Here is a 72,089-nt window from a genome sequence, read left to right as displayed (position 1 = left end):
CACTGTACTTACAGGAAAATGACACGGCAAGAAGGTACTGTAATGAAAAGTGTTACCGATACGGTTACGCAAATCTGCAATGCAAATCTGCACAGGAGTTTGCTCCTCTCTGGTGCAATGTGATGTGTCACAACACATGCTAATGAAATTAGCCTCTTGCTTCATACTGTCTTCTTGTCGGAAGTTGCCAGGCTTCGTCTGGTTACGTTATCGCTGAGTCTACCTTTAATTTACAATGCAATAGAAGTGCTATTCTTACTATATATTCAGTTTTTGTTTTGAGGACATTTAGCAATGAAAAGCTCAATGTCCATGTTTGCATTAACTGTATACAGTGTGCACTGTGATGGCTGTACCCTGCAATCACACAGGCACCTTTGCCATCAAACACTGTGGAGTCAACTGTGGTCCATAAATCAGTTCTGTTTTCCTGACATTATGAAATCACCTTTGATGGTAAGTTATAAATTGAACACATATACATATATACATATATATATATATATATATATATATATATATAGATCCTTCCAGAAGTAGATAGCTAATTTAGTGCAACGAGAAACTCCTCACATTCAAAACCAATTCAGCCAGATAACACCAACAAAAGGTATTCGAATTTGACCATGACATGCCTCTGAATTTGCCAAGCAAATAGCATTACGTGTCAGAAATTAATATTTCTGGGAGGGAAGCCTTCAAATGCTGATTTCAGTAGCTAATACAGGACTGCCGAAGGGCACTGTCACGATCGTCTTGTAGCGAAGTAGACCAAGGCGCAGCGTGTGAAACGAACATGACTTTAATTAGTTAAAGCACAAGTACAAAACAAAACACGATACGTGAAGTCCACAGTAACACTGACTGAACACGGAACAAAAACCCACAAACACAAGGTGAAAACAGACAGTTTAAATATGGCTCCCAATCAGAGACAACGAGCCAACAGCTGACACTCGTTACCTCTGATTGGGAGTCACTCAAACAAAGAAACACAACAACCTAGAACAACCCAACCAAGAAACAGAACACAAAGAAACGAACACACCCTGGCTCAAAATACAGAGTCCCGGAGCCAGAGCGTGACAGTACCCCCCCCTAAAGGCGCGGACTGCGACCGCGCCTCAATAAGGGCTAAACAAGGGAGGGCTGGGCGGGCATACCTCCTCGGCGGCGGTTCTGGCCCGGCCTTGCCCACCACCCTCCAAACAACCCCCCATAGCGCCCCTGGTCCGGTCTGACCCCCGCTGGCTGGATCTGGACTGGACAATGACGGAGCGGATTGCTTACGCTCCGTTGTGGAGCAGCTGACCGGGTCTTACCAGGCTGACCGACTCGCACCCGGGCTTGGTGCGAGTAGCAGGAACGGGCTGAACCAGGCTGACGACTCGCACCCCTGGCTTGGTGCGAGTGGCAGGAACGGGCTGGACCAGGCTGACGACTCGCACCCCTGGCTTGGTGCGTGTGGCAGGAACGGGCTGGACCAGGCTGACGACGCACCCCGTAGGCTTGGTGGGTGGAGCAGGGACAGGCCGGGCTGGGCTGACAACGCACACCGTAGACCTGGTGCGTGGAGCAGGGACAGGCCGGACAGGGCTGGCGACGCACCCCGTAGGCTTGGTGCGTGGAGCAGGGACAGGCCGGGCTGGGCTGACGACGCATACCGTAGGCTTGGTGCGTGGAGCAGGAACAGGCCGGACAGGGCTGGCGACGCACACCATAGACTTGGTGCGTGGAGCAGGAACAGGCCGGGCTGGGCTGGCGACGCACACCGTAGGTTTGGCGCGTGGAGCAGGAACAGGCCGGGCAGGGCTGGCGACGCACACCGTAGACTTGGTGCGTGGAGCAGGAACAGGCCGGGCAGTCGACGCACACCGTAGACTTGGTGCGTGGAGCAGGAACAGGCCGGGCAGGGCTGTCGACGCACACCGTAGGCTTGGTGCGTGGAGCAGGAACAGGCCGGGCAGGGCTGTCGACGCACACCGTAGGTTTGGTGCGTGGAGCAGGAACAGGCCGGGCAGGGCTGTCGACGCACACCGTAGACTCGGTGCGTGGAGCAGGAACAGGCCGGGCAGGGCTGTCGACGCACACCGTAGGCTTGGTGCGTGGAGCAGGAACAGGCCGGGCAGGGCTGTCGACGCACACCGTAGGTTTGGTGCGTGGAGCAGGAACAGGCCGGGCAGGGCTGTCGACGCACACCGTAGACTCGGTGCGTGGAGCAGGAACAGGCCGGGCAGGGCTGTCGACGCACACCGTAGGTTTGGTGCGTGGAGCAGGAACAGGCCGGGCAGGACTGGCGACGCACACCGTAGGCTTGGTGCGAGAGGCAGGAACAGGCCGGACCGGGGCTGGAGACGCGCACCGTCCATTTGGTGCGAGGGGCCGTAACAGGCCGGACCGTACTGGGGACACACACCACTGGCTCTACTCCGGGAACTGGAACGGGCCGGACCGGACTGGTAACACACCCCAGTACCTCTCGCCGTGCCTCTAAACCTCCTTTCCCTACTTTGACCAGTGGCCCCCGTAACCTGGTGGCCTTTTGAATACGCCCCTTCTCTGCCTCCGTCAGCCCCGTCGTCCATGCCCTGTGCCCCCCTAAAAATTATTGGGGGTGCCTCTCAGTCCGTCCGACGATGGCACTGCTGACGCCGCTGCTCCTCTCTCGCCAGGGCCTTGATCCTACCCCAAGGTCCCTTGCCCCCGAGCATGTCCTCCCAGGACCACACTTTGCCCACCTGGGCCATCGCCAGCCTCTCCATCTCCTTTCCCGGCGCTTCCTCCCATGTCCAGTCTGCCTCCGTCTGGACACGCTGCTTGGTCGTTGTATGGTGGGTTTTTCTGTCACGATCGTCTTGTAGCGAAGTAGACCAAGGCGCAGCGTGTGAAACGAACATGACTTTAATTAGTTAAAGCACAAGTACAAAACAAAACACGATACGTGAAGTCCACAGTAACACTGACTGAACACGGAACAAAAACCCACAAACACAAGGTGAAAACAGACAGTTTAAATATGGCTCCCAATCAGAGACAACGAGCCAACAGCTGACACTCGTTACCTCTGATTGGGAGTCACTCAAACAAAGAAACACAACAACCTAGAACAACCCAACCAAGAAACAGAACACAAAGAAACGAACACACCCTGGCTCAACATACAGAGTCCCGGAGCCAGAGCGTGACAGGCACTTTCAGCGCTGTCTCTTATCATTAAACCAAGCAGGTAGGTTCATTCACACTCGCACATATTTGCACATTTTCAACCCAAACAACTCATATTTCCCTCCTCTACACATTGTTGTTTGTTTTTGGGAATGTTAAGTCTCATTTGTCTGTTATCACATTAGGTTTAACTATAACTCTCTCTCTCTCTTGCTCACATGAGCACTGCACAACAAGCTACTGCTAATAAATCAGATTTTAATAAAGTATCTGACATAAATGTGGCATAGCCCCTTACTTGAAATATTTGCCTTTTCTACTAAAATGAATATTCAAAGCATATAGACACTGTATGATGGTACTAGTAAGGAACAGGCAGGGGATTCAATGTCCACAAAAGCATTTGTTATCGAATAAGCAGATCTTAGATTAAATCCACTCCTAGAAACATTATCTGTACAGTGGTATTATAATGCAATGCTTTTCAATTTTATTATATTCTGTGAATCTTTGAGCATTTTCCAGCTACTTTTAGATTTACACTTTATTCCTTTATAAAGCAATAGTATTTGCCCTTTTTATCAATTGCCACTTTTATCCGTGCATTTTCATAATTTGACCATGATATAGGTTATCATAATAAAGTTTCCGTTAGTGAATTATCACTGATCATTGATTTGGAGGAAACTAAACCATGGCTGTTGGTCGTTCTCCCAGCATGTAATTTTTATCTCCCTTTGGTACTTTTTAAGCCTATACTAAAGGTTATTTACAAAACAAGATTACAATAATATAAAGACAATGTATGTAAACATCCATGCGTAAAGATCGGACCTGTATGGATAAATGCGTTTCACCTTTCGGAGATGCACTTTGTAGCCTATTCTGTAACTGAAACTGTTTCTGTTTCTACTGTGTGCATTAGGGCCTAAGTGTCATTTTTATTTATACTGTACATCATTTTTTTGGTACACACATCCAGATACTCAGCTCGTTTGTGTGGTGACTTTTTTAGGGATGGGAGAGATTCTCAGAATTTGTATTTGTACGGCTGTGGACAGGTCGAGGTTATCGGGACGCCCACTCTTAAATTGTTGGATAACAAAAGTAGGCTGTAATGATGAGAGTACAAAACATTTACATTACATTTTAGTCATTTAGCAGACACTCTTATCCAGAGTGACTTACAGTTAGTGAGTGCATACATATTTTTTTATTTTTCATACTGGCCCCCTTGGGAATCAAACCCACAACCCTGGCGTTGCAAACGCCATGCTCTACCAACTGAGCTACATCCCTGCCGGCCATTCCCCTCCCCTACCCTGGGCCAATTGTGCGCCGCCCCATGGATCTCCCGGTCGCGGCCGGCTACGACAGAGCCTGGATTCGAACCAGGATCTCTAGTGGCACAGCTAGCCTTAGACCACTGCGCCACTCGGGAGGTTAAAACTATTGACTATAAAAGTGTGCTGTTTTCTGTCGATTTATACAGCTTGTGTCATAAGGGGAGGTCCAAGGCAGGTTGGATTAATTTGCATACAGGGAAGGACCAGGGAATCTGGTCACAATATGGACGAAGTGGGCAGATAAGAGACACATTTTATTACCAACTGTAGACGCAACAAATCTCGATCAGATAGGGATTGGATCATCTTGATCGGATGACTACAACCATATGTTAATGAAAGGTGTAACCACGGCTTCAGACACCAAGGGATATTCACTGGAATGCAGCACTGTATTGTTATGGTACAATGCCAATGAGCAGTGGCTAAAACACTCTTTGGGCTTATCGGTTCTGGCTTCAGGCCTGTAACATGCTACTATTTCATTTAGAGCTAATGGCTTAGCCAAAGTTAGTCCTTTCATGAATGGGACAGACGGCACTAGTCCAAATGAATGCAGAAGGGAGCTATCTGTTCAATCTCCGTTTTCATCAGGAATCGATTAACAGCTCCAATAAAATTAATTACCTCCAGACTTCAGTGTAATTACTGATATGATGGCTGTCGTCCAAAATCGGGATTTCATTGCGCTGCAGGATAAAGAGACGTCAAATTGGAGAAAGTACTGTAATGGAATGAAATGGAAAGGAAATGAATTTCCAAGAAAGGTGACAAATTCCACCCAACGCTTTTGTTTGAAATAGGGCCTTCAAGTGACTGCCACTCAACTTGAGTAAAACCCATATATTGTAAATTAAACTAGGCTCCATGCTGAAGATTCCATTGACATGTAACTCCCGGTCACATGCACACAGATTAAGCCTACTCTTGGACTAAAAAGCTATTTCAATTGAGATTCACCATTGAGCATACTTTTTAGTCAAGGACTAGCCTTAATCTATGTCCTGGAAACAGGCCCTATGTGTCCTGGATTTAAAAGCATGCTCAATGTACATTTTCTATTGAAATAACTTTAGACTTATTTGATACAGTCTTTAAGCTGCATCCTAGAGGTGTCTACCATAGCTACCTGATCTTATATATTTGCCTACTTACATGTATATGGCCTCTATTTTGGCTCCACAAAGAGAGATGTCGACTGACGGTTTCTCGTCCGTGCATCACTCATTCACAATGCCCCGAGTTACTGCCCATAAAGGTGAGTGAATGATACATATAATCACATCTCCCATTCCACCTCATTAGCTTCCTCACCTCATCCCCTGATCCATTGGCTGGAGATTCGCAGTGGCGGAGTGCTAATTCAAAACCGAGAGTCGTCATGTTTGGGAGGCCGTCCTGTCATGGTGCGAGTTTAACTGAGGGAAATATGGTTGTGGACATCAGCTCAGAGACCTGTTAATTAGATTTATCACTGCAGGAGCCTAGGAGCATTGCCACAAAATGAAATTAACGTGTTCTGGAGGACTCAGAAGACGTCTCCTTCGATTTGCGAAACAATTATTGCTGAACCTGAAATATGTAGGCTGCCCCTTGGTATGACTAAATAATTTATGGTGTCGAAAGTGTGAGGAGTTGACTGAGTAGCCAGGGTTTCCCATTGTTTCTCAGTGGATATTTGTGACACTGACAAGTATTCCTAACAGCATCCTCCTTTGTTTCTGTCACTGTAGGCCTATATGTACAATGCCAAGTTATACACTGAGTAATAAAAACATTAAGGACACCTTCCTAATATTGAGTTGCACCATCCTTTATGCCCTCAGAACAGCCTCAATTCGTCAGGGCATGGAATCTACACAAAGCATTCGAAAGCATTCCACAGGGATGCTGGCCAATGTTGACTCCAATGCTTCCCACAGTTGTGTCAAGTTGGCTTGGTGTCGTTTTGGGTGATGGACCATTCTTAATACACTTGGGAAACTGTTAAGCGTGAAAAACCCAGCAGCATTGCAGTTCTTGACACAAAACGGAGTGCCTGGCACCTACTACCATACCCCGTTCAAAGGCACTTAAATATTTTGTCTTGCCCATTCACCCTCTGAATGGCACACATACACAATCCATGTCTCAATTGTGTCAAGGCTTAAACATCCTTCTTTAACCTGTCTCCTCCCCTTCATCTACACTGATTGAAGTAGATTTAACAGGTGACATCAATAAGGGATCATAGATTTCACCTGGATTCACCTGGTCAGTCTGTCATTGAAAGAGCAGGTGTCCTTAATGTTTTGTACACTCAGTGTATATATTTGCTTACCTTCCAAAAAATCTATGTATACTTCTAAACAGTACTAAAATGACATTTTCTAATGGGGACCTTCACGTTACTGCTAAATCTGAGAGCCAAAATCTTTTTAAACAACTCATAAACCATTTGAAATGCACTGGAACAGTTTTACTAATATTACATCTTTGAGAGATTTCTTAGAATCCAGTGGTGTAAAGTACTGAAGTAAAAATACTTTAAAGTACTACTTAAGTAATATTTTTGGGTATCTGTACTTAACTTTACTATTTATATTTTTGACTACTTTTACTTCACTACATTCCTAAATAAAATATTGTACTTTTTACTCCATACATTTTCCCTGACAACCCAAAGTACTCTTTACATTTTGAATGATTAGCAGGACAGGAAAATTGTGAAATTCACGCACTTATCAAGAGAACACGTGGTCATCCCTACTGCCACTGATCTAGCAGACTCACTAAACACAAATGCATCATTTGTAAATAATGTCTGTGTTGGAGTGTGCCCCTGGCTATCCGTACATTTTTAAAACAAGAAAATGGTGCCATCTGCTTTGCTTAATATAAGGAATTTGAAATGATTTATACTTTTACTTCTACTTTTGATACTTAAGTATATTTTTGCAATTACATTTACTTTTGATACTTAAGTATATTTAAAACAAAATACTTTTAGACTTTTATTCAAGTAGTATTTTACTGGGTGACTTTCACTTTTACTTGAGTAACTTTCTATTAAGGTATCTATACTTTTACTCAAGTATCACAATTGGGTACTTTTTCCACCACTGTTAGAATCTACATGTGTTGTTCAGTTATAAGAAGGTAACTAAGCTTCTCCTCTTTGATTTTCCATGTTAGAACAATATAAACACTTTGGTCTCTCCTTTGTCATACTTGCCGTCTCTGCGGTAGGTTTTGCTCCGATTTTAATAACAGATGGACTCCACACAGCTTCACAAGACACACCATAGTGTAGTATGTATACGGCTGAAATGAAATTTGCTATGTGCCATCTCTTAAGGTTCATCCAAAATGGCACCCTATTCCCTATATAGGTCACAACTTTTGACCAGAGCTTTATGAGCCCTGATCAAAAGTAGTGCACTACATAGGCAATAGGGTGCTATTTGGGACGCAGCCTGACATACAAGATAAGAGCCTGTAAGTAGATGTCTTGTACAAGGGACTCTCGAGATTAGTTGTGCTTGCCCTCAGCTCTCAAGAGATCTCTCTCACAAGTCGTCGTTTTGATGTTGAGGCTGAGAACCCTATTTAGCATTCCAGCAGTGAGGGCACATCACACAACAATATCATGCATTGGAATTGATGGTTATCATTGTGCTGTTATGTCTGAGCTCTCCTACTTTCTGTCTTGGCATACTGCATTGAAAGCAGATAAGAAAGTCATTGAAAACTATTTTAAGGCAGAGGCCAGAGTCATATCATCATATACAATCATCTGGACAAAACAACTTAAACCTGCAATAATGTAACTTTTTTCATGTTCAAAGGCTTCAATAAGTTGCTAGTCGTCATCCAATGTGATGTAACAGTAACAATATTGCGCATCTAGCCTGCCTGGAAACCGCTGAATTAATTGGTTTTCCATTTCCCTGTCGGGTCGGATTTTCCCTTCAGAATTTGAGTGACGTGTTTTCCGTCAGTGATGAGGTGGTGTGTTAGCAAGCTAGCTGAGCCCAAAGCCAACACTTGACTAGCGGAGATAACTAGCTTACATACATGTCAGACATAAGGGGCAAACGACCTGACCCAGCAGCAACTATTCCTCCATCTAAGCAACTCCTCCAAATTTGCAGAGCAGACAGACAAAAAGGGAAAGAGTTAGAGCCAAGATGAGAGTAAACCTCCAATTTGCATTCACACAGTGGAGAGAACTAAGGGAGTTGAAGGGATTCAAAACCGACCTAGAATTTCATTTTTTTCTGCTGAAAAGGTAAGACATAGCTAGCTAGATAATATATACACTATACATCAAATTAGTGGATTCGGCTATTTCAGCCACACCCATTGCTGAAACATGTATAAAATCGAGCACATAGCCATGCAATCTCCTTAGAAAAACATTGGCAGTAGAATGGCCTTACTGAAGAGCTCAGTGACTTTCAACGTGGAACCGTCATAGGATGCCACCTTTCCAACAAGTCAGTTCGTCAAATGTCTGCCCTGCCAGAGCTGCCCTGGTCAACTGTGAGTGCTGTTATTGTGAGGTGGAAAGGTCTAGGAGCAACAACGGCTCAGCTGTGAAGTGGTAAGCCACACAAGCTCACAGAATGGGACCACCGAGTGCTGTCCTCGGTTGCAACACTCATTACCGAGTTCCAAACTGCCTCTGGAAGCAATGTTGGTACAAGAACTGTTCGTCAGGAGCTTCATGAAATTGGTTTCCATTTCCAAGGCCGAGCAGCCGCACACAAGCTTAAGATCACCATGCGCAATGCCAAGCGTTGGCTAGAGTGGTGTAAGGTAGCTTAGTGGTTAAGAGTGTTGTGCCAGTAACCGAAAGGTCACTGGTTCTAATCCCCGAGCCGTCTAGGTGAAAAATCTGTCGATGTGCCCTTGAGCAAGGCACTTAACCCTAATTGCTCCTGTAAGTTGCTCTGGATAAGTGTGTCTGCTAAATGACTGAAGAAAAAAAACATTGTAAAGCTCGCCGCCATTGGACTCTGGAGCAGTGGAAACGTGTTCTCTGGAGTGATAAATCATGCTTCACCGTCTGACGGACAACTCTGGGTTTGGAGGATTGCATGAGAATGCTACCTGCTCGAATGCATTCCTCTTCCACCAAACTTTACAGTTGGCACTATGCATTCAGGCAGATCTGGGCCTATTTTTCATGGTTCAGGCTAGGCCCCTTAGTTCCAGTGAAGGGAAATCTTAACGCTACAGCATACAATGACATTCTAGACGATTCTGTGCTTCCACCTTTGTGTCAACAGTTTGGGGAAGGTCCTTTCCTGTTTCAGCATGACAATGCCCCGTGCACAAAGCGAGGTCCATACAGAAATGGTTTGTTGAGATCGGTGTGGAAGAACTTGACTGGCCTGCACAGAGCCCTGACATCAACCCCATCGAACACCTTTGGGATGAATTGAAACGCCGACTACGAGCCAGGCCTAATCGCCCAACATCAGTGCCCGACCTCACTAATGCTCTTGTGGCTGAATGGAAGCAAGTCCCCACAGCAATGGTTCAACATCTATTGGAAAGCCTTCCCAGAAGAGTGGAGAATGTTATAGCAGCATAGGGGGGACCAAATCCATATTAATGCCCATGATTTTGGAATGACATGTTCGACGAGCAGGTGTCCACATTCTTTTGGTCATGTAGTGTATATTATTAAAATGTTGCTATTTAGTTGTAAATACTGTATGTATGCAAGTAATATTTTGGATTACTTGTTTTGATTGTTTTCAAGTCATGCATCCGACAGTTTGTATTAGCTAACTAGCTAACGTTAGCTAGTAGCTTGTTAGCAAACTGCGACATTGGTTCGTTTCATTTTAATATAAAATGTGGCTTCACCAGTTAGTCGTAATTAGCTAACTTATGCGTATAACGTTACTTGAACTTGTGTTACATTTCTGATGTCTGTGGTCTGACAACCACGCTGATATTGGCTAGTTATCTAGCTAGCTACTTCAGTTCACAAGTGTACTGTCACGGAATATCCAAAAAGCCCAGTTCAGATACATAACATGAGACACAATGCGACGCTTTGTTTGATCTGAACAGCAGAGAGCTAGCTAGCTATTTTGTGTACCCTGTATTTCATGACACTCGTTTGTTAAAACAAGTGGCAACTTTGTTTCAAAGCTTCATCACGGAATTGTAAAGCGGCACGTTACCGTGTCGACGTTCTCAACTGATCTGGATGCCCCGTCTTTAGTCAGCTGTTGTACAACACCATTTAAAAATATATATTAGCTAGTTTTAGTAGCTCTGTGATCTAGGTCATGGATGGTCATCTCCTTGGGGGCTTGATTGGTGACACACTTTTGCCCCAGCCCCAGCTGACACACCTGACTCCAATAATCAACTAATTATGGTCTTCAGTTTAGAATGCAATTAGTTTAATCAGGTGTGATAGTTATAGGGCTGAGGGAAAATGTGACACCAATCAGGCCCCCGAGGACGTGATTTGCCCAACCCTGATCAAGGTGTACATCTGAACTGGAGTCCTTCCAGAATCACATACTCATGTAGGCGGTTTGCTTTCCCTCCTCCAGTCTATGAGGCTGCAACCCTACTGGCAGCACTTGACTACAACCTTTGTAACCATCCTCCAGCCTTGGAGAACGCGTAGGGCAGGGTTTTCTGAGCAAAACATGTATACAAATAAATGTATTTGTTTTATTTTCATTGTTGGGCATAAAAGACTGTAAAAACACAAGTTATTTTAATTTGGGAAATCTGTTCAAGTATTCCCACGCATAATAGAGAGACATGAGACCATATACAAATGTAAGCAAGGTTTGAAATGATCATGTTTTTGTCAAATATTATATCTGTTTGGGATTCTTATGGTCAAATTGCAGCCTACAAATTATTTGTAATTATGTTCCCCCCCGACCATCCGCTCACAAAGTAATCGGCCCGCGGCTGAATATAGTTGATGATCCCTGGCGTAGGGCAATAAGATGGAAGTGTTAGTTGTCCTCTTGGTTGTGAAAAATATTAGTATGATATAAAACTAAAACATTTCAATTTATTAGAACTCATTACAATATAATACATGTTTTCTCTGTTATATTTTTTAACAAATGTCAACATTACAGTTCTGCACTGATAGTAATGAAATTTGATATACAAAATACTCACCAAATATTATATATTTCAGCTAAAGGAGACTCTACAATAATAAGTCTTGAATGTGAAATGTCTACGCATTGAAAACTGCAAAGGACTACACCTACATCCCAGTAATTCAGATAGCAGTGTTGCGAAGACTGGGCTCTCAATTGGGGCTACCAAGTCTGACAGTGTTGTGGTCTTATATGTCTTCCATTTCCTAATAATTGCTCCCACAGTTGATTTCTTCAAACCAAGCTGCTTACCTATTGCAGATCTTCCCAGCCTGGTGCAGGTCTACAATTTTGTTTCTGGTGTCCTTTGACAGCTCTTTGGTCTTGGCCATAGTGGAGTTTGGAGTGTGACTGTTTGAGGTTGTGGACAGGTGTCTTTTATACTGATAACAAGTTCAAACAGGTGCCATTAATACAGGTAACGAGTGGAGGAAAGAGGAGCCTCTTAAAGAAGAAGTTACAGGTTTGTGAGAGCCAGAAATCTTGCTTGTTTGTAGGTGACCAAATACTTATTTTCCACCATAATTTGCAAATAAATTCATAAAAAATCCTACAATGTGATTTTCTTGATTTTTTTTTCTCAATTTGTCTGTCATAGTTGACGTGTACCTATGATGAAAATTACAGGCCTTTCTCATCTTTTTAAGTGGGAGAACTTGCACAATTGGTGGCTGACTAAATACTTTTTTCCCCCACTGTAGCTATGAGTCAGAAGGACAAAGGATTGAATGCATACCAAAGCCAATGTTATTTTCCAAGAATACAGAGCTATGATAGTCAAAATTACACTTCTACAATCAATGCACAACATCTTCATAGCCATAGCTCTCGAGAATCACGGGGCCATCCCAGTAATGTTATTAGATAGCTAGCTAGTATAGGAGTCAGAGAAGGGCAAAGGATTTGCGAAAGCCATGGTTATTTTCCATGAATGCAGAGCTAGGATAGTCAAACTTCATTATTTTACACTGCTTTTTTACTAAAGTACTAAAGCTATCGATATTGCTATCTTGTACTGTCGTGGAAATTCTAATCAATAATGAGGAGAGACAAGGTCAATGACCAATAAGGATATTACTTTATTCAAAATGTATTAATAGGGTAGCATGTGAGGCTGGTCGACCCAACACTCTTGAGTGTTGGGCCGAGAGCACTGACATACAAACAATACATTTTACATTTACATTTTAGTAATTTAGCAGATGCTCTTATCCAGAGCGACTTACAGTTAGTGAGTGCATACATTATGTTTTTTATTTTTCATACTGGCCCCCCGTGGGAATCGAACCCACAACCCTGACATTGCAAACGCCATGCTCTACCAACTGAACTACAGCCCAATACAAATATATTTTATAGCAAAGATACATCCTCTCAGTCTACATGACAAACAGCAGATGTGTGGAATGAGTCAAAAGGTTAGGATTTGTATGAAATAAATGAATAATTCACAGCAGACAGTATCTGAGGTGAAGACCGTTCTCATTGTATGGAACCCAGGGTTTGGCCCCCAAGACAAGGTTCTTATCAACTATTCATAACAGATCTCATCCCTGGTTCCTTACAGACAGCAATTCAGTCTATGAAAATGCAGGCTCAGTCAGACAGGAGACATCTACCTTTCACACACTATTAATCATGAAATGGAATGTGGCTTTGGTTTTATCACCTAGCCGTTCATAAATCAACTGTCAGCTCCAGATACCCCTATCTCGAGTAAAACCCATGTCCTTGACCATACGCCTAGACTAGCTGAAGGGAGCTGGAGTAGAAATCATCCCTTTAGAAAAACACAGCATTAGTAGAACAGTATGTAATTGTTAACTATTAATATTAAACAAAGCAGGTAAACATGTTACATTCAAAGTAGCTATTATCAACCATGTAGCTATCTAAGTTAGCTAGCTAGCTACCTTGACATTGCTAACATTAGCTACCTTTCTGGCTTAAAACGTGAATATTATAACATGTTTATGATTTTTTGTGCCTGTACTGAAGATATTGTTGCTAAAAATAGAATCGAGTTATCTTCAATCTTGTCTGTAACTGTTATCGCATCAGAATCCACAGTCTCAAATTTCCCAACTCTGTTAGGTTGTCACTAGTTACCACAGCCACAAAGTATCAGAGAGGATGTTGATGTTACGTCATCCCACCGGCGACTACCAAATGAAAGCTGGGGTTTCTGGGATATCGTGTTCAAATCTAGAAAGAATACTGCATTCTTGCCAGAGGAGTCTCAAAAAACACCTGTACACACATAGTTACTCAGTGCAGGTTTAAACAGCTTAAAAGTGGTTACCTATTCAACTAAAGTGGAAAGTCTGGAGAAGACAGTGATGCGACGCCATGACCTGGAAACAGCGCAAGCTACAGTGGCTTGCAAAAGTATTCACCCCCCTTGGCATTTTTCCTATTTTGTTGCCTTACAAACTGAATTTAAAATTGATTTTTAGGGGGTTTGTATCATTTGATTTATACAACATGCCTACCACTTTGAAGATGCAAAATATTTTTTATTGTGAAACAAACAAGAAATAAGACAAGAAAACTGAAAACTTGAGCGTGCATAACTATTCACCCCCCCCCCAAAGTCAATATTTGTAGCGCCACCTTTTGCAGCAATTACAGTTGCAAGTCTCTTGGGGTATGTCTCTATAGGCTTGGAACTGAAACAGGTTTCCCTCAAGAATTTCACTGTATTTAGCGCAATCCATCATTCCTTCAATTTTGACCAGTGGTGATGAGAGATGTTGGGTTTGCGCCAGACGTAGCGTTTTCCTTGATGGCCAAAAAACTCAATTTTAGTCTCATCTGACCAGAATACCTTCTTCCATATGTTTGGGGAGTCTCCCTCATGCCTTTTGGCGAACACCATTGCTTTTCTTTAAGCAATGGCTTTTTTTTATTCGCTCTTCCATAAAGCCCAGCTCTGTGGAATGTACAGCTTAAAGTGGTCCTATGGACAGATACTCCAATCTCTGCTGTGGAGCTTTGCAGCTCCTTCAGGGTTATCTTTGGTCTCTTTCTTGCCTCTCTGATTAATGCCCTCCTTGCCTGGTCTGTGAGTTTTGGTGGGCGGCCCTCTCTTGGCAGGTTTGTTGTGGTGCCATATTCTTTCAATTTTTTAATAATGGATTTAATGGTGCTCCGTGGGATGTTCAAAGTTTTGGTAATTTTTTTTATAACCCCACCCTGATCTGTACTTCTCCACAACTTTGTCCCTGACCTGTTTGGAGCGCTCCTTGGTCTTCATGGTGCCGCTTGCTTGGTGGTGCCCCTTGCCTAGTGGTGTTGCAGACTCTGGGGCCTTTCAGAACAGGTGTATATATACTGAGATCATGTGACAGATCATGTGACACTTAGATTGCACACAGGTGGACTTTATTTAACTAATTATGTGACTTCTGAAGGTAATTGGTTGCACCAGATCTTATTTAGGGGCTTCATAGCAAAGGGGGTGAATACACATGCACACAATGCTTTTCCGTTATTTATTTTTTTGAATGATTTGAAACAAATACTTTTTTTCATTTCACTTCACCAATGTGGACTATTTTGTGTATGACCATTACATGAAATCCAAATAAAAATCCATTTAAATTTCAGGTTGTAATGCAACAAAATAGGAAAAATGACAACGGGGATGAATACTTTTGCAAGGCACTGTAAGTTGGAAGGCATAATCAAACTCCTAAAATAGGAAACGGAATCACTCAAATCATTCCCGTAAATTCATTTTGAGGGTCGCAGGACTTGAAACGGGCAACCCAACTTCCTTCACGAGCAATCGTTTCTATGAACTGTTCGGGCAGGAGAAGCTGGGTCCCATGCCGCTGATTAACATTACGCACCGCACGGGTCAACTCTGCGATGACTCTCGCTGTATGATAGTATGGATCCACAGCTTCAAGTCAAGCAGTGAATTGTTCACCTTGCAGCGGAATCTGGGGGTCTGACCTATGCATGGGAGAGGATCAGCATTTACGCAGACCTGAGGGACCAACTGCTAAAACAGAGGAAGACCTACAACGAGGTGAGAATCCAGCTATGCAAGCTAAACCTGAGATGCAGCTTTATCCACCTGGCAAAACTCATCTTGACCTTCCAGATCACAACATACTCATTTTCCACTGCCAAGGAAGTTCAAGACTTCTTTGAGAAGCACACAAACCCAACACACAAGGGGACATGCCAACTGATGGAACCCTATGACTGGCTAATTATTCAGGTATGCTATCCATGCACAATCACGCAGCCTAGCCTATGGCTATAATGCTGCCCTCAGCATAAGACAATGATGAGGACACCCCTCATATTTGGGTACAAGGAACAATATTACTATTATTGCTGAGCATTGAACTTGTTATAATTATATTGCCTATGTATATATTTACACAGTGATGTAGACGATATTTGGAGGTATAATACATACTGGGACTGTTCTCTTGTGTGGCTACAGCGCATTGAGTCCATTGGGGCTAAATAAGGCAATATAAACTGAACAAAAATATAAATGCAACATGTAAAGTGTTGGTCCCATGTTTCATGAGCTGAAATAAAAGATCCCAGACATTTTCCATTGCACAAAAAGTTTATTTCTCTCAAATGTTTTTTTTTTTTACATCCCTGTTAGTGAGTATTTCTCCTTTGCCAAGATAATCCATCCACCTGACAGTTGTTGCATTACAAGAAAAAAGGCCACTCACTGTGCAAATTTGTCACACATGTCTCATGTTTTGAGGGAGTGTGCAATTGGCATGCTGACTGCAGGAATGTCCACCAGAGCTGTTGCCAGAGAATTTTATGTTCATTTCTCTACCATATGCCAATGTCATTTTAGAGAATTTGGCAGTACGTCCAACCGGTCTCACAACCGCAGACCACGTGTAATCACGCCAGCCCAGGATATCCACATCTGGCTTCTTCACCTGCGGAATCGTCTGAGACCAGCCAACCGGACAGCTGATGAAACAGTGGGTTTTCATAACTAAAGAATTTCTGCACAAACTGTCAGAAAGCGTCTCAGGGAAGCTCACCTGTGTGCTTGTTGTCCTCACCAGGGTTTTGACCTGACTGCAGTTAGGCGTCATAACCAACTTCAGTGGGCAAATGCTCACCTTCAATGGCCACTGGCACGCTGGAGAAGTGTGCTCTTTATGGATGAATCCCGGTTTCAACTGTACCGGGCAGATGGCAGACAGCGTGTGTGGTGTCGTCCGGTTGAGCATTTTTCTGATGTCAACGTTGTTAACAGAGTGCCCCATTGTGGCAGTGGGATTATGGTATGGGCAGGCATAAGCTACAGACAACGAACACAATTGCATTTTATTTATGGCAATTTGAATGCACAGAGATACCGTGACGAGATCCTGAGGCCCATTGTCGTGCCATTAATCCGCCGCCATCGCCTCATGTTTCAGCATGATAATGCACACCCCCATGTGGCAAGGATCTGTACACAATTCCTGGAAGTTGAAAATGTCCACGTTCTTCCATGGCCTGCATACTCACCAGACATGTCACCCATTGAGCATGTTTGGGATGCTCTGGATTGAAGTGTAAAACAGCATGATCAACTCTATGCGAAGGAGATGTGTCACACTGCATGAGGCAAATGATGGTCACACCAGATACTGATTAGTTTTCTGATCCACGCCCCTACCTTTTGTTAAGGTACTGTATCTGTGACCAACAGATGCATATCTGTATTCACAGTCATGTGAAATCCATAGATTAGGGCCTAATGAATTCATTTCAATTGACTGATTTCCTTATATGAACTGTAACTCAGTAAAATCTTTGAAATTGTTGCATGTTGTGTTTATATTGTTGTTCAGTGTAAGTTGGTTGCTATCCCCCTACAATTTTTTGTTAAATTGTGTATTTATTTATTGCTACTGGCAAGGATAGATGGACAGTCCCATATGGGCTACTACTACACAATTGCTTTTTTTGCTTTTGCTTGTTTTTCTTCCTGTTGATTCCTACCCCCATCTGGTTAGGCTACTGAATGTATCTCCCAGGGAGGATTTGCCCTACATACCCTGTTCTTTTTTTGTGTGCATATTGTAGAGCACTTAAAGGAGGGCAAATTTAGTTCTAAGGTAACTTAAAGCATATTGCTAAAAATAAATGAAGATCATGGATTAAGTGCTATTGATCCTACAGCGATCCTATTTTCAGCTGTTTAGGCATTAGACTTGCATATGTCATTTCTTCTTTTTGTTTTCATATTCCTTATTTTTCTTCATTACCCATTACTCATCATGTCTGCTAACTTTATTGAAAAGTTACCCCCAAGCCACAAGACTACTAAATAGCCAGACTGCTAAATAGTAAATGAATGGTACCCGAACTATCTGCACTGACTCTATCTTGCACTGACCCTACGCACACTCACTATACTACAGTTCAAGTCGGAAGTTTACATACACCTTAGCCAAATACATTTCAACTCAGTTTTTCACAATTCCTGACATTTAAAAATTCCCTGTCTTAGGTCTGTTAGGATCACCACTTTATTTTAAGAATGTGAAATGTCATAATAATAGTAGAGATAATGATTTATTTCAGCTTTTATTTCTTTCATCACATTCCCAGTGGGTCAGAAGTTTACATACACTCAATTAGTATTTTGTAGCATTACCTTTAAATTGTTTAACTTGGGTCAAACGTTTCGGGTAGCTTTCCACAAGCTTCCCACAATAAGTTGGGTGAATTTTGGCCCATTCCTCCTGACAGAGCTGGTGTAATTGAGTCAGGTTTGTAGGCCTCCTTGCTCGCACACGCTTTTTCAGTTCTGCCCACACATTTTCTATAGGATTGAGGTCAGGGCTTTGTGATGGCCACTCCAATACCTTGACTTTGTTGTCCTTAAGCCATTTTGTCACTACTTTGGAAATATGCTTTGGGTCATTGTCCATTTGGAAGACCCGTTTGCGACCAAGCTTTAACTTCATGACTGATGTCTTGAGATGTTGCTTCAATATATCCACATAATTTTCCTTCCTCATGATGCCATCTATTTTGTGAAGTGCACCAGTCTCTCCTGCAGCAAAGCACCCCCACAGCATGATGCTGCCACCCCCGTGCTTCACGGTTGGGATGGTGTTCTTCGGCTTGCAAGCAACCCCCTTTTTCCTCCTAACATAACGATGGTCATTATGGCCATAAAGTTCTATTTTTGTTTCATCAGACCAGAGGACATTTCTCCAAAAAGTACGATCTCTGTCCCCATGTGCAGTTGCAAACCATAGTCTGTTTTTTTAATGGCAGTTTTGGAGCAGTGGCTTCTTCCTTGCTGAGCGGCCTTTCAGGCTATGTCGATATAGGACTCGTTTTACTGTGGATATAGATATTCTTGTACCTGTTTCCTCCAGCATCTTCACAAGGTCCTTTGCTGTTGTTCTGGGATTGATTTGCACTTTTCGCACAAAAATAAGTTAATCTCTAGGAGACAGAACGCGTCTCCTTCCGGAGCGGTATGACGGCTGCGTGGTTCCATGGTGTTTATACTTACGTACTATTGTTTGTACAGATGAACGTGGTACCTTCAGGCATTTGGAAATTGCTCCCAAGGATGAACCAGACCTGTGGAGGTCTACAATTTTTTTTCTGAGGTCTTGGCTGATTTCTTTTGATTTTCCGATGATGTCAAGCAAAGAGACACTGAGTTTGAAGGTAGGCCTTGAAATACATCCACAGGTACACCTCCAATTGACTCAAATTATGTCAATTAGCCTATCAGAAGATTCTAAAGCCATGACATAATTTTCTGGAATTTTCCAAGCTGTTTAAAGGCACAGTCAACTTAGCGTATGTAAACTTCTGACCCACTGGAATTGTGATACAGTGAATTATAAGTGAAATTATGTCTGTAAACAATTGTTGGAAAAATTACTTGTCTCATGCACAAAGTATATGTCCTAACCGACTTGCCAAAACTATAGTTTGTTAACAAGAAATTTGTGGAGTGGTTGAAAAACTAGTTTTAATGACTCCAACCTACAGTGGGGAAAAAAAAGTATTTAGTCAGCCACCAATTGTGCAAGTTCTCCCACTTAAAAAGATGAGAGAGGCCTGTAATTTTCATCATAGGTACACGTCAACTATGACAGACAAAATGAGAAAAAAATTTCCAGAAAATCACATTGTAGGATTTTGAATGAATTTATTTGCAAATTATGGTGGAAAATATGTATTTGGTCAATAACATAAGTTTCTCAATACTTCGTTATATACCCTTTGTTGGCAATGACACAGGTCAAACGTTTTCTGTAAGTCTTCACAAGGTTTTCACACACTGTTGCTGGTATTTTGGCCCATTCCTCCATGCAGATCTCCTCTAGAGGAGTGATGTTTTGGGGCTGTCGCTGGGCAACACAGACTTTCAACTCCCTCCAAAGATTTTCTATGGGGTTGAGATCTGGAGACTGGCTAGGCCACTCCAGGACCTTGAAATGCTTCTTACGAAGCCACTCCTTCGTTGCCCGGGCGGAGTGTTTGGGATCATTGTCATGCTGAAAGACCCAGCCACGTTTCATCTTCAATGCCCCTTGCTGATGGAAGGAGGTTTTCACTCAAAATCTCACGATACATGGCCCCATTCATTCTTTCCTTTACACGGATCAGTCGTCCTGGTCCCTTTGCAGAAAAACAGCCCCAAAGCATGATGTTTCCACCCCCCATGCTTCACAGTAGGTATGGTGTTCTTTGGATGCAACTCAGCATTATTTGTCCTCCAAACACGACGAGTTGAGTTTTTACCAAAAAGTTATATTTTGGTTTCATCTGACCATATGACATTCTCCCAATCCTCTTCTGGATCATCCAAATGCACTCTAGCAAACTTCAGACGGGCCTGGACATGTACTGGCTTAAGCAGGGGGACACGTCTGGCACTGCAGGATTTGAGTCCCTGGCGCGTAGTGTGTTACTGATGGTAGGCTTTGTTACTTTGGTCCCAGCTCTCTGCAGGTTATTCACTAGGTCCCCCCGTGTGGTTCTGGGATTTTTGCTCACCGTTCTTGTGATCATTTTGACTCCCACGGGGTGAGATCTTGCGTGGAGCCCCAGATCGAGGGAGATTATCAGTGGTCTTGTATGTCTTCCATTTCCTAATAATTGCTCCCACAGTTGATTTCTTCAAACCAAGCTGCTTACCTATTGCAGATTCAGTCTTTCCAGCCTGGTGCAGGTCTACAATTTTGTTTCTGGTGTCCTTTGACAGCTCTTTGGTCTTGGCCATAGTGGAGTTTGGAGTGTGACTGTTTGAGGTTGTGGACAGGTGTCTTTTATACTGATAACAAGTTCAAACAGGTGCCATCAATACAGGTAACGAGTGGAGGACAGAGAAGCCTCTTAAAGAAGAAGTTACAGGTCTGTGAGAGCCAGAAATCTTGCTTGTTTGTAGGTGACCAAATACTTATTTTCCACCATAATTTACAAATAAATTCATAAAAAATCCTACAATGTGATTTTCTGGATTTTCTTTTCTCAATTTGTCTGTCATAGTTGACGTGTACCTATGATGAAAATTACAGGCCTCTCTCATCTTTTTAAGTGGGAGAACTTGCACAATTGGTGGCTGACTAAATACTTTTTTTCCCCACTGTACGTGTTTTGATTCCCTGAACATCGTATTGTTAGAATTAACTGAATTTTAACTGTTTATTGGGACAGACATGAATGCCAATCTGGATATGTTGGACAAATCTAATCAGACCAACTACAATCCACAGACAACCAAGGCTCTCCAATATACAGTGAGCTCCATAATTCATTGGACAGTGACCATTGTTTTGTTATTTTGGTTCTGTACTCTAGCATTTTGAGTTTGAAAGGATACAATGACAATGAGCGTGAAGTGCAGACTGTCAGCTTTAATTTGAGGGTATTTTCATACATATCGGATGAACCGTTTAGAAATGACAGCACCTTTTGTACATGGTCCCCCCATTTTAAGGTACTACAAGTATTTGTTAAATTGGCTTCACAGATGTGTGTCGTTAGGCAGGTGTATTCATTTGTGTCGTTAGTGAATGCAGGAGAGCTGTTGATGAATAGTAATGATTCTAGACGTTGCTATTGCCTTTGGTGGTTGTTATTGGGGTGTGACAACATGAGGAAGACAGCAGTGTCAATGCAAATGAAGTTGGCCGTCAAAAGGCTCAGAAATGAAAATCAATCATTCAGGAACATTGCAAAAACCCTGGCCATGCCCAAGTCAACAGTTTTGTTCATCATTAACAAGAAAAAAACAACCGGTGAACTCAATTATGTCAAAAGACCCGGTAGACAGAGGAAGACCACTGTAGTGGATGACCGGAGAATACTCTCTATGGTGAAGAAAAAACCCCTGATAACAGCCCAACAGATCAAAACACTCTCCTGGATGCAGGTGTAGATGTGTCAAAGTCTACCATACGCAGAAGACTACACCAGCAGGACTACAGAGGGTACACTACAAGATGCAAACCACTGATAAGCCTGAAGAACAGAAAGGCAAGATTACAGTTTGCTAAAAAGCACCTAAAAGAACCCCAAGAGTTCTGGAAAAAAATATTGTGGACAGATGAGACAAAGATTAACATGTACCAGAGTGATGGAAAGACAAAAGTGTGGAGAAAAAAAAGAAATGCCCATGATCCAAAGCATACCACCTCATCCATGAAACATGGTGGAGGGGGTGTTATGGCTTGGGCCTGTATGGCTGCCAGTGGAACAGGCTCACTTGTCTTCATCGATGATGTGACTGCAGACAGAAGTAGAACAATGAATTCTGAAGTCTACAGAAATATTTTATCTGCTCAGATAAAACCAAATGCCTCCAAACTCATTGGACGGCACTTAATCACGCAACAAGACAATGACCCTAAACATACTGCTAGAGCAACAAAGGGGTTTTTGTTTTTGATTGAAAAACCTTGACTGGCCGAGTCAATCACCAGATCTGAATCCAATTGAACATGCATTTTACATGCTGAAGAGGAGACTTAAGGCAATAAGTCCCCGAAACAAGCAGGAACTGAAGATGGCTGCAGTACAGGCCTGGCAGAGCATCACCAGGGAAGATACCCAGCGTCTGGTGATGGCGATGCATCGCAGACTTCAAGCAGTCATTGCATGCAAAGGATATGCGACCAAATATTAACAATGATTACTTTATTCTACATTATGTTAAACTGTCCAATGATTTTTGATGCCCGAAAATGGGGGGGACCATGTACAAAAGCTTCTATAATTCGTAAACGGTTCATCCGATATGTATGAAAATACCCTCAAATTAAAGCTGACAGTCTGCACTTCACCCTCATTGTCATTGTATCCTTTCAAACTCAAAGTGCTAGAGTACAGAACCAAAATAACAAAAGAATGGTCACTGTCCAGTGAATTATGGAGCTCACTGTATACTCTCTGATAACAGTCTCATAACCCTAAAGGAAAATAGTGCACTTTCATTCAAACAGGCACAAAACATTATCCCAAATCGATTTTGGACTGTTATCTACTCCTCTATTTCTTTAATCAATAAAATAGAAATTCAACACCTGAGCCCATCTGATCATCATGCTTCTTCTGCCAGACACACATTTCAGAATCTCCTAAAAGAGCCACAAGAGGGCACATTCACATTACCAGGCAACTCCTTTTTTCTATATTTACAACTAATACAAGCTATGCTATCAGTCCCTTGGGAAACCCAACTATCGAACCATCCAATTATTTATGCATAGTCACTTTAACTCTACCCACCAGTACCCCCCTGTATATATAGCCTCCCTACTGTTAATTTTATTTGACTTCTGCTCTTTTTTTCTCAACACTTTTTTGTTGTTGTTTTGTTTTACTTTTTTTTATAAAAAAATAAAATGCATTGTTGGTTAAGGGCTGTAAGTAAGCATTTCACTGTAATGTCTACACCTGTTGTATTCGGCGCATGTGGCCAATACAATTTGATTTGATTTGATTTGAATTATGGGATTTATAAATAAATTATCTGGGCTCCCAAATGGACTGATCTCTATAATATGTGACTCGTTTCAGGAAACTAGGCGTATGTCGCAGGTGACTACTTCACAGGAGAGCCATTTGAACATAAACCTTTTTAAAAAAAATCTAAATGTGGTTTTTGGCAGAATTGCCTTCTGGAACATGTGAACTTTCATGTGCCTTAATAACAAACATGTATGCCATCTGTAAATACAAATGAAATTGTTAAATTACGAGCCTAGTTGGTTAAGCCACAGAAAAAGACAGCAACCTTCCCACTAGCCATGATTGGCTGAGATAATGAATGGGCTGGACATGCCAAGAGAGGAGTTCGGATTGGTCTGCCATATAGCACACTTCTGTCTCTTTGAGCTGGTCAGTATGTGTAGGTAATCCTGCCTAACGCGACTTTTTAAAAAATGTATCGTGTAGTGGAGCTGCATAAGTGTTGCTCTCCACTTTCTGGAGGATCGGGTTTTGAAATCAGTGGAATTAGAGTATGATAGCTAAAGAGATGGAGAAAACACCTGTCTCCGGATTACATCTTCAAACTAAGGGCAACCATGGCATCCGTGACATGCAAGATGTATATAGGTAAGATAGTCTAGCTAGCTACATTTTCAGATATTAAACGTTTCAAATTTTGACAGAAAGTGGTTTCATTTCAAGTTAAAATGTACTGTTAGCTAGCTAATATTAGCTGGCTGGCTCGCTAGTGGATGTTACGTGTATGATCTTATTATTCGTGTCTCAGAGCCATTTGCTTGCTAACATTGAACCTGGTTGGTTAGCTACCTGCATGTTCATGCAGGGTAGTAACGTCATGAGTTGGGATTATGGTTAATTGTTTACCTAGCTAGCTAGCTACATGTCTTAACAAAAGACTCCACTATGCAAGTAACCATTTCGGGTGTGTTTGTAAATTCAGTCTGAGTATGCCAGAGCTCAGAATAACTGAAGAATTTACGAACGCACAACACTCGTTGAATATGGCCGGTGTCAGTAAATGTCGGCAAAAAAGGGTAATTAAATTGTTGCCAGCAGCACAGTTACAGTCACCAACGGTCTGGATAACACCCTCTGACCATTGTACTCGCCCTAGCAGAGCTAGTTAGGCTGTTTTCATGTTATCCAGAGGTAAACAATGAACCATAATCACAATTTTGTGTCTGGAACTAGCTAGCAAGCTAGCCAATATTAGCCAGTTAGCTTGGGTGCTTGACTGCCGTTGTGAGGTCAGAACGCTCGGATCAACCCTACTCATCGGCCAGAGCGCCAAGTGTGCGCTCTGAATGCTCCGAGAGCGAAACGAGATGAGTGGGGCTAAAGCTTAAGAGGGTGTGAACGATGCTGAATGGGTGTAGACAAAGAAGAGCTCTTCAGTAGGTACCAAAGCATTCAAAGGCCATTTTCTCAAAAGTGAGATTACAAGTTAATAAACTTTCAAAGCAGAATTACTTTCCCATTGTTTCCTTCAATGCAGTGTATGATATACCATTTGTTAGCCCTGTGTCTCTGCTTTTATCCAATGTAAAACACACAATTTCAAATGTTGCTACATCAGACTGAATCAAGGTGGTCGGTCACATATATAAACAACTTTTGGAAAGCTCATATTCTGAGCTAGCCATTTAAAAAGTATGGTCCACAGATCTAAGTGATTTGGAATAACCTTTTAACTGGAACAGAATATGGAAAAATATGACCTTGTCATCACATAATCCGAACCATCAATTTATATATATTAAGTTTGTTCACATACTGTACTTAACACCAAGGAAATGTTTTATGATGAAATTGGCCCCAACTCCCAACTGTTCACCGTGTCCTCTAAATCAGGTAGGCACATTCCTTCATATGATGTGGGAGTGCCCTGCAGTTAAATGCTTCTGGGACAAAGTTACACAATTATTTTTAAAGTGCATGAATGTAAATATTCAATGATTTGTATCTACTATGTTGTTTAATGATGATCACTTCTTGCATCTCTAAATCAATCAGAGACGATTACTGTTGGCAGGCAGCACGGCCGCGTGGGGGTTAGGGGGGGGTTGGAGACATGTTGGGCTTGGGGGAATGGGATGGGGAGTTGGGGGTTTAGGCCCACCTCTTTTTGTTTATTTTTTATTTACATACCAATTTTACTATTACAAAATCTTTTTTGATCAATATGAAAATTTCTATAGATTTTCTATAGATAGAATTTCTTACTTTAGTTTTTCTTTTGAGTGGCAGCCAAAATATATGAATTGAAATTGATTTTGTACGTGTAAACCCCACAACATATTTTTTTAAATGAACAAGAACTTGGTAAAAAAATAAAAATAATAACACTTCCTCCTTTCAATAATAGAAGTAAATGAATACTTTGTCAATAATAAAAAAAATATACATTAGAACCCATGTCTTTCTTGGTTTTGCAGTACAAATGGGTCATAGGAAAGTCTTCGAACCCCTTGACTTTTTCCACATTGTTAGGTTACAGCCTTATTCTAAAATTGATTACATTGTTTTTAATTTATCTACACACAATACCCCATAATGACGAAGCAAAAACAGGTTTTTAGACATTTTAGCACATTTATTAAAAATAAAAAAATATAAAATGATATTTGCATAAGTATTCAGACCCTTTAATCAGTACTTTGTTGAAGCACCTTTGGCAGCGATTACAGCCTCGAGTCTTCTTGGTTATGACGCTACAAGCTTGGCACACCTGTATTTGGGGGGTTTCTCCCATTCTTCTCTGCAGATCCTCTCAAGCTCTGTCAGGTTTGATGGGGAGTGTTGCTGCACAGCTATTTTCAGGTCTCTCCAGAGATGTTCGATCGGGTTCAAGTCCGGGCTCTGGCTGGGCCACTCAAGGACATTCAGAGACTTGTCTCGAAGCCTCTCCTGCGTTGTCTTAGCAGTGTGCTTAACCTTCGCCCCAGTCTGAGGTCCTGAATGCTCTAGAGCAGGTTTTCATCAAGGATCTCTCTGTTCATCTTTGCCTCAATCCTGACTAGTCTCGCAGTCCCTGCCGCTGAAAAACATCCCCACAGCATGATGCTGCTACCACCATGCTTCACAGTAGGGGTGGTGCCAGGTTTCCTCCAGATGTGACGCTTGGCATTCAGGCCAAAGAGTTCAATCTTGGTTTCATCAGACCAGAGAATCTTGTTTCTCATGGTCTGAGAGTCTTTAGGTGCCTTTTGGCAAACTCCTAGCGGGCTGTCATATGCCTTTTACTGAGGAGTGGCTTCCGTGTGGCCAATCTACCATAAAAGCCTGATTGGTGGAGTGCTGCAGAGATGGTTGTCCTTCTGGAATGTTCTCCCATCTCCACAGAGGAACTCTAGAGCTCTGTCAGAGTGACCATCGGGTTCTTGGTCACCTCCCTGACCAAGGCCCTTCTTCCCAGATTGCTCAGTTTGGCTGCGCGGCCAGCTCTAGGAAGAGTCTGGTGGTTCCAAACTTCTTCCATTTAAGAATGATGAAGGCCACTGTGTTCTAGGGGACCTTCAATGCTACAGAATTTTTTTGGTAGCCTTCCCCAGATCTGTGCCTCGACACAATCCTGTCTCGGAGCTCTACGGACAAACACTTTGACCTCATGGCTTGGTTTTTGCTCTGACATGCACTGTCAACTGTGGGACCTTATATAGAAGGCTGTGTGCCTTTCCAAATCATGTCCAATCAATTGAATGTACCACAGGTGGACTTCAATCAAGTTGTAGAAACATCTCAAGAATGAACAATGGAAACAGGATGCACCTGACCTCAATTTTGTGTCTCATAGCAAAGGTTCTGAATACTTATGTACATTTCTGTTTTTTATTTGTAATACATTTGCAAACATTTCGAAAAACCTGTTTTTGCTTTGTCATTATGAGGTATTGTGTGTAGATTGCTGAGGATTTGTATTTATTCAACCCATTTTAGAATAAGGCTGTAACGTAGCAAAATGTGGAAAAAGTCAAGTGCTCTGAATACTTCTCAATGAGAGAATATGACATGGCAGTACGTTTTTTTATATAAAGTGTGATGTCACGAGAGGCTGTGTCCTGGAGGGACGTTACATCCCCCTGAGGTGGCTGCAAACCCAGACAGCTATGGCTCCATCTGCTGGTATGGTCGGGAACTCCAACCCTCTATGGCCAATCTTCCCACGCAGCTGAAACCAATCAGGGGCTGATGAGCTGAAGGTTTGTTGAAGGGAAGAGACACGGTCTGGAGGGTGGGCTCTGGGAAGAAGAGAATTGTGTTATAATTTCGTTAGTTGCCGCAGACCTTTAATAAAATCCTTGTTTTGGTTGAACCTGGACTCCTTGCACTACTTGGGCAATCCCGCTGGAAGCGGTAGCCTCTCGTGGCATCACAGATGGTGGAGAATACAGGCACGCTCAAGCGTTAATAGTGCATGTCAGAGGAGGATACCGAAGGTTTGATCACCCAGTTTTCCAAGTTGGCCGTAGGCTCCCCGCCGACTGAAATGGAGGACATATTGAAAGCCCTTGTTGCTGGCCAGCAAGCCCAGATGCAAGTAAACGTGGCTCTCTTGGAGGAGCAAAAGAAAGCCAACCTTCTGAAGGCAGAGGAATTGCAGTTGCAGAGACAGAGGGTGGTCCAAAATACCCGCCCAATAAAGGCAAGTGACTTTATATCTAAGATGGGAGCTACCGATGACATTGAGGCATACCTGCATGCATTTGAGGCCACGGCCACTAGGGAAGCCTGGCCCAAGCAACAGTGGGTTGGTCTGTTAGCCCCCTTTCTAACCGGGGAAGCGCTGAATGCTGTCCGGGACCTGGGCCCTGACCAGGTTACTGACTATGATGCCCTGAAGTCTGAGATCCTCAGCAGATATGGACTCACAAAATTTGGTATGGCCCAGCGCTTTCACAGTTGGACCTTCCAACCAGACCAACCTCCTCGGGCGCAGATGCATGAACTTGTCCGAATCGCAAGGAAATGGCTGGATCCGCAGAGGAATACAGCAGCGGCGGTGGTGGAGGCCGTTGTGGTGGATCGTTACCTACGCCGCCCTGCCTTATGAGGCAAAACGGTTCATCAGTCAACAGGCCTTGACCACGGCTGATCTGACCGTGGAAGCTGTGGAAAAGTACCAGGCCACAGCGGAGATGCTGAATGCTTCCCGAAAAGACCCCAGAGTGCGGCCCCACCACAAATGGGAAGGACCCGTCCAAAGGACCCCAAGGTCTCGAACCCAGCCACGTCAGGACTTATCCCGGCTCCAGGGGGAGCCAGAAACCAGGCGGGTCCAAGAAGAGTACACCAGGAGGGGAAACTTCGACAGTGTTACCGGTGTGGGGAGATGGGACATATCTCCTGGCAGTGGGGAAACCAGCCGATGAACCTATGCCCACTGCGGAGTCCTCCAGCTCAGCACCCACACACCGTGTTGCCTCGCTCTTGGGAGTCGTAGATGGCGGCCCAGATCGACCCCCCACCTGCCCGGTAACTGTGAATCACCATGATGTGGAGGCCTTACTGGATTCTGGTAGCCGGGCCACCCTGGTGCGTAAGGATTTGGTGGGCCCAACGTGTCTGACCCCGGGAAAGTCCTCCCAGTTTCCTGTGTCCATGGGGACACCAGAGAATACCCCATTACTGAACTTACAATGACCAGCACACGGGGAACCATACACACGACGGCGGGCGTGGTTGATTCCCTCCCCGTCCCTGTCCTAATTGGACGAGACTGCCCAGCCTTTTACCCACTCTGGAGAGGGTCTCAGGAGAGGATAACCCGAGTACCTCGGAACGGAGAGGCAAGACTCATCCTGGGAAGGCTCCGGTGCAATCCTCCGAGTTACTCACTCCCGCCCGGGCTCTGATAGGGATGGCAGGTGCCCAGACCGACACAGAGACGGAGCTACAGAATCTGGACAAAGAACTGTCTGGTCTGAAGGGGACCGCTGAGAGGTATCGTTTGTTAAAGCAACAGTTAGACATGAAGACAGAAGAGTTAGATATCCTCCAGGCTAAACTCCAACAGAGCTCCTTCCTAAGCAACAGGAGGAGCTGGAGAGGCTGCGCAGGACCATCGAGGAGTGTGAGGAGACCCTGCGCAGTAGTAAGGAGGTCCAGAAGAAGGCAGAGGAGAAGTACAAGGTGTTGGAGAACAAGATGAAGAATGCGGAGGCAGAGAGAGAGAAGGAACTGAAAGCTGCTCAACAGAAGCTAAACTCTGCTAAAACCAAGGCTGATGCGTTCAGTAAGAAACTCAAGGAGAGACAACAGGAGGCTGAGTCCCTGGTCCTAGAGGTGGAGGAGTTGAAGAGAGCAGGCTGGCAAGCACCACGGCAATGCGGACGCCCTCTCCCGGCGTGATGCCTTCTTCGCTGCCTTTACCCCGACGAGGACGTCGGTCCCGAGGAGGGGGATGTGTGATGTCACGAGAGGCTGTGTCCTGGAGGGACGTTACATCCCCCTGAGGTGGCTGCAAACCCAGACAGCTATGGCTCCATCTGCTGGTATGGTCGGGAACTCCAACCCTCTATGGCCAATCTTCCCACGCAGCTGAAACCAATCAGGGGCTGATGAGCTGAAGGTTTGTTGAAGGGAAGAGACACGGTCTGGAGGGTGGGCTCTGGGAAGAAGAGAATTGTGTTATAATTTCGTTAGTTGCCGCAGACCTTTAATAAAATCCTTGTTTTGGTTGAACCTGGACTCCTTGCACTACTTGGGCAATCCCGCTGGAAGCGGTAGCCTCTCGTGGCATCACAAAAGTAAAGTTTGCTAGCAGCTTAATTTAGTTATTTACTGCGCCCACATTTAGGAGCAAAATGAAAACCGTGGTCAAACTCTGTTGACCTGACCACACAGACAACGTGCTCATTTGACCATTGTGACTTCATATGTGATTTACAACAGGTTGTTCCTGTGGCAAAAAGAGGTTACATGTTAACAGTACAAGCTTTAAGTACTTTATTAGGCATTGGGTCAGATTAAACTGTTTTTACTGTGAGTAACAGAAAACAAAACGTCATATTATATTTCCCAGAGCAGGGCCCCGTAGTGTCATGAATTGGAGTGACTCACCTGCAATGGCATATTGTTATTATCGACCAAATGTAATGCATGAATGTGCTTTGAAACAAATCAACAAAATGACAATATTAAATATATTTCAAAATCATCATAAATACCATCATCCGCATCACTAACAGGCATATAACAGCCAAACAGTCATCACGTACTATCCTCCCCTCATCCAAGGACAGCTGACTCACTCATTTTCCAATACCTATTTAGAGTATTATATCAATGAATACAAACCAGGTGAAATAAGTAAATTGTTCAACGGGGCCCACCGAATAAAAGCGAGAAAATAGTACACTCGATTTTAAAAAAATCTAACATGGATCAGTATTTAGTAAGTGCAGAATAATACACTGTTATGGTACTCTAGATGTATTGAATGTCAGCTACATACAGGTTTTTACCATATCCACTTTAGTGTTACATTTCCCCAGTAAAAGGGTATTTTACCTGCATACTACCTTAATTCTGAAAAGTTTCAAAGGGCTAAAATGCATTCATGTGAAGTCAATAGCCGTTGCCACACCTAGGGCTCGATTCAATCCATATTGCTGAGGTTAAGCGCTACAGCGCAATTTAAATTGAAAGGCAATGTTCCCGTGTCCGTGGAGACTGAATTCACGGTAAACGCTGCATATGTCGGCTCAATCGGAAATTAGCTTTACATTTCAACCGCGATATAGTGTTGATATAGTGTTGAACTTCAGCGATACGGATTGAATCGAGCCCCTAGTTTATATTGCCACAGCAGAAGACAGCAGCTTAATTTAAGGGTGAATGCGTTTGATGGATGAGTGAGTGAGTGTATGTACTCTCCGAAGACCCCCCTTTGTCTGACACTGAATAACTCTGTTCAGGTTGACCTACTTAAATCCCACCTTTTCCAATAAAATTGTATTATTAGTATTATTACATGCATCACTATCATCCTTATAAATCATTTGACACGGGCCCCATGGTCATCATTGACACGCTCCCCACAGAGTGATGAAGTGCTCTCAAAACAAAAATTCACGATGACCCAGTTACGAATTCAAGACTGTTGCTCCGACTGAATTTTTTAAGTGAAGCTACGTAAGGCTAAATTCTATGGGGATTGTTGCACTTCGAGGACATAGTTGAACATGTGCAGTAGATTCGTTTATAAACTCTCTCTTTACTTTACAGATTTTCTCCTGTGGATGTGGTCAATTTACATTTACATTTTAGTCATTTAGCAGACTCTCTTATCCAGAGTGACTTACAGTTAGTGAGTACTACACAGATACTCATACTCTTCCAATATTTGTAATAATTACTACCCCTTCTACTTAGTTCTCCCTACTACAAGTACTACTACTACTACCACTAGTATTACCACGCTACTAGCACCGCAATAGTGATCACAATACCAGTTCAACCACTACTTCAGTATTGTCTTTCATGAATAAAAGTTGTACATGTTTCAACAAGAGTTGATCAGAGGTTGGAGTGGAATAATTGTGAATGTCTGATACCAGCAAGTCTTTGAGGGCACAGTGGGGAATATGGCTTCTAATGATTTAATTTTACACCCCACCCAAAATACAGGTTATCATACTGCAGGAATACTTGCTTGGGTTCCTGTGAAGACTGAGACATAATTTTCCTTTGCCTCTTATCAGCAGCGATACATTAAAAACATCCATCTTAAAACTGTGCAAAACTCTATCCCTAGAACTTTGCGGGTAAATTTTTTAGATAGCTACTTGTACTTTACACATCCTTAGTGTGAGTACAGTACATGCTCAGGTTAGGGGAGCCTGAGCTTAAGTAAGGATTTACTGTACCACTGATATGTTAGTCATAATTATTTCCTAGTATCTTCCTTGCAGTATTAGGATTATGGCATTTTATACAACAGGGACTGGGGATATTTTGGTGTTATGACAAAAAACGTAAACCATTCAACTGATGATTCATAATACAAAATAAGTATGTTTAGAAAAAAAGGGGAACTTGCACAGAACAAAACATTTTGTATTTAGTCTTGTAATAGTATTGTTACAGTATAACTGTAATAGTATTTACTGCTCAAAGTGAACATAATCCCATTCTATTTTCAACTGTATGACTGGCGTTGCTATGAAGGAGTTGGGACTGGGGGGGAGATGAATGATTGCTGACAGGCCAAACCTCAATCCTTAGCCCGACATGCTGACATTTGAGTGGCTCAATTTGCAGGGTTTGATGAGTTAGCCCAGGTGCAGTGTTTGTGCCCAGGTGCAGCCACTTTGTCTCTGCATGAGCTCAGGAAGCATGAGGCAAGACTCCCCTAGATACATGAAAAACATAAGGAGATCAGGTGGTGGAAGATGGTTGCAATTCTGAGGGAGCAGCAATGTTTCTTAGTCTCCCAGGTACATATCCACCTGCCACAGGGCGGGAAGACGCTGGGTGCGTTCTAGGGGTCTGTTGTGAAGGCACTGAGATTGTCATATTAAGTTCACATGTTCAAACCCGAAAAAGTATTATTTCTAACAAAGATATCTATATATATTTCAGGATGTTGTGTATCCCTGAAAAAGATTTCTGAATTCATGTAAATATAACAGCTTTGAAAACAGCTTGTCCAAAAAAAGTGGTCTCTTGGCACAACTTACCCCAGGGTAAGTTGAACCCCTTTGGGGTAAGTGGGTGATGTTGCTTGTAGGTCAAAGTTTTTAATTAATGGAATGTGGATGTGGTATGCCTACATTCAGATATTATAGATGTGACAATAGTTTTGATTGGTTAATGCATGTTAAATTGACTTTTGGTGTTGGAGTCCTGTGCAGCCATACAGTCGTGGGTGAATAGGGAGTACAGGAGTGGACACAACCCCATTTCATGGCTACATATGTAAGTGCTACGGGGCAATAGTCATTTAGACAGGTTACCTTGGCGTTCTTGGGCACAAGGACTATGGTGGTCTGCTGGAAACATGTAGATATTGCAAACTGGGTCAGGGAGAGGTTAAAAATGTCAGTGAAGACACTTGCCAGCTGGTCAGCGCATGCCCTGAGTACGCATCTTGGTAATCCGTCTGGCCCTGCGTTCTTATGAATGCTAAGCTGTTTAAAGGTCTTACTCAGATCGGCTACAGAGAGTGTGATCACAGTCGTCCGGAACAGCTGGTGCTCTCATGCATGGTTCAGTGTTGCTTGCCTCGAAGCGAGCATAGAATGCATTTAGCTCGCGGCTGGGTTTCCCTTTGTAATCCATGATAGTTTCCAAGCCCTGCCACATCCGACGGGTGTCAGAGCCAGTGTAGTAGGATTCAATCTCACTCCTGTGTTGATGCTTTGCCTGTTTGATTGTTCGTCGGACGGCGTAGCAGGATTTTTTACAAGTGTCCGGATTAGTGTCCCGCTCCTTGAAAGCAGCAGCTCTAGCCTTTAGCTTAGTGCAGATGTTGCCTGTAATCCATGGCTTCTGGTTGGGCTATGTACGTACGGTCACTGTGAGGATGAAGCCATCGATGCACTTAGCTTAGCATCCGCTTCATCGGACCACTTCCGTACTGAGCATGTCACTTGTACTTTCTGTTTGAGTTTTTGCTTGTAAGCAGGAATCAGGAGGATATAGTTATTGCCAAATGGAGGGCGAGGGAGAGCTTTGTATGCATTTCTGTGTGTGAAGTAAAGATGATCTTGAGTTTTTTTATCCTCTAGTTGCACACGTGACATGCAAAAACGGATTTCAGTTTTCCTAAATTAAAATCACCGGCCACTAGGAGCGCCACCTCTGGATGAGCATTTTCTTACTTTCTTATACAGCTCGTTGAGTGCGGTCTTAGTGGCAGCATCTGTTTGTTGTGGTAAATAAACAGCTACGAAAAAAATAGATGAAAACTCTCTTGGTAAATATTATGGTCTACAGCAGGGTTCTTCAATTCCGGTCCTGGAGGGCCGAAACACCTCTGTTTTTCATCCTCTCCTTCTAATCAGGGGCTAATTCAGACCTAGGAAACACGAGGTGAGTGCAATTAACTACCAGGTAAAAATAAAAAACAGAAGTGTTTCGGCCCTCCAGGACCGGAATTGAAGAACCCTGGTCTACAGCTTATCATGAGGTATTCTAACTCAGGCGATCAGAACCTCGACACTTCCTTAACATTAGAGATCGCGCACCAGCTGTTGTTAACAAAGAAACACACACCTCCTCCCTTGAACTTACCCGATACTGCTGTTTTGTCCTGCCGATTCATAGAAAAAAAACAGCTAGATGTATATTATCCATGTCCTTGTTCAGCCACTACTCCGTTAAACATAGGATATTACAGTTCTTCAGGTCCCGTTAATAGTATAGTCTTGAACGGAACTCGTTCAGTTTGTTCTCCAGTGATTGTACGTTCGCCAATAGAACAGAGGGTAGAGGCGGTTTATGCACTCGCTGACTTAGTTTTGTCAGGGTGCCTGCACATCGGCCTCTCTAATGCTGCCTTGTTCAAGTAAGTTGTGACAAACTCACTTATAAAACTGGGATGAGACTGACCCCATGACCAAAATGATCCCATTTACACTTTGTAGTCAATTTTTACACTAGGCCGTTTTCAAAAGAATTTGGCTATTTTTCTTATTCGGTGGGGTTTAACGGCGGTTGGCATCCAATGTTAATGGTGCATTACCGTCACCAACTGGAAAGGGGTGAAAAAGGAAACTCCATACGGTGAAATGCCGCCACCTACTGTACGAGAAAATAAAAACTCCATTACGAGAAAAGCGGGAAAAATGATATCTTACAAAACACAAAAATAGACACATCAACAAACAAAACCCATCCCACTCCTTCAGTCAAAGTCCTATCCAAAATATATCAACACACAGGCTCGGGGGCGGAACAGTTGTCGACAGGATTCCTTGCAAGGCCTTGGCTGTGAAATCACGAAGACCCCAAAAACCTTCAGCTGCACTCACAATGATGCCAATTTTCTCCGACTTCTTCTCCGTTTGTGCTGTACAGTATGACCATTGCAACAAATTATCCAATAAAAGTCCACCTTTTTAACATGTATGATGATCCTTCAGATGGTGAGAAACCTTCACTGATGGTGGCTCTACTACCATTGTTTCTTCGTCGCCACTCAATCCTTCCACCCTTCTCACCGCCTCCAGATAGGAGACACGCTGAACACCCCTTACTCTTGTCACCTCTGTCTCCTTCACCCTAACAGGGCACTCCAAGAATTCGGGCGCATGTTCGCCACCACAATTGCAGCATTTCACCTCAGCTGGCATACGATACTCTTCCCGTCTGCATACACATATTTTGCAGTTATGACACTGAAGGGGCTTGTGCACAAAAGCTCTTACAGGGTATCTCATGAATCCTAACTTTACATGAGAAGGGAGAGACTCTTTATAAAAGAACAATAGTATGGATGAAGTTAATTTCTTTACTCCATTCACCAAAAAAATGTATGCACTCACTAACTGTAAGTCGCTCTGGATAAGAGCGTCTGCTAAATGACTAAAATGTAAATGTATATTGATAGTGGGGATGCAGCTGCTCTGTTTGCTCCATTGCTTAGGCGCCTATGTGTATATATATACAGTGAGGGAAAAAAGTATTTGATCCCCTGCTGATTTTGTACGTTTGCCCACTGACAAAGAAATTATCAGTCAAACATTTTAATGGTAGGTTTATTTGAACAGTGAGAGATAGAATAACAACAGAATAACAACAAAAAAATCCAGAAAAACGCATGTCAAAAATGTTATAAATTGATTTGCATTTTAATGAGGGAAATAAGTATTTGACCCCTCTGCAAAACATGACTTAGTACTTGGTGGCAAAACCCTTGTTGGCAATCACAGAGGTCAGACGTTTCTTGTAGTTGGCCACCAGGTTTGCACACATCTCAGGAGGGATTTTGTCCCACTCCTCTTTGCAGATCTTCTCCAAGTCATTAAGGTTTCGAGCCTGATGTTTGGCAACTCGAACCTTCAGCTCCCTCCACAGATTTTCTTTGGCATTAAGGTCTGGAGACTGGCTAGGTCACTACAGGACCTTAATGTGCTTCTTCCTGAGCCACTCCTTTGTTGCCTTGGCCGTGTGTTTTGGGTCATTGTCATGCTGGAATACCCATCCACGACCCATTTTCAATGCCCTGGCTGAGGGAAGGAGGTTCTCACCCAAGATTTGACGGTACATGGCCCCGTCCATCGTCCCTTTGATGCGGTGAAGTTGTCCTGTCCCCTTAGCAGAAAAAGTGGTGCAGTGGTCTAAGGCACTGCATCGCAGTGCTAGCTGTGCCACTAGAGATCCTGGTTCGAATCCAGGCTCTGCTGTAGCCGGCCGCAACCGGGAGACCAATGGGGCGGTGCACAATTGGTCCAGCGTCGTCCAGGGTAGGGGAGGGAATGGCCGGCAGGGAGGTAGCTCAGTTGGTAGAGCATGGCATTTGCAACACCAGGGTTGTGGGTTCGATTCCCACGGGGGGCCAGTATGAAATAAATATATAAAAAAATAATGTATGCACTAACTGTAAGTTGCTCTGGATAAGAGCGTCTGCTAAATGATGTAAATGTAAAATGTAAAAACACCCCCAAAGAATAACGTTTCCACCTACTTGTTTGACGGTGGGGATGATGTTCTTGGGGTCATAGGCAGCATTCCTCCTCCTCCAAACATGGTGAGTTGAGTTGATCCCAAAGAGCTCGATTTTGGTCTCATCTGACCACAACACTTTCACCCAGTTCTCCTCTGAATCATTCAGATGTTCATTGGCAAACTTCAGACGGGCCTGTATATGTGCTTTCTTGAGCAGGGGGACCTTGCGAGCGCTGCAGGATTTCAGTCCTTCACGGCGTAGTGTGTTACCAATTGTTTTCTTGGTGAATATGGTCCCAGCTGCCTTGAGATCATTGACAAGATCCTTCTGTGTAGTTTTGGGCTGATTCTTCACCGTTCTCATGATCATTGCAACTCCACGAGGTAAGATCTTGCATGGAGCCCCAGGCCGAGGGAGATTGACAGTTCTTTTGTGTTTCTTCCATTTGCGAATAATCGCACCAACTGTTGTCACCTTCTCACCAAGCTGTTTGCCGATGGTCTTGTAGCCCATTCCAGCCTTGTGTAGGTCTACAATCTTGTCCCTGACATCCTTGGAGAGCTCTTTGGTCTTGGCCATGGTGGAGAGTTTGGAATCTGATTGATTGATTGCTTCTGTGGACAGGTGTCTTTTATACAGGTAACAAACTGAGATTAGGAGCACTCCCTTTAAGAGTATGCTCCTAATCTCAGCTTGTTACCTGTATAAAAGACACCTGGGAGCCAGAAATCTTTCTGAATGAGAGGGGGTCAAATACTTATTTCCCTCATTAAAATGCTATTCAATTTATAAAACTTTTGACATGCGTTTTTCTGGATTTTTTTGTTGTTATTCTGTCTCTCACTGTTCAAATAAACGTACCATATAAATTAAAGACTGATCATTTCTTTGTCAGTGGGCAAACGTACAAAATCAGCAGGGGATCAAATACTTTTTTCCCTCACTGTATATATATAGAGTACCAGTCAAAAGTTAGCACACACCTACTCATTCAAGGGTTTTGCTTTATTTTTACTATTTTCTAGATTGTAGAATAATAGTGAAGACATCAAAACTCTGAAATAACACATATGGAATCATGTAGAAACCAAAAAATTGTTAAACAAATCAAAATATATTTTATATTTGAGATTTTTCAAATAGCCACCGTTTGCCTTGATGACAAATATGCACACTCTTGGCATTCTCTTAACCAGCTTCACCTGGAATGCTTTTCCAATAGTCTTGAAGGAGTTCCCACATATGCTGAGCACTTGTTGGCTGCTTTTCTTTCACTCTGCGGTCTGACTCATCCCAAACCATCTAAATTGGGTTGAGGTCGGGGGATTGTGGAGGCCAGGTCATCAGATGCAGCACTCCATCACTCTCATTCTTGGTAAAATAGCACTTACACAGCCTGGAGGTGTATTGGGTCATTGTCCTTTTGAAAAACAAATGATAGTCCCACTAAGCCCAAACCAAATGGGATGGCTTATCGCTGCAGAATGCTGTGGTAGTCATGCTGGTTAAGTGTGACTTGAATTCTAAATAAATCACAGACCGTGTCACCAGCATAGCACCCCCACACAATAATACCTCCTTCTCCATGCTTTATGGTGGGAAATACACATGCAGAGATCATCCGTTCACCCACACCATGTCACACAAAGACACGGCGGTTGAAATCAGAAATCTCAATTTTGGACTCCAGACCAAAGGACATATTTCCAACGGTCTAATGTCCATTGCTCGTGTTTCTTGGCCCAAGCAAGTCTCTTCTTCTTATTGGTGTCCTTTATTAGTGGCTTCTTTGCAGCATTTCGACCATGAAGTCCTGATTCACGCAGTTCCCTCTGAACAGTTAATGTTGAGATGTGACTGTTACTTGAACTCTGAAGTATTTATTTGGGCTGCAATTTCTGAGGCTGGTAACTCTAATGAACTTATCCTCTGCAGCAGAGGTAACTCTGGGTCTTCCATTCCTGTGGCGGTCCTCATAAGAGCCAGTTTCATCATTGTACTTGATGGTTTTTGCAACTGCACTCGAAGAAACTTTCAAAGTTCTTGAAATGTTCCATATTGACAGACCTTCATGTCTTAAACTAATGATGGACTGTAATTTCTCTTTCCTTATTTGAGCTGTTCTTACCGTAATATGGACTTGGTCTTTTCCCAAAGACATTCCACAAATTAACTTTTAAGAAGGCACACCTGTTAATTGAAATGCATTCCAGGTGACTACCTCATGAAGCTGGTTGAGAGAATGCCAAGAGTGTGCAACGTGTCATCAAGGCAAAGGGTGGCTATTTGAAGAATCTGAAATATAAAATATATATATATATATATATATATATATATATATATATATATATATATATATATATATATATATATATATATATATATTACTCGTGTTTCTTGGCCCATGCAGGTCTCTTCTTCATATTGGTGTCCTTTAGTAGTGGTTTCTTTGAATTCATTCGACCATGAAGGCCTGATTCACACAGTCCCCTCTGAACAGTTGATGTGTCTTTGACTTGAACTCTGTGAAGCATTTATTTGGGCTACAATTTCTGAGGCTGGTAACTCTAATGTACTTATCCTCTGCAGCAGAGGAAACTCTGGGTTTTCCATTCCTGTGGCGGTCCTAATGAGAGCCATTTTTATCATCGCGCTTGATTTATTTTTATTTTATTTTATTAGGATCCCCATTAGCTGTTGCTGGGGTCCACACTCTTCCTGGGGTCCACACAAAACATGAAACATTACATAATACAGAACATTAATAGACAAGAACAGCTCAAGGACAAATCTACATACATTTTATTTTTAAAAGGCACACTTAGCCTAAATATCAATACATACATACACACAAACTATCTAGGTCAAATAGGGGAGAGGCGTTGTGCCGTGAGGTGTTGCTTTATCTGTTTTTTGAAACCAGGTTTGCTGTTTATTTGAGCAATATGAGACGGAACGGAGTTCCATGCAATAATGGCTCTATATAATACTCTACGCTTTCTTGAATTTGTTCTGGATTTGGGGACTGTGAAAATACCCTAGGTGGCATTTCTGGTGGGGAAAGTGTGTGTGTCAGAGCTGTGTGTAAGTTGACTGTGCAAACAATTTGGGATTTTCAACACACTAATGTTTCTTATAAAAATAAGAATTGATGCAGTCAGTCTCTCCTCAACTCTTAGCCAAGAGAGACTGGCATGCATAGTATTTATATCAGCCCTCTGATTACAATGAAGAGCAAGACGTGCCGCTCTGTTCTTGGCCAGCTGCAGCTTAACTAGGTCTTTCCTTGCAGTACTGGACCACACGACTGGACAATAATCAAGATAAGACAAAACTAGATCCTGCAGAACTTGCTTTTTGGAGTGTGGTGTCAAAAAAGCAGAGCATCTCTTTATTATGGCCCCATCCTGCCTGGTGTCAACGGTACAGGCTGGTGGCGGTGGTATGTTTCCTGGCACACATTAGGTCCCTTGACACCAACTGAGTAATGGTTCCATGCCCCGAATAATTCAGGCTGTTCTAGAGGCAAAGAGCGGTCCGGCCCAGTACCTAATAAACTGGCCTCTGAGTGAGCTTCAAAAGTATTGTGTCATTTTGGAGTCACTTTTATTGTAAATAAGATAGGGTATGTTTCTAAACAATTGTACACTGAACAAAAATATAAACACAACACGCAACAATTTCATTTTTTTTTACTGAGTTACAGTTCATATAAGGAAATAAGTCAATTTAAATTAATTAGGCGCTAATCTATGGATTTCACATGGCTGGGCAGGGGTGCAGCCATGGGTGGGCCTGGGAGGACATAGGCCCACCCACTTGGCAGCCAGGCACACCAACTGGGGAGCCAGGCCCAGCCAATCAGAATGAGTTTTTGCCCACAAAATGGCTTTATTACAGACAGAAATATATATATATATATATATATATATATATATATATATTCTTTCAGCTCATGAAACATGTGACCAACACTTTACATGTTGTGTTTATATTTTTGTTCAGTGTACATTAATGTGGACACTACCATGATAACGGATAATCTTGAATGAGTCGTGAATAATGATGTGTGAGAAAGTTACAGATGCACTAATATCATATCCCCCCAAAATGCTAACTTCCCCTTTTATTGTACTGGTGAGAGGTTAGCACGTCTTGGGCAGGGGCGTATCCAGAAATGTGCTGGTGGTGGGCCTGCAGAAATTTGGATGGGCCAACGGGGGTTTTGAGGAATATTTTTTAAAATAATAATGTATTCTTTTATTGTTTTTGCTCAATCTGATTGGATGGGCCTGGCAGGGCCTGGCTCCGCAGTGGGTGAGCCTGTGTCCACCCAGGTACACCAATGCATACATCCCTGGTCTTGGGGGTATGCTATTTGTGTCTGTAAGTGTTTAGAAACATATTCTATTCTTATTTATAATACAAGTGACTCCAAAATGACACCATACATTATTTACCATTAATTTCTATTGGGCACAAAATAATCTGAAACACATGAACCTCAGTACCCACAATTCACATTTAATTAGAAGACGCTCTTATCCAGAGCGACTTACAGGAGCAATTAGGTTTAAGTGCCTTGCTCAAGGGCACATTGACAGATTTTTCACCTAGTTGGCTCGGGGATTAGAACCAGCTACCTTTCGGTTACTGGCACTACACTCTTAACCACTAAGCTACCTGCCAGCTATTGAGGTTACAAATGTGCCTACTGTATTATATCACGACTACTATAGATCTTTATTGGATCAGTGGGTAAAATCAGCTGGTTGAACGTTTGTGATCAGCAATGTGTAGCCAGCAGATCTATATCTGTATTTCTATGGAAGCTATTTTCATTTGAAACAATTTTACTCCATATTTTACTGTGCACATGTTTAGCTAATAGTGAATGCATTTCTTAAGCGGTTGCTATTTTACCTCCTTCGTCCATGGAAACGTCTCCAATGTTGTGAATGCTAGTATAACAAATCAGTAAGGCTGGGCATCGTTTGTTACACATGAAAGGTGATTAGTCTTGACCTTTTGAAACAAACATTACTTTTGGGGAAAATATGGACCTGGTAATGATGGGCTGTCAAACAAATCAATATGACGGAAAAATAAGGCACTCGTCCTGATTGCGTCTGACATCATACCTCATTGGTTGCTTTGTCCAAGTTGTACTTAGTCGCTCATAATTATAGTTATTTCCCCCTTTAATTGAATTCTAATTTGTCATCCATGCCACTACAATGACAATCCCATTACTTGGTTAGATGAGAGAGGCCGTTCTGTCCTCTGTGGTTCCCTTACCACATTATGTGGTTCATATGTTTCAGAATTGTCAAAAGCAGGGTATATATAGAAAGAATAATAAAAAAAAGCATACACAACATTATCCAATATGGAATAATTTAATGTGCACCCTGCTCTCCCCTACTTCAGCATCTTTCTGAAGCTTTTCTGAGTTAAGCACCACTGTTAACATTCCCAGTTACTTTCTGCTTGGTGCAGGGATTCTACTTGGTGCAGATGTAACCAAAATTGCGTCACCAAAAACGTGCATCAAGCCTACATAATGCTTCATGTCGCAAATGTCACACATTTGAAAAACAAGCAGAGAAATCTGAAGAACACAACTGACCTCTTCACATCATGTTGTTCAATGCGCTACAGGATGTCAAGAAAGGCTATCCAACATTTGGCATATGTTATGATAAATAATGCATGTCGTTAGCTGACCACGGGGAGTTATTAGAGCCGGGAGCGCTGCCAATAAGGAGCATGGCCCTCCATTGCCACCTCCATTCATCATAATCCTCGCAGCTAATCCAATAACGCCCAGGTGACTCTGGCCTTCACTATTATTTAGTGTGTGTTACAGTTTGGAATGGGTACATTTGCGCTGTGCATTCATTCTGTCTTTAAAACAAAGAAAACATTTTAAAATGTTGATACAATCTAATTTAAGCCTCTAAAGAACATGTAAACATTTTATTATTTTACTTAGCTCGTCTAAAGACGGGTCGTCCACAAAAAAAGCCTCAAGGTCGAACCTTTTGTACAGCTTGATGGAGTAATGATTGAGTTTGGAACATGCGTAACTATAAAAGTATAATGTGAAAATTAAATGAAACACTGCCCCTAATAATAAACCAAATTATGAATCTATGAAAATAATGTGTTAATGTATGTACTTGGCTAAGAACGTTAACACACTGTATTGTGATGATAATTGCCTATTAAGCAGTAGGCCTGTAACACTTAAGCTACACTACACACATTGCGTTGCGTCGCCATCAGCATTGTGTCAATGTGATGTTCTATCTGCTACACCAGAAACGAAAATCAACTTTATTTCTCATTATTTCAATTCACAAGATAGAATGAACGCACGTGTCAGCCATCAAGAATTGAACCTCAGCGATTCTTGAGCTTGGACGCTGTCATTGAATGCGACGCAACGCGGGCAGTATAGCAGCTTTCACTGATTTCAAAGGAAATGGCAATGCATGACTGTAGTGTAGCAGTGCTGTTAGGCTGCAGGTATGGGTGTGGTTGGAGGTGTGTCCAACCCAAAGGTGCCCTTTTTTATTTGGCTGCAGGCCCACTGAGGCGATTCGATTAAGCCAGACATTCTGTATATAATGATGAGATGGTCCTGCGTGGACAGATTTGGACTGGAGTGTACTCTCTCGCTTTGCATCTTCCTCTCTGATTAAGCTGCCCCAGGTTGAACCGGGATATGGCCCATCATGTCCCTGGCAAAGCCGGTGAGAGAGGCGCGCTCTGCTTTTTATTGGGAAGGCAGATAAAGCGTTTTTATCAAAAGTAATCACTTTTGCATGTGAAAATACAGAATCCTACTCATTACTCCACCTGCTTAACCTACGTCACTTTTGTTTTGAGACAACTTCGCCGTTGGCCAGAACAGGACACCTGGCTCACCCCCCGGAGGCAGCCTAGCGGTGAATCTCAAACCAGCCCCTCACTCCTACCAACTTGCTAGGAGGGCCCTCATCACATGTTGCAGACAAAACTCTGAGGGTAACTTCCAGAGTGGTGAGGGGATCAAACAAACCCATCAACTTTAGGACACACCCTTAACTTGATGATGCCATTCATGTTTCACATTTCAATAATAAAACGAGCATGAAATCCAAATGAACAAATTCCCATTTTACAAGATATAAATCTCAGTAAGAGTTAAACATTTAATTTGGGAGGTATTTCATTTGTAACATGTCAAGCCTCGAAATAAGACTCAAAGAAATGCACGTAACATATAATTAAGCACACCTCTCCATTCTTTTATGAAATTGTGCAAACTCTAAACATATATCGGTGCGTGTTGGGATAGCACTTCCCATTGAGCCAACAGCCTTGCTGGCTCGGTCGGAGTGGCTATCGAAGGGTCGGTCGAAAATAAAATTTACGCTTGATCCAGCAATGCGGACCGGAGGCTCCGTATGGAGAGTGTGACGCAATTATAGAGCCTCCGAGACTTGCAGAGCCTCAGGAGGCTTGCAGAGGCAAAATCGAGCTCCTTACCGCATCGCTGTGCGCCTCCCAAATTTTGTAACAGTGTGGAGGGCTCCATATACCGTAGCTCCGTATAGCTCCACATTAACATGATTGGTTGACGGTAAGTGGGGGGCAGTACATCCTGTATATACACAAACTCTCTTCCTTGACAACTTCCTTGACAACAAACATGGAGAACTTTGACGAAAGGCTATCAGAACAAGTTCACAAATAAAAAACATCTTTATGATACCTTGTAGAGAGATTTCAGAGATACAAAAATGAATTTGAACTCCTGGAAAGAGATCGGGGAGGTAATGGGGACAGATGCAGGAAAGAGGTAAATGGAATGCAGACCGTGGGGTATATTTTACTGGATTGGTGCACATTCAACAATCTGATCTAACAAAGTGGATATTTGTCAAATCCGTTATGATTTATGAATTGTAACAGGCCCACAATGTGGTAATAAAAATCAGATTTTGATATATTTGGCTGTTTTTGCTGCATTACATTTAGAAGTTGTCCCTTTTCAGATTTAGAAAAAGTGACTGATAAATGCTAACTCCCATTCGTATAAACTGGTAGCGTAGCTAGCATAAAGAAATCGGTGGTGGTAGTCATAGTTTTTAACTGTAATGTAGTTGGTTGATGATGATGACATGAACATGTATTGGGATTGACATCCATTCAAGAATTATACTCCGGCAATAGGGAGAGATTCGGGATGGAGATGCAGGTGGGAAAACAGTGCAGTCTTTTTACTTCATGCTATCTTGGGTGAGCACCAGAAAATGGACTCCAACATCTCAGAAGAGGTAAGGTCTTGTCTTTTCATTTAGCCAGTTGCTTGTAATTAGTTGGATGGCTATAGAGATTAGCCCTTAATCACTAGGAGTTGTGCGGTGCAGACCAATTTATTGGAGGCGTATGACAGCTTCCCGAAGCAAAAGAAGTATGAACGCTCTGACTTCTGCAAGTGCAGGCAGAAGTTAATACAGACTCAACAGGATTTGTATATCTCTTCATAAGTGTCTAAAACAATCTCTGCTTTTCATACAAGCCCCTCCCTGGCAGATCAGGAGCCACCTTGTTTTCTTCTTGTGGCTATGTGTTAGCAACGAGAAATTAAAACAATCCAGGTATATCTGTTCCTCAAGTTTATCTCTATCCCATGTCCTTGACTACACGCCAGACCAGCTGCAGGGAGCTAGAGGGAACCATCCTTACGAAAAGCACAGCATTTGTAGTTAAGAAATGTCTCTACTATTGTTAAGCATATTAATTGTTAAATATTCATATTAAACAAATCAGGTAAATACGTGAACTTTCTCTAACAGGACACTTGTGCACATTTGAGATTCAGCATAGCATTGTTTGCTACTAAGAGGGAATTTAGGCCTCTTTTCTCCCATATTCCACACTGGTTTGGTCAGGGGTTTAAGTTCTCTGTCACTGCGACGGATTTCCATCATATGGATTCTGGAGAGGTCATTTTGAGATCAGTTTAGATCTGCAATAAAAATGTCTGGGGGAATGGGGGCTGGAGATGACATAGCCTACGAAATACACTATATATACAAAAGTATGTGGACACACCACCATGCACACCACCATGCACACCACCATCGAGCACACCACCATGCAATCTCCATAGACAAACACTGGTAGTATAATGGCCTTACTGAAGAGCTCAGTGTCTTTCAATGTGGCACCGTCATAGGATGCCACCTTTCCAACAAGTCGGTTTGCCAAATTTCTGCCCTGCTACAGCTGTCCTTGTCAACTGTAAGTGCTGTTATTGTGCAGTGGAAACGTCCAGGAGCAACAGCGGCTCAGCTGCAAAGTGGTAGGCCACACAAGCTCACAGAACTGGACTGCTGAGTGCAACACTCACTACCGAGTTCCAAACTGCCTCTGGAAGCTATGTCAGCACAATAACTGTTAGTTGGGAGCTTCATGAAATGGGTTTCCATCGCCGAGCAGCCAGGGTTGTGGGTTCGATTCCCACGGGGGGTATGAAAAAAAAATAATGTATGCACTGGATAAGAGCGTCTGCTAAATGACTAAAATGTGTAAAGCTCGCGCCATTGGACTCTGGAGCAGTGGAAACACGTTCGCTGGAGTGATGAGTCACGCTTCACCGTCTGACAGATGAATCTGGGTTCGACGGATGCAAGGATAATGCATAGTGCCAACTGTAAAGTTTGGTGGAGGAGGAATAAGTGTCTCGGGCTATTTTTCATGGTTTGGGCTAGGCCCCTTCGTGTTAGTGAAGTATGCTACAGCATACAATGACATTCTAGACGATTCTGTGCTTCCAACTTTGTAGAAATCGTTTGGGGAAGGCCCTTTCCTGTTTCAGCATGACAATGCCCCCGTGCACAAAGCGAGGTCCATTCAGAAATGATTTGTTGAGATCAGAGTGGAAGGACTTGACTGGCCTGCACAGAGTCCTGACCTCAACCCCATCGAACACCTTTGGGATGAATTGGAATGCCGACTAGGAGCCAGGCCTAATCGCCCAACATCAGTGCCCAACCTCACTAATGCTCTTGTGGCTGAATGGAAGCAAGTCCCCGCAGCAATGTTCCAACATCCAGTGGAAAGCCTTCCAGAAGAGTGGAGGCTGTTATAGCAGCAAAGGGGGGACCAACTCCATATTAATACCCATGATTTTGAAATGAGATGTTCGACGAGTAGGTATCCACATACTTTTGGTAATATAGTGTATATTCCCAAATATTTTATTTTCTCTGTTAAGCTGTGTGCATTGAACTGACATGCGTGACTGATGCTGAAACTCAGATGTTCAGATGAAGAGAATTAAATAGCCTATAATGCGCCGCGGCACTCAAACAGCGGTGTGTGGCCTACTGTAGCTGCTGGTGTAGTAATTCAAAGCCTCTACTTCACTCAGGTCAGGATGCAACTTTCCAGTGCTACAGTACAATGTTTGCCATGTAATGTTGTTATTTAAACAAAATCAGACAACACAATGGTAGAATAGTTAACCTATTTACCTATTCAGCATGTTGTTGTGTGTTCTATGTGAGAGAAATATTCATATTTAGGCGCATTCAAGTTGCGAAAGTGATAGGGAGGGAAACATGTATTCTGACAAGAAGTCAATGCACAACAATTCTTAATGCAATCGCGGAAAAACACTTTTGAAAGCAGTTTTGCCAAATGATCCAGCTCACAGAAAAATGCAGATTGACATGCTTCAGTTTATGTAAATTGTATAGCCACTTTGCTGCATCAGTTGGACTACAGGTAATAATGCTTATTGCTAATAGCACATCTGATAATAGACCATGCATAGGCTACATGTATAAGAAATATAACAATTTACATAATTTTTACCAATATGTTTTTGGCCTCATTTCTGGAGGTGGAAGTTATATTTTAGATTGTGTCAGTATCCTTTTATTTTCATTAATTTTGGAGTCGAATGTCCTTTTAAAAAGCCACCAGAACTGATCATGTCAGTACTTCTATATAAAAATTATCCCGGGTAGAACCCCGGACCGCTAAGCAAGGGGCCTTGAATTTGCCAAACTCGCAGTTTAATACATGTACAAAATGATCCTCTTTCCCTAAAAGCATGATGGTGTAACGTATACACCGGGAGTCAGGAAGCAGGTGCAGAAGGTGAGTTTAATAATGAAACAATACAAATGAACAAACATGAGACGCGTACTGAACGTGAGAGAAAACAATACTACCTAATGACTGATGACAACTGAGGGTTAAATAAATGGGAAGTAATCAAGGAGATAATTATGACCAGGTGTGCGTAATGATAGGGAACACGTGTGCGCAATATAGTTGCCAGGACCGGTGGTTAGTAGACCGGCGACGTCGAGCCCCGGAGGGAGGGAGCAGGAGTGACAGTAACCCCCTCCTGACGCACGAGGACGGCCAGGAGGACGCAGGCCAGGAGGATGGCCCAGAGGGCGAGGAGCGGGCCGGTCTGGACGGCGGAGATGGAAATCCTGGATGATGTTGGGGTCCAGGATGTCCGCCACCGACACCAAGAGCGCTCCTCAGGACCGTACCCCTCCCAGTCCACTAGATACTGGAGCCGACCCCCACGACGTACCTCAATCCAAGAACTGAAGGTGTCGTTGTTCTCAAAATTATCACACCAAACTGAGAACATTGAAATACTGCTCGTTTTTATTTAAACTGCCTTTTTCCATTGTCATCCTAGGCTAGCTAATGCTAAAGCAACCTATTGGATTCCATGAAACCTTAGGTGAGTAGCTGCCTTAAGTGTTGTGGAATTAAATGGGCCGCTTTAGCAATGGATATCTAGCATGAGGATGAAAAAGGTAGTTTAAATAAAAAAGAACAGTATTTCAATCTTATCCATTTGCTGTTTTTGTAGAAGATTTATAAAATCTGTGTTGATTTTATCTATGGTCTGGTTTGGTAACGTTAATGTTGGCAACAAGAACAGGTTAAAAAGGGTCATTAAGGTAACCAGCAAGGTCATCAGGATGCAACAGGCTCTCCGAGGTATTCAAGAAGCAAGTGAAGAAAAGCAGATAGTATCCTGGACTCTCCTGAACATCCCCTCGTTGCTGAGTTTGAGCTCCTCCCCTCAGGTCCTTGTTTGCGACTTCACAAACTCAAGAGCAACAGATCCAAGAGCTCTTTTATTCCACAGGCCATAACCTTCTAAATCTGCAGTATTTATTGCTGCACATTTGCACAATAACTGCTACAATTTATGATTTTAACACCCTAACTGACCTCACAATTATCATGTGTATATCTGTTGTATGGTTGTTACTGTTTTTAATGTTGTAACCCTGACTGCACTACACATTTCCCAATTGGGACAATAAAGATGATTGATTGGTCATATTGACAAATCCCTAAATGTACCAGAGCTTAATCATACATAACTCTGACAAGTGACAGCCAAAGACTCAGGATATCTCAGTGTGGTCCTTGTAGAAATTCCCTTGACCAAAGTGTTTACTGACACACAATACTGTCACGAATGTCGGTGGAATGCGATAGGCCAGAGTCAAGCGCAGGACACAGAATGAAATGAAGAACCACTTTACTGAGTAGTAAAGAAATACAAGCAAAACCTCCAACAACAAGGGAGGAGTGTTACGTGAATTTCTATCCCAATGTTTCAAAAATGAACTTATTACTCAGGCTGTATCCCAGAGGTTGTAAATCTCTAATAATCAGACCAAGCAGCCCAGCATACAATCATCAGGCTTTATTAATGAGAACGTTCTAAAACAAAATGGCCGTACAATCTTCTTATATGCATACGTCAGAGGAAAAAAATTCCCTCCCCTCTTTAGGCGGGCTGTAGTTTTCCACTGGAAAACTGCTCTCCTGACCATCATGTCACACACACACACACACACACACACACACACACACACACAAGCCTAACAGTTTCTCTACTCCCTAAATTCCTCAGTTATCTTGGTTTCTCAGTTGCCTGTAGCCTTTGTTGTCTGGCCTAACTCTTACTCACATTGCTAAATAGTAACACAATGTCATATTCTTTACTGGTCCTACACTCAAATATTCTAACACATTTCACACAGTTTCAGTGTGTAATAATTAGTCATTAATAATTAATCTATCAATCCACCCTTTGACTAACTATTACACACATACTCACAAAATATATGTTGTTATAAAAATGTATCACACACATTGAAACATATAAGTTGATTTGCATATAAAAACATAAAAAATTGTCTCATTCAATACAGGTTCGTCAGGGTTACCCCATGATTACTCTTTAGCAATGGTACCTAGCCTGTTTTCCCACTATCTGGAAACAACAGTCTAAGCCTATAGTGAAGAACATTTGCTTCATCACATCCTGCAATATTGATTAATTAGTACATCACACTTAAAACAAGACTTTAATACACAAAAGATCATTACAATAACTTTTAAACTAGAGATTTATAGTTCTAGATAAACATCCAGTCTCAAACTATCTGAATCGTCATAGTCCTCCACCAAGCCTGGTGGATCATATTCTTCATTCCTTAGGTCGGAGTCCGGGATTGGGCCGTATCTCACCATCTGCTGTGATACTGCTCCAACGCCTTGCTCACCAACCCTTGGACACAGGGAATAAGACAACATCCACAAAGAACAAGCATACCCATAGACGCGATTGCCATTTCCATTTACCAAACATTTTATCAAACCAACCAGTCATTGATGTATTCACCCCCCCCCCGTTCTCAGCCCATTCTTTACTTAATGCAGTGAGACCTGCCAGTGCTCTAGTTACTGTACCATCTGGGGCTGTATTGTTGGGGATAAACATACAACAATGACCTCCCACCATCTTGCAAATCCGCCCTTCTCTGCTAAAAGCATTTAGAGAACCAAACTATTTTGCAGGTCATGAGTGAGGTGGCGGATAGTTGGCCTGAGATTCTCTTCACTCTATCCCTTGGCTAATTAACAAACCTTTGTAGATGTAATTAATCCAGTCAACATTTTTATCAATTGTAACCCACCAGAAAAACGTTGTTGTAAACCCTTCTCCAATTTGATCTGTGATTCGCATTTACTTTGGTGTCTATTTATAACATTGATAATCTCTGGGGTTCATGGTGAATTGGGGTGCCTTAGTATTATCCTTTTTAAGAGTGGTTATTTTAATATCAGAACAATTAGGTGAGGTTTGGTTTGATCCCAAATCTATCACACAAGAGAACATGGTCTGAGGCATAGGTGCAGTTACAAGGGTTGGCCTACCTGTTGAACAGGCATAACAATTAGTTTGACCCAACACCCTAGCTGTGTAGTTCATCCACCTTACCCAGAAGTTCTCATTTGAAATTCCTTCTACTTCTCCTTGGTTCATTTCCTGCAAGAGGAAATATTCTACCCCTGGTGGTTTAGTGCTATTTAGGATTTCTTCTGAGGGCCTTCCAAAGGGTATTAGACTAGGTTTTTGGTACCTCTGGTGATAACATTAGATCTACCTGCTGTTCTGTCTCGGGGGTGGAAGATTCATTTCTCTCCTGAAAAATGAACCTCAAACATATATCTGCCCCGAAATCATCAACACAGGCCCAATAGTTCCTTGCTATGTCATCTTGCATAATTGACTTTACGGTTATCACCAGTTCCGTTTTACATTTATCATGGGTTTGTTTAATTCCCCATCGGTGTACTGCGTCCATTCCATTCTCATAGTATGTTCCCCAGGTATGTTTAAACACCCTTGCCCAAGGACATGAGCATTCCCCAGTGCAAATGTATTTACCATACCTTCTAGGACCTAACTTTCTTATACACGCCCCCTTCTTACCAAAGCCCCCAAAACCTCCTATCTCTTCATGGCAGAAGTCGAATGGTATCTTGAATCCCCCATCTTGTCCTAAACTGACTTTAACTATAAAATAATCATTCCCCCAATAGTCTTTCTTGGTTTCAGTATTTCTACGAGATCGAATCAGTGCATCATTTCCCTGTTTAGGTTGACCTGGATTAATCCATAATATGGTTAACATGATGATGCAGCTCAGAGTCCCCCAAAATCCCAAAAAACGCCATCCCAATCCTGTCCCTGACTCACCTGCCTGGTACTTCCCCATACCCACACCTCTATAAACACCCCACAGTGATGAAAGGTCGGGGTAGGGTTTCTTCGTTAACAGAGTTTACCCCCGAACCCCAATGGGTCAGTTCTTCTCTTTAACTCTGTGTGTGTTCAACGGTGCTGGTATGTGGGCCTACCTTTTTGCAGTGGGTAACGTGGACCCAAGTGGCTCTCTCAGCTATTCTTATAGCGAAGGCAGTTACCAATAGGACTTGGTATGGTCCCTCCCAGCGCGACTGCTTTCGATCCTTTTTCCTCAATGATTGGATCCACACCCAGTCTCCAGGTTATATATTATGAATCACCTTCTCCTTTAATTCTCCTGTAGGACACAAATTCTTAGACATACGGTCAACGAACAATTTTCTCTTGTGTTCTGCTAGTGTATTCTCTAGTTCTATGTCTGCCTGTCTGGTCCTGCCAACTGTGGCATTCTGTAAGGTCTTCCAAACACTTTCTCAAAGGGGGATAACCCATCTTTATCTGGGGTTACTCTAAATTTCTTCCCTTCACTCCGTGATAACTCTATAAAATCAATTTCCAATTGCTGGAAAGGGTACTTAGCCGGAGGATACTCACCCTGAGGTGCCCTTTGTCTGCCCTGGTGATTATTTTGAGCACAGATAAAACATCTTGAACAAAAGTTTTTATTTTATTTTTTATAATTAGTAATCCCATATGCAACAAAGTGTTGTCTAATCTGCTCTACCATCCATCCCTCCTTTTGACACATGTCACTGCCCATGTGTTAATATTAACACCTACCTAAACAATCACTTAGGTAATATTGGTAATTTATCATCCAATTGCCATCCCTTATTTATTTTAGAGACTGTCCCTTGCTTCTTTATTGCTCCTATCTTCCTGATCTCATTACTAAATAAATGATCTAGGTAATAGCAGTTTCGCATTAGTGTAACACCCTGGCTCTGGGACTCTATATGTTGAGCCAGGGTGTGTTCTTTCTATGTGGTGTATTTCTATGTTGGGAGTTCTAGTTTGTTTATTTCTATGTTGGCCTGAGTGACTCCCAATCAGAGGCAACGAGTGTCAGCTTTTGGCTGGTTGTCTCTGATTGGGAGCCATATTTAAACTGTCTGTTTTTCCCTTTGTGTTTGTGGGTTCTTGTTCCGTGTTGGTCTATGTTACCTAGGACGTTACGAGTCGTTTGTTGTTTTTGTTTACTGTCCGTGTTTATCGCTAATGATAAATAAACATGTTCGTTCATCACGCTGCGCCTTGGTCCTCCTCTCTTGACGACGATCGTGACAATTAGATTGTGCCTTCCTCTGATTACTGCAGCTCATTGCATTAATTTAGTTTCAAATACCAACTTGTTGTTTATTAAAGCATAATAAAATGAAATTTAAATGACAACATTTGATAATATCTCAACTTACTTCTATCCCGTAAAAGTAATCCAAGATGAGTACAATTTACTAGCAACATCTCTCTCTCTTCTGTTGTTTTATAGTTCAAATCATATATATTACCAAATTATTACATTTACATTTTTTAAAATTATTAGTATTATTATAATTAAATTATAATCTTCTTCACACTTTTCACAGTATTATAAATTACCCTCAACTTGTTAAAATATTATCTTAAAGTCCTCCTCTCATGCCTTTAGAATTACCAGTGTGGATGATTAATTAACACCAGAAAGTCAAAACAGAATTTAGAGGCAATTGAAATTATTCAACGAACTGTTCCATCCCATAGTATACTAAACATTACCATCATTCTAAATATTTCATAAATGTTACTTATCCCAAGTGTTCATTAAGTCCTCATGACATTTATTCTCATAAAAAATCATGTATACCCTAAACTCAGTCAAAACCGAAAAACTCCATAAAATTCACTGTGTGTGCTCCTTTAAGACATATCACCTTTGACCTGTAGAAAAACCCATAGAATCAAAATAACAACCCTTTATAAACATCATACTAGGTGTGTTGTTTTTTATTTGAAAAACCCAATTGAAAAACAACAACCAAAAATAGCCAGGCCCCACTTAATTTGGTAGCTCACTTTTAAGACATAAATACTGCCTACCTCCACTAAACTGCTCCCCCTAGCCCTGGGCAACATTCCAATGAGATAAGATAATCTCTTTCTCCTGGAAGAGGAATTATACATTTTGTTAACCTTCAATTACCATCAGTAATCTAAAGATGGTAAGTACACATAAAACATGATACAGATATCCCCAGTCCTAACTCATCAATAATCGTTTGTATCAATCTAATTCCTCATAATTAATCCATAAAACCACTCAAAATTCCTTGAGTATACAATGATTATGTTTAATTGATTACCCTTCAAATCATATCCTCTTTAAATCTCACAATGATTATTGAACCCTAAATCTGCTCCATTTGATCTCATGTCAAATTATCCATTATCAATTATTTGATCAACACCATAGGAAAATCTGTTTCCCCTTCTATTGTTCCTGTCACTCTTCTTAATATCATATCTCACTCATTTGCCAATATAATCCCTTACTTCATATAAGTAAACAGTGATATTTTATTCCAGGCATCTATTTAAAAAATGTTTGATACGTTGTCTCCTACTGTCCCTTAACATATACTGTAGGGGATTTCCCGCAATCCTGGGAAAAAAATTAAAACAAGAAACTCCCCCCTCAGAACACATCAGATAACTCCACGTGTCATTAAATTCACTAAACCTATAAATAACAAACCCATAACCACCTTCCGGTAATCTACTGATTTAAACCTGTTGCATATTTATTAAAATATAAACCTATTGTTTAATAAATCCACTGTTTGCATTGAACACATCTCTCAGTCTCTCCAGGTATTGACTAATAGTCTCACTGTCTCCCTGCTTACACTCGTGGACTTTGGAGAAGTCAGCATGTCTGTGATAATATTCTCTCAGATTATCACAGTTGTGCCAATTTATCTCCATAAACCCCTCCTTCTGCCCACTCTAGAACCCCTGTATTCAGCTTAAAGCTGGCGGTCAGTCCTTCCATATCTCTTCTGAACTGGTTTACCCCCGTCTTAGGGTGGGGTCTCCCTTCCACTGCCCCTTTGTTCTGGCCTCACTATCTCTCCGAGAGTTGGCACTAACCTCTCTTACTCCTCTTTCTCTCTCCCAATCTGCTCTTGGTAAACTGCATACCTTTTATTGCTTCTGGTTTCATAGGGTATTGCTTCTGATATGGCCTATGATTAGATTTGGGGATCACCTGTACTGGAATTACCCCTTTTATTAGTCCTACGTCTGCTGGACCCCGGAACCACAAATGCTCTGGAACTTCTTTTAAGTCTGACTCCTGTTGTTCTGTCAACAGGTATTCCTCTCCTCAGTATCTGCTATTCTCATCTAAATGTACTCCGGGAACTGAATTGGCTCTCCAATTCAATTTCTGACGATACCTATCTGTCGATGGGCTGTGTTGATCTCCACTCACAATATTGACCCAATCAGTGATCCTCTTACCCTTGGATACCCACTGGCCCATGTCTTTCCAGTCCTTTGCTGGCTCCTTGTGGGGACACATGTGGGCTCCATCTTTCCCTGAACAGTCTCTGACTTTGGGGCCCTAGTTCCACCTCCACTGCTGCGTGGGTGTTGTCATAGTGAAACCATTTCAAGGCTATAGTCCTTTCTGTGGTTTTAAATAATGGTTCCTCATAGATTGCATCTGGACCTGGGTATTGGTTATACCAGGGAGTACAGTGTAGGTCATTGGGGGACATTTTAGTGGGGCCTGGTACTATATCATCAGCAAGTTCCATCAAGGTTCGGGGAATATCAGTTATTCCCCCCCTTAACAAATCTTGACTATACCAATAACATGTCTCCCCTTCCCCACAGACCACCATATTGTCTCTAACTATGTGTGCTTTCATTCCCCTCTCATTGGAAATGACGGCCACATTCAATTTAGTCATTACATCACGTCCTAGTAAATTTACCGGACACAGCTTAGATATCAGGACGGGTATGGTTGCCTCTCCTCCTCATTAGGTACTCAGCTCCTTTCTGCTCTTTCTTGACTCTGTCCTGTCTGTTATTCTGCTCATGATGAGTTGCATATCGTTTAACCTCAGCTAGCGATGCCACCCCCCCCAACCCACCAAAGTCCTTTAAATTGTTCTGCTTATCTCTGGTCTCATTCCACTGAGGAATGCTATCTTTAATTGCTGATGGTAGAGCGTATCATTCCCCTGTCTCTGGTCTGGTTCGGGTATGCCACTGTTTGCGTTAAACACATCTTTAACTCTCTCTAAGTACTGGCTGACAGTCTCACTATCCTCTTGTTTACACTCATGTGCTTTAGAGAAGTCTGCATGACGATGGTAATGTTCTCTGAGGCTATTAGACAATTCAGTTATTTTCCCAACATACTCTCCGTGTTCGGCCCATGGCAAAAGTGCCCTCTGGGCATCCCCTGAAACCCACTGCCCTCTAACGGCAGCCCAAACCTTACTATTCCTGTTTTGGGGTGGGTCATTCCTTCTACCGCTCTGGCCACATCCTCTGTGTTCATGGCCTGTCTGCTAAATGGCATATTATTATTATTATTATTATTATTATTATTACTGTATACATCTAAGGTTGCTGGGGCCCCTTTCATTCCCCGCCAATACATTAGGTAAGGCTATCAGTGGGTACTGGCCCCCTCCTACTCTCTCTCTCTCTCACTGCTTATTTCTCCTTTACACACCTTATGTATCTGTTTAAGCATGGATTCGAGTTTATCTGCGTACAGACGTCCCTCAAAACCATACCTCTCCCTCCACCTGGTTACATAATGGAGATTTCTTCCGCCCTGAATTCCATAAATCTCTCATCTCCGGTTGACCCCGGGACCTCCTTGGAGGGTTTGCTTCCCATATTGGCAGGACTCTTTGATCGTCCTATACCCAAAACTTTGAACAATTACTTTATGGCTTTTACCAAATTCCTGAATCTCACCTTTATTTGAATTTAGATTACTTCCAACTCTCTAATAATTGTTTTTGTCACTTTAACTGAGTTGTTAGGTATTAAATAATTTAACAATTTTGCTTTTAATTATTTATTCGATCTTTAATTAATTTCTTATATGTTTGTTCCTCAAAATAGTCAATTATAATTACTTACTTCCTCACACGACCTATTTTGGTCCCTGTTTTTGGAATTTATTCTTAGATGTGACTTTTGAGCAAATATTAAGTCTCACGCAAGATTATTGGTTAACACTACCGGCAACTTGGAGTTTGTACTTATTTTGTACAATTTTCATGACGTGGAGTTTGTACTTAGACAAATTACGGCTCCAGTTTTCTCTAGATAAGCGTCTAAAAACACGATGGCAAGACTTCCTTGAGGGTTTTGGTAATCATTCTCTGTCCTTTACAAGAATTACAACAGTTATTGCAAGTTCAGATAATTTCCCCCAAAAACCATGAATAAAGACTACTGACCTTATTCTTGTAGCTGGGACTCAATTTGGTTGGATCTCGTCACCGTTCCTGTCGTGAACCAGTTCACCACCGGCCTGGATTAACCCTCAATCTTAGAGGTCAGGACTTTATCCCACGGATCCTAGATCCGCCCATGCACGGTTTCGGGGTTCCCTGGGACAACAGACAACGGGTGTTGAGATCCGGCTCGAAGGACCAAGCTGTTACGTGAATTTCTATCCCAATGTTTCAAAAATGAACTTATTACTCAGTCTGTATCCCAGAGGTTGTAAATCTCTAATAATCAGACCAAGCAGCCCAGCATACAATCATCAGGCTTTATTCATGAGAACGTTCTAAAACAAAATGGCCGTACAATCTTCTTATATGCATACGTCAGAGGAAAAAAATTCCCTCCCCTCTTTAGGCGGGCTGTAGTTTTCCACTGGTAAACTGCTCTCCTGACCATCATGTCACACACACACACACACACACACACACACACACACAAGCCTAACAGTTTCTCTACTCCCTAAATTCCTCAGTTATCTTGGTTTCTCAGTTGCCTGTAGCCTTTGTTGTCTGGCCTAACTCTTACTCACATTGCTAAATAGTAACACAATGTCATTCTTTACTGGTCCTACAATCACATATTCTAACACATTTCACACAGTTTCAGGGTGTAATAATTAGTCATTAATAATTGATCTATCAAGGAGCAAACCCGCTCACAAAATGACACTCGTACAAGAAAATAAACACGCACACCACACAGTGGACGGGAACAGGTTAAATAGGGAAGACAAACTAACATAATAGGGAACAGGTGTGCAACAACAGACAACAATCAAATGAACACAGAAACATATAACATAGAGCGGCAGCAGCTAGTACTCCGGTGACGACGAACGCCGAAGCCTGCCCGAGCCAGAAGGAAGGGCAGTCTCGGCAGAATCTGTGACAAATACTGCCATACACCTGGTTGATGTATTCAGTAAATACCTCATTCGTTGAGATGTGTGTGTTGGGGGCTACTTTTCCAGACTCTTGATTGCTTTGGGGGTAATGAAATGAGATATCTCAAACTGCAGTCTAATTATCTCCCATTACAATACCATGAAATGAAACCTACTGAATAAAACGTGTCTGCTCGCTTCAAGACGTTCATATCCCTTCCCTCTCCCCTGCATTGCTAACAAAGCTTGTTAAAGGCCCAGTGCAGTCAAAATTCAGTTTTTCCTGTGTTTTATATCATATTGTACAACAGTTGATGAAACTCACATTGTAAAGGTGTGCTTTTTTATCAGTGTTATTTCCTTATAGTTGCTGGTTGAAAATACAAATCAAATCAAAGTTTATTTGCCACATGCGCCAAATACAACAGGTGTGGACATTACAGTGAAATGCTTACTTACAAGCCCTTAACCAACAATGCAGTTAAAAAAAAAAAAAGTCTAATAAAAAAAGTGTTAAGTAAGAAAATAAAAGCAAATAACTAAAGAGCAGCAGTAAAATAAAATTACAGTAGGGAGGCTGTATACAGGGGGGTACCGGTACAGAGCCAATGTGCGGGGGCACTGGCTACTCGAGGTAATTGAGGAAATATGTACATGTGGGTAGAGTTAAAGTGACTATGCATAAATAATAGTAGCAGCAGCGTAAAAGAGGGGGATGGGGTGGGGTGGGGGGGCAGTGCAAATAGTCCGGGTAGCCATGATTAGCAGTTCAGGAGTCTTATGGCTTGGGGGTAGAAGCTGTTGAGAAGCCTTTTGGACCTAGACTTGACGCTCCGGTACCGCTTGCCGTGCGGTAGCAGAGAGAACAGTCTGTGACTAGGGTGGCTGGAGTCTTTGACAATTTTTAGGGCCTTCCTCTGACACTGCCTGGTATAGAGGTCCTGGATGGCAGGAAGCTTGGCCTCAGTGATGTACTGGGCCGTACACACTACCCTCTGTATTGCCTTGCGGTCGGAGGCCGAGCAGTTGCTATACCAGGCGGTGATGCAACCAGTCAGGATACTCTCGATAGTGAAGCTGTAGAACTTTGAGGATCTGAGGACCCATGCCAAATCTTTTCAGTCTCCTGAGGGGGAATAGGCTTTGTCGTGCCCTCTTCACTACTGTCTTGGTGTGTTTGGACCGTGATAGTTTGTTGGTGATGTGGACACCAAGGAACTTGAAGCTCTCAACCTGTTCCACTACAGCCCCGTCGATGAGAATGGGGGCGTGCTCAGTCCTCTTTTTTTTCCAGTAGTCCACAATCATCTCCTTTTTCTTGATCGTGTTGAGGGAGAGGTTGTTATCCTGGCACCACACGGCCAGGTCTCTGACCTCCTCCCTATAGGCTGTCTCATCGTTGTCGGTGATCAGGCCTACCACTGTTGTGTCGTCGGCAAACTTAATGATGGTGTTGGAGTCGTGCCTGGCCATGCAGTCATGGGTGAACAGGGAGTACAGGAGGGGACTGAGCACGCACCCCTGAGGGGCCCCCGTGTTGAGGATCAGCGTGGCAGATGTGTTGTTACCTACCCTTACCACCTGGGGGCGGCCCGTCAGGAAGTCCAGAATCCAGTTGCAGAAGGAGGTGTTTAGTCCCCAGGGTCCTTAGCTTATTGATGAGCTTTGAGGGCATTATGGTGTTGAACACTGAGCTGTAGTCAATGAATAGCATTCTCACGTAGGTGTTCCTCTTGTCCAGGTGGGAAAGGGCAGTGTGGAGTGCAATAGAGATTGCATCATCTGTGGATCTGTTGGGGCGGTATGCATATTGGAGTGGGTCTAGGGTTTCTGGGATAATGGTGTTGATGTGAGCCATGACCAGCCTTTCAAAGCACTTCATTGCTACAGACGTGAGTGCTACAGGTCAGTAGTCATTTAGGCAGGTTATCTTAGTGTCCTTGGGCACAGGGACTATGATGGTCTGCTTGAAACATGTTGGTATTACAGACTCAGTCAGGGACATGTTGAAAATGTCAGTGAAGACACTTGCCAGTTGGTCAGCGCATGCTTGGAGTACACGTCCTGGTAATCCGTCTGGCCCTGCGGCCTTGTGAATGTTGACCTGCTTAAAAGTCTTACTCACATCAGCTACGGAGAGCGTGATTACATAGTCATCCGGAACAGCTGATGCTCTGATGCATGCTTCAGTGTTGCTTGCCTCGAAGCGAGCATAGAAGTGATTTAGCTCGTCTGGTAGGCTTGTGTCACTGGGCAGCTTGTGGCCTCCTGTAGCTCAGTTGGTAGAGCATGGCGCTTCCAACGGCAGGGTTGTGGGTTCAATTCCCACGGGGGGCCAGTATGAAAAATGTATGCACTCACTAACTGTAAGTCGAGCTGGATAAGAGCGTCTGCTAAATGACTAAAATGTAAAAAAAATTGACTGTGCTTCCCTTTTGTAGTCTGTAATAGTTTTCAAGCCCTGCCACATCCAACGAGCGTCAGAGCTGGTGTAGTACGATTCAATCTTATTCCTGTTTGATGGTTAGTCGGAGGGCATAGCATGATTTCTAATAAGCGTCCGGGTTAGAGTCTCGCTCCCTGAAAGCGGCAGATTTGGTCAGATTTGCCAAATGGAGGGCGAGGGAGAGCTTTGTATGCGTCTCTGTGTGTGGAGTAAAGGTGGTCTAGAGTTTTTTTTCCTCTGGTTGCACATTTAACATGCTGGTAGAAATTAGGTAGAACGGATTTAAGTTTCCCTGCATTAAAGTCCCCGTATATCCTGCCAGCTGTATGTTATCCATGTCGTCGTTCAGCCACGACTAACACAGGACCTTCTAATCAGCAGGTTTGCATGGCAGTCCTTCCATGGTGACACCACCATGCGGTAAATTGGTTAATAGACCAATAACAAAGAGAGTTCCAAACCTCTCTGTCAATAACAGGCAGTTTTCAGTATTCCCCTCCCCACACCACCCCCAGATAGTCCTTGCTTTAGAAATAGCTTTTTTGCTAAAAATTGCCATTTTTATGGAAATCTATTACAGTAAGGTACTTCATTGTTACCCAGAAATGATTTGATATTGATATAAAAATGGCTGCATTGGGTCTATGGCTGTAACATTGAAACAACATATATATGGTGAGGGAATTGTAAAAGGATAATGAGTTACTTGTTTGTTAATTTAAAGCCAAGATCTGCATAACATCAAAAAGGGGGGCCAACAAGATCGGCAAAGCATCAAAAAGGGAGGTCAACAAAAAAATATATAGTGTACTAATATTCTAAAGTTCATCCCATAACATGAGAGAAAGATAATGTCTTTTTTTATTTTACTGTTTTTCAAGAGCACATTGTACAAGTGGCAGCTGTACAATTTACATGTGAATATTCAATTTGGCAATAATAACTAAAACACAATAAACAAAAGATATAGGAAATGAAAGTATGAACTACTTTATTATTTGGATGGTGATTGAAGTAGTGATGTGTTGGTGTGTGAACTGATGAATCAAATACACACCTTTGGGTGATTAAGAAACGGTCTCCCAAATGCTAGAATATCCATTGAACATGCTTTTTAGTCCAGGACTAGGCTTAATCTGTCACGATTCTCTAAAGCGGAACCCAAAAGACCAGGACAAGGTGAGTTGAATGAAGGTGAGTATTTATTTAAAGACTTAAATGTGGAAGCAGGAGAATCCAGGTGACGGATCTGGTAGTGGAGGTGAGTTGGTGGGAATGAATGGGTAGATCCAATGATGTTTCTGAAGCCACAGACGACCAGGCAGAGGTGGAGTGAATATTCCGGGAGAGTAATGTTCATGGCTAACGATCCGGCAGTGAATTGATGTCAGGTCAGAGCTTATGAAGTGGAGAGGTGATGATCAGAACCAGGTGTGCAGATAGCTGATGAGATGCAGGTGCGGGTAATGGAGAGATCTCCCGCCTTGCTTCGTCGCCCGGCAACCAGACAGGGTGCGTTCAGGAAACTCAGGAAAAAAGTATCCAGGACAGAAAACAGGCAACTCAGGCAGAAACCGACTCAGGAAGCGGGATTCATGACAGTACCCCCCTCTAACGAACACCACTGGGCGGACTACCCGGAGTGCCAGGATGGATGCGGTAAAAGTCACGAAGGAGGTCAGCATCAAGGATCTGACGCCGAGGAATTCAACTCCTCTCCTCAGGACCATAAACCTCCCAGTCCACGAGATACTGGAAACCCCGACCCCGCCATCTGGAATCCATGATGCGGCGCACCGTGTAGACAGGACCACCTCCGATCATCCGAGGAGAAGGAGGAGGAGGAGGGGGCAACAGAGGACTGAGGAGAACAGGCTTGAGGCAGGAGACATGAAAGGCGGGATGGACTCTGAGCGCTTTAGGCAATTTGAGTTGAACCACAGCAGGATTAATGACCTTCTCCACCACAAACGGACCAATGAACTTAGGTAACAGTTTCCTCGACTCTGTCTGCAGAGGAAGATCCCGTGTAGCCAACCAGACCTTATCTCTGACGGCATAAGCGGGGGCTGGAATACGGCGACGATTAGCCTGGAGCTGATACCGGTCAGAAACTCTAAGGAGGGCCTTTCTGGCCCGATGCCAGGTCCGGTGGCAACGGCGAATGTGGGCTTGGACAGAGGGAACCGAGAGATCCCTCTCCTGAGAAGGGAACAAGGGAGGTTGGTAGCCGTAAAGGCACTGGAAGGGAGACATCCCAGTGGCAGATGTAGGGAGAGTATTATGGGCATACTCGACCCATGACAACTGACAGACCCAAGAGGTGGGGTTGGAGGAGACAAGGCAGCGAAGCGTGAACTCCATCTTCTGGTTGGCTCTCTCAGCCTGACCATTAGATTGGGGGTGAAATCCAGATGTGAGACTGACTGTAGCTCCAATGGCCAAACATAAGGATTTCCAGACAACAGAGTTAAACTGAGTACCACGGTCGGAAACTATGTCACTGGGCAGCCCGTGGACCCTGAAAACCTCCCTAACAAGGATTTCGGACGTCTCAGAGGCAGAGGGAAGTTTGGAGATGGGCATAAAATGGGCGAACTTGCTGAATCTGTCCACAATAGTCAGAATGACAGTGTTCCCATCAAAAGAGGGCAACCCAGTGACAAAGTCCAGGGCCAGATGCGACCATGGTTGCCTGGGAACAGGTAGGGGGTGAAGAAGTCCAGAGCTGGGCCGATTGGTACTTTTATTCTGCGCACAAACTGGACAGGCAGCAACAAAACTCTGGGTATCTTCTACCATGGCAGGCCACCAAAATCGTCTGCGTAGTAACGCCATAGTCCGAGCCACGCCAGGGTGACAAGCCATCTTGCTGGCGTGGGACCACTGGAGGACAGCAGAACGGACAGACTCTGGCACAAACAACCGACCGAGTGGACCGTTACCGGGACCGGTCTGTGTCCAAAGGGCCGCCATAACCACCTCCTCAATCTTCCAAGTAACTGCTCCAACGACAAAGTTCTGGGGAAGAATCGTCTCAGTCTTGGCCCCACTCTCCTCCGTTTTGGAGAACATCTGGGACAAGGCGTCCGCCTTGCCGTTCTTAGAACCAGGTCGGAAAGTCAGGGAAAAATTAAAACATCCAAAAAACAAAGCCCACCTGGCCTGACGGGAGTTGAGACGTCTAGCCGATTGCACGTAAGCAAGATTCTTGTGGTCAGTCCAGACAATAAACGATTGTTCCACCCCCTCCAACCAGTGGCGCAACTCCTCCAAGGCGAGTTTAACAGCGAGAAGCTCCCAGTTACCCACATCATAATTTCTCTCCGCAGGCGAAAGACGACGAGAGTAGAAGGCGCAGGGATGGAGTTTACTGTCAGTGGAGCTTTGCTGGAACAAGATGGCGCCAACACACACATCAGACACGTCCACTTCCACGACAAACTGACGGGAAGTGTCAGGTTGAGAGAGAATAGGGGCGTTGGTGAATCGGCTCTTCAAGTCCAGGAATGCTCGGTCTGCCTCAGGATTCCAACAGAAGGTTCTGGTGCTAGAAGTCAGGGCAGTTAATGGAGCGGCCACACGGCTGTAATCACGGATAAATTTTCGATTGAAATTTGCAAACCCCAGAAACCTCTGGAGCTGCAATCTCGTACCGGGCTGGGGCCAATCAAGAACCGCCCTAACCTTCTCTTGGTCCATCTTAATCTCTCCCTTGGAGATGATGTATCCGAGGAAGGATGTAGTGTGGGCGTGAAAATCACACTTCTCTGCCTTCACAAACAGGCGGTTCTCCAATAATCGCTGCAGCACCTGCTTGACATGCTGGATGTGGCTGGAAAGCTCCTTAGAGAAAATGAGAATGTCATCCAGGTAAACGAACACAAAAAGACCGATCATATCTCTCAGAACGTCATTCACCATACTCTGGAACACTGCTGGAGCATTGGTCAGTCCAAACGGCATCAATTGATACTCGAAATGTCCCATAGGTGTATTGAACCCAGTCAACCACTCGTCCCCCTCTCCGATCCGGACCAGATGATACACATTGCGTTAATCAAGCTTAGTGAACACAGTAGCACCCTGTAAGGAGTCGAAAGCAGAGTTCATCAAGGGCAGGGGATACTTGTTCTTGACAGTGATATCATTCAAACCCCGATAATCAATACAAGGTCGAAGAGAGCCATCCTTCTTGCTCACGAAAAAGAATCCTGCTCCCAGGGGTGATGACGAGGGACGAATGAGACCGGCAGCTAGAGACTCCTTTATGTAGGTCTCCATGGCTTCACGTTCAGGTCGAGAGATACTGTATAAACGTCCCTTGGGATAGGCAGCTCCAGGGAACAGATTAATAGCACAGTCATATGGTCGGTGGGGAGGAAGTGACAGAGCCTTCTGCTTGCTGAACACTTCACCCAAATCGTGATATGTTTCAGGAACTAGGGACAAATCTGGGGGGGCAGAATCAATGACCTGACTGGGAACAGAATAAGAACAGGCAGTCTTAAGGCAGTTAGCATGACATTCAATACTCCAACTAGTTACCTTGCCAGTCACCCAATCGAACGTGGGATTGTGTTTTCTCAACCAGGGGTATCCAAGAACCAGGGGGGCATGGGGAGATGGCAGAATGAAGAAGGAGATGAACTCTGAATGATTACCTGACAGCAACATTTTAACAGGTTCAGTCCTCATAGTGATTCGTGCCAGAAGTCTGCCGTTCAGAGTGGTAGCTTCAATGGCTTCCGGTAATTGCTCCTTGGAAAGCCCCAGCTGTTCCACCAAGTCGGCATCCATAAAGCTACCATCGGCACCTGAATCGATAAAAGCATTAATCTCCTAAATCTGATTCTTGTTCATGAGGGTTGCAGGAAAACGGGGTCTGACAGGGTTATTGAGAGACTGAAACTGGCTCGCTAAAAGTCCTCCCAAACGGGCAGTTTAACGGGCGCTGGAGACAAGCGGAGATGTAATGCCCCGGGTTACCACAGCAGAGGCAGCTGTTGGTCTCACGTCTACGTTGGCGCTCCTCCTTGGTTAACCCGTGCCGCCCCACTTGCGTGGGTTCAGGATCTGGAGGCAGGAACTCTCCTTTAATTTCGTGTGGTGAATACGGATCAGCTCGTTCTGGTCCATTTCCTGACTTGAATGGTAACCGAGTAGATGAGTGATTGGAAGACCCCCATCGCTTCTCCCTCCTTCTCTCTCGGATTCTGTTATCAACCCGAATGGATAACGCTACCAAACTGTCCCGGTCACTAGGCTCAGGATAAGAGATCAGTTCATCTTTGAGTTGCTCCGACAACCCCCGATAAAAAGCTGCTTGTAGTGACTCCTCATTCCACCCACTCTCCACAGCCAATGTCCTGAATTCAATAACAAAGTCTGCTACACGGCGAGCTCCTTGGCGAAGAGAAAACAGACGATTAGCTGCGTCCCTACCTCGGACTGGATGGTCAAAAAGCTTCCTCATCTCTGCCGTGAACTCCTGGTATGACGCCATGCAGGTGTCCTGTCGTTCCCATAAGGCTGAAGCCCACTCCAGAGCTCTTCCACACAGCAGTTCAATTACAAAGGCTATCCTGGCCTTGTCTGTGGCGTAAGAGTTGGGCTGCAGGTCAAAAACTAATCCACACTGCATGAGAAATGAACGGCATCTTCCCAAATCCCCTTCATACTTCTCTGGTGTCGGAACCTTGGGCTCACGGAAGAAAACAGCTCCAGAAGCGACAGGCGAGGGGGGTGAAACAGGTGATGGATTCTCCGCCGGCAAACTGAGCTGAGCCTGGATACTCGTCAGACTGGCAGAAAGGTTCCGAACCGAAGATGCTATCTCCTGTAGCGCCGTGCTGTGTTGTCCCAACATCTTCTCTTGATGGGTAATGGCATGGCGAACGGAGTCCAGGTCCGCTGGGTTCATCCTTGGCCGGATCGTTCTGTCACGATTCTCTAAAGCGGAACCCAGAAGCAGACCAGGACAAGGTGAGTTGAATGAAGGTGAGTATTTATTTAAAGACTTAATTGTGGAAGCAGGAGAATCCAGGTGACGGAGCTGGCAGTGGAGGTGAGTTAGTGGGAATGAATGGGCAGATCCAATGATGTTTCTGAAGCCACAGACGACCAGGCAGAGGTGGAGTGAATATTCCGGGAGAGTAATGTTCATGGCTAACGATCCGGCAGGGAATGGATGTCAGGTCAGAGCTTATGAAGTGGAGAGGTGATGATCAGAACCAGGTGTGCAGATAGCTGATGAGATGCAGGTGCGGGTAATGGAGAGATCTCCCGCCTTGCTTCGTCGCCCGGCAACCAGACAGGGTGCGATCAGGAAACTCAGGAAAAAAAGACTCCAGGACAGAAAACAGGCAACCCAGGCAGAAACCGACTCGGGAAGCGGGATTCATGACATAATCTCCCTAAAAGTGCAGCAGAGAATTTAGATATCAGCTATCCCACCTGCTTGTATGATTCCTTTGAAACATACACAGGAATTAATTTCATACAGTAGCTTGCGAAGGTATTCACCCCCCTTGGCATATTTCCTCTTTTGTTGCCTTACAACCTGGAATTAAAATTGATTTTTTGGGGGGGTTGTATAATTTGATTTACACAACATGCCTACCACTTTGAAGATGCAAAATATTTGTTTATTGTGAAACAGACAAGAGATAAGACAAAAAAAACAGAAAACATGAGCATGCATAACTATTCACCCCCACAAAGTAAATACTTTGTAGAGCCACTTTTTGCAGCAATTACAGCTGCAAGTCTCTTGTGGTATTACTCTATAAGCTTGGCACATCTAGCCACTGGGATATATGCCCATTCTTCAAGAAAAAACTGCTCCAGCTCCTTCAAGTTGGATGGGTTCCACTGGTGTACAACAATCTTTAAGTCATACCACAGATTCTCAATTGGATTGAGGTCTGGGCTTTGACTAGGCCTTTCCAAGACATTTAAATGTTTCCCCTTAAACCACTCAAGTGTTGATTTAGCAGTATGCTTAGGGTCATTGTCCTGCTGGAAGGTGAACCTCCGTCCCAGTCTCAAATCTCTGGAAGACTGAAACAGGTTTCCATCAAGAATTTCCCTGTATTTAGCGCCATCCATCATTCCTTCAATTCCGACCAGTTTCCCAGTCCCTGCCGATGAAACACATCCCCACAGCATGATGCTGCCACCACCATGCTTCACTGTGGTGATGGTGTTCTCGGGGTGATGAGAGATGTTGGGTTTGTGCCAGACATTTTCCTTGATGGCCAAAAAGCTAAATTTTAGTCTCATCTTTCTAGAGTACCTTCTTCCATATGTTTGGGGAGTCTCCCACATGCCTTTTGGCAAATACCAAACATGTTTGCTTATTTTTTTCTTTAAGCAATGGCTTTTTTTGGCCACTCTTCTGTAAAGCCCAGCTCTGTGGAGTGTATGGCTTAAAGTGGTCCTATGGACAGATACTCCAATCTCCGCTGTGGAGCTTTGCAGCTCCTTCAGGGTTATCTTTGGTCTCTTTGTTGCCTCTCTGATTAATGCCCTCCTTGCCTGGGCCGTGAGTTTTGTTGGGCGGCCCTCTCTTGGCAGGTTTGTTGTGGTGCCATATTCTTTCCATTTTTAATAATGGATTTAATGGAGCTCTGTGGGATGTTCAACGTTTTGGATATTATTTTATAACCCAACCCTGATCTGTACTTCTCCACAACTTTGTCCCTGACCTGTTTGGAGAGCTCCTTGGTCTTCATGGTGCCGCTTGCTTGGTGATGCCCCTTGCTTAGTGGTATTGCAGACTCTGGGGCCTATCAGAACAGGTGTATATATACTGAGATCATGTGACAGATCATGTGACACTTAGATTGCGCACAGGTGGACTTTATTTAACTAATTATGTGACTTCTGAAGGTAATTGGTTGCACCAGATCTTATTTAGGGGCTTCATAGCAAAGGGGGTGATTACATATGCCCGCAACACTTTTCCATTATTAATTTTTTAGTTTTTTTTTAAACAAGTTATTTTTTTAATTTCACTTCACCGATTTGGACTATTTTGTGTATGTGCATTACATAAAATCAAAATCAAAATCCATTTAAATTATAGGTTGTAATGCAACAAAATAGGAGAAATGCCAAGGGGGATGAATACTTTTGCAAGGCACTGTATGTATTGAACGTGATATTCATCAGCGCATGTGATATTCATCAAATAATCTGGTATTCATCAGAACAGGAGAGGTTTTTACAGACTTCTGTAAGGTGTAAGAGGAACAGCTGCCCGCATTCAAAACAGAACCACAAATCATTTTGACATTCACTGCCACAAAAGCAAACAAATAAAAGTAAACAATATGCTGCCCGCAGAAAGGATATGGGACAATTTGGTTGGCCTAAATAGTTGAAACAAAAATGTCTGTTTTATATTGACTGATTGATTCTCTTTTTTGTATGGTTCAAAGCTTTAAAATTATTTTGTTTTCAGTTGTCTTCTCTCTGGACAAGTAGGAATTAGATACATTGTTTTGTGGGATGATGCGTCACCCGTCCCAAAGGGTCATTTTGTTTGTTGACAAGCTATCAGGTTAGACAAGCTGAAAACGAAGGGGTAATTTATTTGTTGGCCTGCGCTCAAGTTAGACTAGCTGATATTCCCAATTGGAATGATAGGCACATTAAAGTGCCCTTATGGCAAGTAGCCTATTCTATAAATATTTTGTTATAGTGTAACGTAATCACTCAGCTGTGCAGGGAAACTGCAGATATGGTACAAACAACAAATTATATTTCATAAGAGTTACTAGTAGCCTACATAGTTAGCAGAACATGTAAGCACCTTCACTGTTTTTCAGACAGGGTACAGGCACAGGAGTGGCCTCTTAATGTACAGTAGCCTATAATAGATTACACTGCAAATGGCTCAAATGTACACTACCGTTCAAAAGTTTGGGGTCACTTAGAAATGTCCTTGTTTTCGAAAGAAAAGCCATTTGTTTGACCATTAACATAACATCAAATTGATCAGAAATACAGTGTAGACATTGTTAATGTTGTAAATGGCTATTGTAGCTGGAAATGGCAGATTTTTTATGGAATATCTACATAGGCGTACAGAGGCCCATTATCAGCAACAGTCAGTCCTGTGTTCCAATGGCACGTTGTGTTTGCTAATCCAAGTTTATCATTTTAAAAGGCTAATTGATCATTAGAAAACCCTTTTGCAATTATGTTAACACAGCTGAAAACTGTTGAGCTGATTAAAGAAGCAATAAAACTGGCCTTCTTGAGACTAGTTGACTATCTGGAGCATCAGCAATTGTGGGTTCGATTACAGGCTCAAAATGTCCAGAAACAACTAACTTTCTTCTTAAACTCGGCAGTCTATTCTTGTTCTGAGAAATTAAGGCTATTCCATGCGAGAAATTGCCAAGAAACTGAAGATCTCGTACAACGCTGTTTACTGCTCCCTTCACAGAACAGCGCAAACTGGCTCTAACCAGAATAGAAGGAGGAGGAGTGGGAGGTCCCGGTGCACAACTGAGCAAGAGGACAAATACATTAGAGTGTCTAGTTTGAGAAACAGACGCCTCACAGATCCTCAACTGGCAGCTTCATTAAATAGTACCCGCAAAACACCAGTCTCAACGTCAACAGTGAAGAGGCGACTCCGGGATGCTGATCTTCTAGGCAGAATTGCAAAGAAAAAGCCATATCTCAGACTGCCCATCTTAATCTTTTATTTTTATTGGCCAGTCTGAGATATGGCTTTTTCTTTGCAACTCTGCCTAGAAGGTCAGCATCCCGGAGACGCCGCTTCACTGTTGACGTTGAGACTGATTAGCAAACACAACGTGCCATTGGAACACAGGACTGATTGTTGCTGATAATGGGCCTCTGTACGCCTATGTAGATATTCCATTAAAAATCAGCCGTTTCCAGCTACAATAGCCATTTACAACATTAACAATGTCTACACTATTTCTGATCAATTTGATGTTATTTTAATGGACAAAAAAATTGCTTTTCTTTCGAAATCAAGGACATTTCTAAGTGACCCAAAACTTTTGAACGGTAGTGTATGTAGTGTAATGTTATTTTGACAGAGGATATGTACAATTTGTTCTAGTACATGTCTCTTAATAGGTCAATGGCGTGGTGTAATCATGCAGTACACCTATTAGAGGGTTGGGAAAGTGGGTCTAGAGAAAACAGGAAATTACCCAGCTTAGAAACAAACACTGAGGAAGGTCAACGTTATTCGACAAGGGTGAGATCTAAAAGTACAGATGACAAGGTGATTTAATGTACGTTTGTGGGTATGCTCAAGATATGCTCTCTTTCTATGCCATTTCTATTGCATATGCATGTTTTTGGAGTGTAAAGTGACAGAAAGGCCATCAGTGAAGCGATAGAGGAGTAGTGTATCCATTAACATGAAATCCTCCATACATACTTTGTTAAATTCAAAAACCTTTGTTGAAATGCCCAATGCATTCATGCAAGGCAGATATTGTACAGCATCTACTCCTTTTATCACAGTGCACACTTAGTCAGCCTGGTTACCCATTGCGAAAGGACACCCAATAAAAACCACCAAGCATATAGCTACTAATGAGAAGTCAGCACCCTATTGCCGACCAATTTAGAACATAATTAGGCCCTGCCCTGCTACATTTGATACTGAACCAGAAAATGGGCATTTGAATCCGTCCATGTGCAGTGTTTGGGATAATCTCTTATTGTCCACTGATTAAGTATCACAACATAAAATGCTGGCCTGTGTCGCCCTGCTTGGTGAAACCCTGAGTGAACTGGTAGGTTTAGTAATCAGCATTTGTCTTCTTGTCAGAAGAGTAGAATGCAACCCCCCCTCCCATCCAAACCCAATCCCCTCCCGGTTTG

General features: G+C 43.1%; 1 non-coding gene across 1 annotated transcript; it reads left to right on the top strand.

The window, feature by feature from the left end:
• Nucleotides 1-61,021: 61,021 nt before the first annotated feature.
• On the top strand, nt 61,022-61,097 carry trnag-ucc. The gene has a single exon. It is a non-coding gene; the product is annotated as a tRNA-Gly (tRNA).
• Nucleotides 61,098-72,089: the final 10,992 nt, after the last annotated feature.

Source organism: Coregonus clupeaformis, chromosome 21 (assembly GCF_020615455.1).
Source record: "Coregonus clupeaformis isolate EN_2021a chromosome 21, ASM2061545v1, whole genome shotgun sequence".
NCBI classification, from domain to species: Eukaryota; Metazoa; Chordata; class Actinopteri; order Salmoniformes; family Salmonidae; genus Coregonus; species Coregonus clupeaformis.
Note: the sequence above shows the minus strand (reverse complement) of the source record. Positions and strands in the feature narration are given on the sequence as shown.